Source organism: Magallana gigas, chromosome 7 (assembly GCF_963853765.1).
Source record: "Magallana gigas chromosome 7, xbMagGiga1.1, whole genome shotgun sequence".
NCBI lineage: Eukaryota > Metazoa > Mollusca > Bivalvia > Ostreida > Ostreidae > Magallana > Magallana gigas.
Genome location: NC_088859.1, coordinates 5,015,655 through 5,076,128, shown reverse-complemented (window position 1 = coordinate 5,076,128; position 60,474 = coordinate 5,015,655). Strand labels below are relative to the sequence as shown.

The 60,474-nt window shown below is 33.8% G+C and overlaps 3 protein-coding genes and 1 pseudogene across 4 annotated transcripts; all 4 read right to left on the bottom strand.

The window, feature by feature from the left end:
* Positions 1-1,669: 1,669 nt before the first annotated feature.
* LOC136269761 (protein O-linked-mannose beta-1,2-N-acetylglucosaminyltransferase 1-like) lies at positions 1,670-21,199 on the bottom strand (annotated as a pseudogene).
* Positions 12,355-15,697, bottom strand: LOC105322764 (uncharacterized). Its single transcript, XM_034458608.2, has 2 exons — positions 15,660-15,697; positions 12,355-15,515 (listed from the first exon to the last, which is right to left on the bottom strand). Exons 1-2 carry the CDS (start codon positions 15,680-15,682, stop codon positions 13,487-13,489), a joined length of 2,052 nt encoding a protein of 683 aa, XP_034314499.2. The 5' UTR covers positions 15,683-15,697; the 3' UTR covers positions 12,355-13,486.
* An 842-nt stretch (positions 21,200-22,041) lies between the features above and the next one.
* Positions 22,042-58,365, bottom strand: LOC105326145 (protein O-linked-mannose beta-1,2-N-acetylglucosaminyltransferase 1). 2 transcript variants are annotated; one of them, XM_066067530.1, is made up of 21 exons: positions 58,139-58,364; positions 57,177-57,230; positions 56,236-56,323; positions 54,963-55,075; positions 54,757-54,822; positions 54,270-54,383; positions 53,901-54,018; positions 53,176-53,274; positions 52,500-52,621; positions 46,781-46,851; positions 45,215-45,290; positions 44,976-45,101; positions 44,595-44,653; positions 44,349-44,421; positions 42,747-42,875; positions 42,305-42,495; positions 41,365-41,473; positions 40,513-40,584; positions 40,029-40,070; positions 39,831-39,898; positions 36,795-39,554 (listed from the first exon to the last, which is right to left on the bottom strand). In XM_066067530.1, the coding sequence occupies exons 2-21, from the start codon at positions 57,219-57,221 to the stop codon at positions 39,485-39,487; spliced, it is 1,851 nt and encodes a 616-aa protein (XP_065923602.1). In that variant the 5' UTR covers positions 57,222-57,230; positions 58,139-58,364; the 3' UTR covers positions 36,795-39,484. The 2 variants fall into 2 exon arrangements, 1 of the variants encoding a protein (XP_065923602.1); XR_010708051.1 differs by lacking the exons at positions 36,795-39,554; positions 39,831-39,898; positions 40,029-40,070; ... (1 more) ...; positions 41,365-41,473; positions 42,305-42,495 and adding exons at positions 22,042-24,403; positions 24,601-24,668; positions 24,799-24,840; positions 25,372-25,488; positions 26,320-26,507 and having other exon boundaries at positions 58,139-58,365.
* LOC105326143 (uncharacterized) lies at positions 31,688-34,245 on the bottom strand. The gene is made up of 2 exons (XM_011426006.4): positions 34,037-34,245; positions 31,688-33,894 (listed from the first exon to the last, which is right to left on the bottom strand). Exons 1-2 carry the CDS (start codon positions 34,057-34,059, stop codon positions 31,866-31,868), a joined length of 2,052 nt encoding a protein of 683 aa, XP_011424308.3. The 5' UTR covers positions 34,060-34,245; the 3' UTR covers positions 31,688-31,865.
* Positions 58,366-60,474: the final 2,109 nt, after the last annotated feature.

Sequence of the window (60,474 nt, the reverse complement as noted above, 5' to 3'; positions counted from 1 at the left end):
AGTGCCGATGCCGAGCATTGATGAGTATACTAAAATCAATCGACTAGAGCATTCATAAAATAATACAGTATAATTTTCCTTTTGAATGCCCAGATCTCTAACAAAAGAGGATAGTTAATTAAAATTCATGTTAAGCATTTTATTTAATTAACAAAATGAGAGAAACTTTAATTACCAGTACATCCTAACTTTAATTATCTATATATAACTTTCATTACATTTTTGAAATACTGTAAACAGGGTTATTTTTGCCCTTTTTTGCAAACTACTTCAATACAAATCAGTGCTAAATATACACTAAGTTGCAATAATTTTTCTTTTTTTGCATAGAAAATTGAAAAGTTGGCCCTTATTACTGGTCGAATGAAAATCCCCATGGTAACACTAACAAAGGTATTAAATAGTGAAAATTCTGTTAACAGAGAATATCACAGTGGACAACAATCACATTTCGAAACCTATATGTTTGTGCAATGTTAACTTGGTAAACTTAATAAAACATATATTTCAAACAAAAGTTTCAACAGTTTTGTTCCAATCCTATTTTTTTTGATTGTATGAAACAACAATTTACAACACAAAAAACATACCGTAATGAGAGTAAAATAGACTTAGTTCTGGAGAGATGTAAATATTGTAGAAGGACATGTGACCTTCATACAATGACCTTAGATTGACCCTAACAGACACAGATTATGTTGATGTGAAGGTCTGAAAACATATCACAAATGCTTAAAACAACATCAAGGAATGTTTAAATGTCTGTCAACAAATAAAAACCATCTGAAAAGAATATGGCATATCTTAAGATTGTTTAAATGTCCTTTGTTTTTTGGAATCTGGCATTTGATGTATAAATATACATTCATATACATTACAATAATCTCTCATTAGAAATCATTGATATGATGTTCATTGAACACAGAACGGTTTTTTGTTCATTCAGTACTAGAATAATGCAGTTTTAAGTAAACAATTTATGATAATGTAATGAATTTTTTTGAGTGTACCTGTATTACTAGAATATCAGCTGAAAGCTTAAAGGCCTGTTTTTCATCCCTAGATATCACCAATCAAACTTTGAGCAAGGTAAACATACCACACGATGAAAAGGCAGGTTACTGTAAATGCTAGGTTCATTAGGAGATGTTAAGATAACAAGTATCCCTACAGCTAGTAGGCGTTGAACATTGTCTCTAATCGGAACAGTATATATTTATGGTTGGTCATAAGGAAAAACATTGACATTAAAAATATCCATTGATTAGATGAAAAAAAAAACCAAACAGAATAAAGAGAAAACTTTGCACCATCAAACGCTGCGTGCTGCTTATAAATCTTTTACTTGGACCTTATTCATGGAAATAGTTTTTCATTGCAGTTGTACAGGAAAATGTACATTCAGTACAACTTTTGTCTTTTACATGTAAATCACCCAGGGATATAGGACAATCAGAAGGAGACTATTTCTGCTGCAGTACAGCTACGTTGTACATGTATCAAAAATAATAATAACATGTACTTATCAAAAACTCAAGAGTATTATTATAGATTCTTGACACGTGTGCAGTATATTCACATCTTAAAGCTAACAATACACATCAGTGTACTTAAAACAGACATTGGTTTATCATAATGATAAAGATGTTGTTAAATCCAACATGATGATAATATTGTCACACACCAGTTCCTTACAGGGTTCCCTCCTGTTACCCTGGTTATTGTAAATTGTGTCTAGATCCTGGTCCAAGAGGAGTCCAATTCCTAAGTTTACAAGTAGTCAGAGCCAGATCTACCGTGGGGATGTATTGCGGGCAGGGGACAACCCTTTACTGGGGTCAGGGGTCATCCCACTACTGGGCCTTGGCTTTCTTTGATGGTTCCTCCAGTACAAATGGCTTCACACTGTCTGGTTTATGCGAGCTGTGTAAATATAAACAAATGTATGTCAAAGACTAGATAAAAATTGATTGGCCTTTGCTTAATAATTGATGGAAAGAAAATATTTTCAGTTATTTAAGGAAACAGTGTAATAAATCTGAAGAGTTAGATAAAAAGACATGACTGAATAACAAGAACCATATTTAAACTGCTTAAAACCTTATAAATAAGATCAAGGGTGATGAGACAGAGAGAGAGAGAGAGAGAGAGAGAGAGAGAGAGAGAGAGAGAGAGAGAGAGAGAGAGAGAGAGAGAGAGAGAGAGAGAGAGAGAGAGAGAGAGAGAAGAGACTTACTGGTAGGGGGAGGCAGGTACCCCCACTAGTATTACAGGTGTTCCATTCAGGTAGAGTCTCCACATACTCTGAAATCAGCAAACACAAAACTTATATTCTCATTCTTATATGGATTGATTGTTGCTTCAAAAGTCATAAAAGTAATATATAATACAATGAATAACTTCATCTGCATCTACTTATTGTAAGAAGTCATACCTTGTGAAATCCTCGCACATCTAGATCCCACAAATGGTAACACTAAAACACAGAAACAGGAAATTCATGTAGTTTTAATGAGTGGTCACACAGGATAACACTGTTAGAGAAATCTTACGAAATTGTATCTATTGATCTCACATACATGTATGTACGTAACATAATAAAGTTATAGTACTCATTCTTTACTAAATCTACAATATTTTAAATCAATGCTTAAATTCAATTGAACAAATTTGTTAATTGCCAATTTTTGAATAATGGATACAATGATTAGGTCTTATAATTTGTTAATGATTTAAATTCACAGGCAAGTTTACCCTATAAATTCATGAATATCAGGCAACCATATAAAATAACAATTCCACAAATCTCTCTCTCTCTCTCTCTCTCTCTCTCTGTCTCTCTGTCTCTCTCTCTGTCTCTCTGTCTCTCTCTCTCTCTCTCTCTCTCTCTCTCTCTCTCTCTCTCTCTCTCACCTTGGCGAGTTGTTTCCAGGTGGTAAAATCTGGGGGATGTTGCATTTGTATGTACATGACATGTACAGCATCCTAGACAAAAAATAAATGTTTTAAAATGAGTAACAGTCTTTAAAAAACTAAAACAGAAGAACTGCCCACCATTACATTTATTTTGGTGGGATATAGAGGTTGTTGATGAGCATCACAGACTACTGTCTCTTTTATGACTGTTATCTAAGCATCACAGCCTCAGTGCCTGCTGATTTATACTATAAGTACTTTTGATTTTAGAAAGTAATTAATTCAGAATTAACATTCAACTATAAAAAGTCCTTTAAATGAACAATAGACAAAATACAACGTACTGCACTCGTACTCATGGACAGGAACTAGAGTAATGTATATGTTTACTTCATGTATATACCTTGTTGTTAGGGACAGGCCCGCTATCACACGGGTCCTTGCTGTGATCATGTACATGTACTATAGTTATATCTATAATGTACTAAATGTAATATGGTTATATATATAATGTACTAAATGTATTATAGTTATATATAATGTACTAAATGTACTATAGTTATATATAATGTACTAAATGTACTATAGTTATATATACAATGTACTAGAGTTATATATAATATACTATATGTACTGTAGTTATATATATAATGTACCATATATACCTTGTAGTCGGGGACCAGCCCGCTATCACACGGGTCCTTGCTGTGGTCCACTACTACCCCTGACTCTCATTTATCATCACTTCGTATTTGTCAGCTGTCATCCTGGAACATATTCAGATTACATTTTTATATTCAAATTTGCATCAAGATAATTATACAAATGAGTTATTCATGCATTTGTTCATCTGACATTTGTAATTACATATATATGTACATTAAAACACATATAAGTTTTTAGCTTTAAAAATGAAAATTTATGAATCTATAAAGACAGATGTAAATTTATGACCAAAAATAAAAACAAACACAGGTGACTTATATATAAAAACTTACAAAGGTATTGATTTTACTAAAGGAATACTGTAAATTCCTTATATTTACACGAGTACTTAATTCTGCGATCCTGCTGGTTTGTATCAAAATGCGAGAATATAAAATCGTGAACATGGAAGTGCTCTCCTTATTTCTTATAGTTTTCAACTCTCAGAAAATAATGGCGAGATTTATAAATCTGCGAAGCATGCTTCTCGCGATTTTACGTGGATAGGCCTATTATTTCCTCGCGTTTAATTTAGAATCTACAGTAAGGAATCATTTTTAGCTCACCTGAGCTGAAAGCTCAAGTAAGCTATTCTGATCACATTTTGTCCGTCGTCCGTCTGTCCGTCCGTCTGTCTGTCCGTCTGTCCGTCTGTAAACTTTTTACATTTTGAACTTCTTCTCTAAAACCGCTTATCCAATTTCAACCAAATTTGGCACAAAGCATCCTTATGATAGGGCGAATATAAATTGCAGAAATAAAAGTCCGACCTGTATTCAAAGCGGAGAAAACCTTGAAACTGTAGAAAAAGGGGGGTGCATTTCTCAAGAACTACCGAGTTAAATTCAACGTAGTTTAGCATAAATTATCCTTATGGGAAGGAAAATATAAATTGCAAAAATTAAGTGCTAATTCTGTTTCAAATCTGAGTTATTACGAAAATGATAATAAAGGAAAGACGTGTTTCAATCAGTTTAATAGCTTCGGGCTCGGCATACGGTAAAATGGGTAGGCAAGGCTTGGCCTGAGCAAAACAAAAGATTGGCAGGTATTAATCTGCCAATCTCATTAAAATTTCGGGATATTTGATGGACCAGTATATTTGTATTCGCTGTAAATATTGCTGCAAAATAATGCGTATTTGGAATTGACGATTGCCGATCTGCCCCGGCTTTTATTTTGCCACGGCCCGGGTTTGCATACCCATTTTACCAAGACTCGTAGTCCATACTTCTAAAACGAGGTTCTTTGTTTAAAGCAGCCATGACATTAAACGAAAAAGGGTCGACCTGACTATGATGAATTTGCTTGCTATGCAACCGTTCGCGTTTGAAGGGAAATTTTTGAAACATGCAAAATATATTGGTGCCGATTTTGTGAAGTAAATTAAGTCTGAATATTTCAATGCGTTGACAGTTTTCACACATGACGTTGATGTTCGCTTGTTCTGATTTTCGTTTCGTTTTCATTATTTATGCTTTGTAACCTGGGAACTATCGTCTGTATTTCGTGATTTTTACGTATCAAATCAAACAGAGACTTCGGTAAATCAAACAGTTAACTGTTTACCTGCGCAAATTAAGCAAAATCTGATGTAGGGGTACTGAAATACAATTCATTCTATCGGTAATTCGGCATTATCTTTTGCGTAATGGTAGATTAATGCAATAGGTTTTGTTGAGATGCTCGGCATTTTCTCGAGTTTATTCAGTTTAAATAGAGTTTGATATCGCTGACGGAAATATGTAGGTATATACATGTATATATATGATTCATTTCGAAAAAATAAATTGTGTTCTTTATTTGTTATACATGTAGTGCATGTTTCTTGTGTTTAATTGTTACCCTACAATTTCTATTTACTAACCATATTTGAGTGTTAAGCTTCGAATTATAAGCAAGATACAGAGATTTGCTCACAATTCTATGTTTGTATACAGATCTTAAAAGCTAAAGATTAAAAAAGTAAAAAATGTGTCAATATTTATTACGAAAATTTTCAAAGTCTGTTCTTCTAGAAACCAACTTATTGAATTGTAAACTTAACCTTTTTAGCTCACCTGAGGGTGGGGCCGCGAGGGGTACGGGATGTTTCGCACCTATACATGTTTCGCGCTGAGATGGTTCGCACCTATTCTGTTTCGCGCTGAGATGGTTCGCACCGCAATGTTTCACATCGAATACATTCTCAATAATAAATAATTTATGAAACATATACATGTAAATGTTAAGTTAATATTCCAAAATATTTATGAAATAAAAATTTAATGTTATCATTAGTAATGCAGTAATACCGGTAACTATTCGAAGACCATACTAATTATTCTCTGAAATAACACAATAATTAATTCATATAATTAATTGCACAAACAATTAAGTCATTAGGAGTTATCAATTACCAAAAGCTTAGACAACACCCTCTAAATTTGGCAATTAAATCTTTAATGACAATTTTTTAACATTCTCTGGTGAACAATACTAGAAAGCAACTATAAAAAAAATGTTACCGGTATAACTGCATACTAATCATAACATTAATCCGTTATTGAATTGAATCAATCTGTGCCACGTGCAGGCACATCAATAATGCTTTAATTGAAAAAATCGGAGAACACACCAAAAAAATCGTTTGCAAGTTGTTTTAAAAGATAATTTATGAATATCTTTTTTTACCACTATGTACAAGATGTACAATTAGTGTGTCTCTGAATATTTATCTCAGATTATTTCTTATATTAGGAGTAATGATTCTGTATATAGAACTATATGTGTGTTATTTTCGTGTGTATTTTTCAGTAATTTGTATGTCATTCTCCAATGACGAAATTATTATATTATAAATATATGGGAATGGAAATTACATATGTATCAAACATTACTTTTATTCAAAAGAAGTACAAAAATGGTAGTTGAATGGATGCAGAGGCGGCAATTTAAAGTTTAAAGCAGAAAAGTGATGTAATTAAATTATCCCCACCTTTATATCTGTAGTACATAATTACCTGCAATAACACCCCTAATTTTTCATAAAAAACAGGTAAATCTCAAGAGAAAGTCATGCTATAATTGTTATCACAACACAATTAATACCTCTTGTTCTGAACCTATATAATAACGCAATGGCTTCAAAGGCCTCATAAAAAACCCCACCGCGAAAACAGGACAAAAAAAACGTTATACTAGTGGCGCATATTATATTAAATGCAAACACCGTTTTAATGTTTTTTTTTAAACTTATTTCAATTCTTATATAGATTATAATTAACTTCAGAGCAATAATAAAACGAGAAAAATATCTTAATACAGTGAGATGTTTCGCTCCGAGGCAGGTGCAAAACATCGAGGTGCGAATCATCTCAGCGCGAAACAGAATAGGTGCGAACCATCCCGGATTCCACAATGGGGAGACGAAGTTTAACAAATGAATATATAGAGTAAATCTTTAAAAATCTTCTCAGAAACTAATCGGCCAGGAAAGCTGAAACTTGTGTGGAAGCATCCTCAGGTAGTGTAGATTCAAAGTTGTGAAAATCATGACCCCCGGGGGTAGGGTGGGGCCACAATGGGGGGTCGAAGTTTAACATATGAATATAAAAAGTAAATCTTTAAAAATCTTCTTCTCAGAAACTAATCGGCAAGGAAAGCTGAGACTTGTGTGGAAGCATCCTCAGGTAGTGTAGATTCAAAGTTGAGAAAATAATAACCCCTGGGGGTAGGTTTGGGCCACAATGGGGGGGGGGTCGAAGTTTAACATATGATTATATAGAGTAAATCTTTAAAAATCTTCATCTCAAAAACCAGCCAGGAAAACTGAAACTTGTGTGGAAGCATCCTCAGGTAGTGTAGATTCAAATTTGTGAAAAGCATGACCCCTGGGGGTAGGTTTGGGCCACAATGGGAGGTCGATGTTTTACATAGGAATAAACAGAGTAAATCTTTAAAAATCTTCTCAGAAACTAATCAGCCAGGAAAGCTGAAACTTGTGTGAAAGCATCCTCAGGTAGTGTAGATTCAAAGTTGTGAAAATAATGATCCCCAGGGGTTGGGTGGGGCCACAATGGGGGGGGGTCAAAGTTTAACAAAGGAATATATAGGGTAAATCTTTAAAAATCTTCTCAGAAACTAATCAGCCAGATGATTCTTTATAATTGTTAAGACTTTGGCCCCAGGACAATTCTTTGGCCTCACGAGAAGGTTCAAAGTTTGATGTACGTTTATATCCCATATATAAACTATTGTAAGGGATCTTTTTGAGAACTGCAATACCAAACATATGATATGACTATAAAATCATCCTGTTAGAAAAGGGACTAATGATTATAAACATAAGAATATCCAGGGGAAAATGAATCTATTTATACAGGATCTACATGTATTATTGTACATTGTCTAGATAGTTTAATTTTGTATTATGACTCCATTGAGCTGATTTTATCATACCTATTGTTCCTCAGGTGAGCGATGTGGCCCATGGGCCTCTTGTTTAAGTATTATGAGGTGATAATTATCACCTCATAATATTTAAAAAATGAGTCCTTATTACATGTACGTTTATTGGTATATAACTTTCAGCGATTGTATGATTAAATATTAAAGTATTGGCATATTTATGTGATTTTTATTTCTTTTAATCATAAAAACCCCGCTTGCGCCCCGACAATACGTCATTTGAATTTATTGGACTCTACAATATAAAATTGATTTGTAGTGTCATCAAAGACAAACACACTGAAAAATGTAAATATTAAGTCTTACATAAGAAAATTCTAATATATCAATTCATGGAGGAGTTTATAAATTACAAAGGAAGAAGTTCAGTTTTACCTGTCTAGGTCCTTCAGAGCGACGTTAGATTCGTTAACAATTGAGTGTTTTTTGAAATAGACTTCTTGGAAGTACGGATTCATGTTGAGTCCTTTAGATCCAAAGTGATAGGTGCGGGAGACGTCCGGAATGATACACTCCCGGTTCTTCCTGACCGTGGGGAGACGCATCCACATGTCCCAGTCCCACTGCTGTCAATCACAGAAACACACAGGTGTTAATTAAAGGTAAGTCATCAGGTGACTAATTACAAGGTAAAAGGAAGTAAAACTACATCAAGACTGACATCATATCATTGTGAAATATCAAACAGTATTTTAGTTTTAATAAAGGAAAATGAAACTAAGTAAAAATAAGTTTTTAGCATATTTTTGGTTGGGTAAGGGTTTAAACTTATGAAAGAAATTTGTCTGTTAAAAATCAGTTTTTCCTTACTTTGTCAGAAGAGGGCCACTGTTTCTCCAGTTCGTCCTTGAAGAGTTTCTTCTTCAGCAGCCAGCCCAGCCCCGGCATGGTCTCCACCCGGTACAGCTTACGTGGGTCCTTACACGAGTGGGAGTAACCCTAAAACAAGGAACCAGGCCAAATCTCAACAAACATTTGACCTTAAGCATGGAACCAGGCCAAATCTTAACAACAATTGACCTTAAGCAAGGAACCAGGCCAAATCTTAAAAAAAAAAAAATGACCTAAAACAAGGGACCAGGCCAAATCTTAACAAACATTTGACCTTAAGCAAGGAACCAGGCCAAATCTTCACAAAAAATTGACCTTAAGCAAGGAACCAGGCCATATCTTAACAAAAATTTGACCTTAAGCATACAACAATTTGACCTTCAGCCAAGGTTCGTGTCTTTAAAGAAGTGGAGTGGGATTGAAGCACAGAATGAGGCTAATACTTTTTTGAGTTGAAAAATGTTATGTTGACAGTCTTTACTTGAGTTGGACTCTCTTGTTAACCAAAACAAACAAGGTCAACATTACCAACAATGATGTGACCTTTATAAATATACATAATAGGGTAGTAATTTTTTATCAACACAATTCAATTTTTAATAAGAAATTGGATTCCAATAACAACCGTTAAATTACATGTATCATTTGATCCAGTTTTCTCACGTGGTTATTCCAAGCAAAGATACAGCTAGGACTGATGTTGGGATGTATTCGGTTTACTTACCTGCTCAACCACCATAAACTGATGTTGGAATGCATTCGGTTTACTAACTTGGTCATACAGCATAAACTGATGTTGGGATGTGTTCGGTTTTAGAACCATTATAACAGGAGCTTGGACTTTGGGTAGTTGTGTCAAACAGCAATGTGACGTATGCCTGTCTATTTCATTGTTGCCCACTCAGTGAAAGCTAATTGAAATCAACACGATTTGTCTGGCTTTTGAGCTAAGACTACCCAATCGGGGCATACTTCACTTGAATCCAGCGTCATATTTAACATGTTTTGACGCAAGAAATGATAGCTACGTCCTACGGAAAGTCCAAGGCCTTGTTAAAATGGTTCTACTTACCTGGTCATACAGCATAAACTGATGTTGGGATGTGTTCAGTTTATTTACCTGGTCATACAGAATAGACTGATGTTGGAATGTGTTAGGTTTTACTCACCTGGTCATACAGCATAGACTGATCTGGTCATACAGCATAAACTGATGTTGGAATGTGTTCGGTTTTATTTACCTGGTCGTTCCAAGCAGAGATACAGTACAAACTGCTGTCCTTCTCCATCAGGTGCAGGGTCTGACTGAAGTAACTGAAACAAGCAGAACACTAGTAGTTTTTGTAGGGATGAATTCCATTTGTAAATTTGATGACATTTACATGAGTATAGCATCAACATTTAAAGACAGAATTTTACTTTTCTTTGTTCCTCTGAAATAAATATAAATGGCTTTACAGTTCATAGCAGACATAATTGACCTACTTGAAAAAGTCTGGTGACACATCTAGATCTTCCACAATGACAATGGTATACAAAGCCTCCTGAGGAGAAAATTTGAAATTACATGATTTGCATTTAAACTAAACTTATTTTACACGATTGACAAACAAGTTAAATAATTTATATAACCATCTTCTGTTGACATGAATGTTGACACAAAGGAGTCAACAATTAGGGAAGAAGCTGGGGTATCCAAAGAGTACCTACGTATTGCGGCTGTGACCCCCAAACCATCTTACACACAATCACTGATGATCATATGATATCGTTTGACAAAATAGTTTTTCCTTGATACAAAAGTTTTATCTACAGTATAAATGTACATATTTCTAAAAACCATAGTAGAAAGTAGAGAATAGAAAGTCAAGGACTTACTGGGTGAAGGTCAAAGGTGGCAGTGAGGCTGGCCTTGTAGTGCTGGCTGACCCTGGCGTTTTTCTTCACCTGGGGGGTGTGCTGTATCCCCCTTAACCCGAGCAGTCTGGTCACCTCCAGGGGCTCCTGACACAGGAAAATTACACACACAATTATATTCCCATAAGCTTGTCAGTAAACATAGTGTTTGTGTGTTATGCAGTCCATTGTAACAACAACTGTTAGGGATGTACAGACCTGGAAGAATCCATTGATGAACACCGTGATCATGTCGGGTCGGACTCCTGACGTACCTAACAGCCTGACCAGCATCCTGGGGAAGTACAATAACAGCAGGGTATAACACAGCGAACAAATATGATATAAAAAGAATATAATATTAATGCTCATTATATCACATAATGATATGTGGACAGACATGACTAAAGAAGCATTAAATCCTGTGGAGGAGGTAAAGGTATCAGGGTTAGGAACACTCCCTTAAAGTACAAGTATACAAGGCACTAGGGTGAGACAGTTAAAGGTGGCTTAATTTTTGGACTTATAACTAACCTATAGAGATACTGTGGACTTATAACTCACCTATAGAGATACTGTGGACTTATTACTCATCTACTGAGATACTGTGGACTTTTAACTCATCTATAGAGATACTGTGGACTTATAACTCACCTATAGAGATACTGGGGACTTAATGTTACTCATGTGTAGAGATACTGTGGACTTATAACTCACCTTTAGAGATACATGTACTATGGACTTATAACTCAACTGTAGAGATACTGAGGACTTATTACTTATCTATAGAGATACTGAGGACTTACATCTTACCTGATGAGATACAGCATACAGGTGCTAGTTATCACATAAACTTGATAAACAGACAGACAGACAAAGTACTACATCATTTACAGTAACTCACCTATATAGGTACTGTGGGCGGTTGCTGGCTATCACAGTTATTGCCACATTCTTCAGATTGTCCACCTCTAACTGTTCTCAAATTATAAGATTTTAGAAAATTTAGAATGTTTGATGGCTTGATACTTTGATACACATTAAAAATACCTATCATAAAACAGATAAAATGTATCTTGGCCCACACCAATTCGTAATATAGTTCGATTCTGCAATTATTTCAAACACAATTTAATATATTACCAAAAAATGTATTCTTTGCATATATGGACATATTTTTGGATAAGTTTTTTCAACTTTTTATACCAAAACTCACTTAAGACCTGACAACACACAAGGTAGGAAATGACAGAAGCGCTGGCTTGAAAAAGTGGGTAACAGTGTGTATAGTTATTCTTTATGATGCTTGAATTGTGAAAAATGGGTGACTAATCTCAATCTGATTAAAATCAAATCCTCAATCTGCTCAAATGGTTACAAACAAAAATGGAGTCATATGATGAAGTGATGGCACATGTTCTCAAATTGCTCGGTATCAGAGAGATAGAGACAGAGCATAAGTTGATATTACACACCCTAAGGAAATCCTAAGATGGTATTAGCATAATTTCCATTACACATACCTGTGCAATATATATCATTTAAAAACACCTGTGGCCTACTCCAAAAATCTTAAACTTTTTCAGCATCTAAAACCTGAGGATCAGATTCAGCATCTATATATGCCTGATCATCATCAGTATCACAAGATGCATCATCTATTCAAACCAATAATAACTAAGATTTGTCTATTATAAAGCGCCAGCTCAAAAAACTTTTACCAGCTCCAAAAACCTTAACATCATCCATGTTTATATTTACATCCAGTGTCCCAAACATATGACTTAGATTTAGCATTCAAGCCTTTCAAGTGCATAAGTATTAAAATATGCACCATCAATGCAAGTTTGTTGAAGAAAGTAGAAGTAATAACTTAGATACAGAACCTGATCCAAAAACTTTAACCCGGTCTGGAAGCCCACATTGTCACCAGGGGTATAGCATAAGCTTCCCTCCACTTCATCTTGATGAACTAAAAAACAGTTTTCCTCGCAAAGTTTCCAGCACAATATTTTTACCTGCAGAAGTGCTAATTTAAACAATAAAATGCTTTTTTCTGATACATGCGGAATATGAAGGTGGCCACATTGCAGAAAAAATACATAACCCACATTACGAGTCATGTAAAATTTTTATGCAATGACCGCTATCTTCAAATATATATGTTTATATTTACAATTCTTTAAACAAATTTATAAATTTATTGTAAACAGTAAGTAAAATTAACGTAATTACTGTTGATGTACATCAGTACATTATCGAAAAGAAACAGCCATGCATATCAACTCCTACGGGAATTTGAGCCTGACATTGTCATGATTACTTGATATAGTCCGTGATTTTTCTTAAGTCGCTGTATGTTTCCATCAAACAATAAACAGGTGTGTAGACTTCAGCCCTTTCAGTTTCTACAGAACTATGAATTACAATAAGTTTCCGTAAGAAATAAAGGGAATCATACTCGGTGGATGAAAATATAAATTTTATATATATTTATATTCCTGACAAAAAACATACATGTATATAATGGCTTTAAAGCAGCCATATAAAGATATATAAAACAAATAAACAATGAATTATATATAAAATATTATATATTCATTGAACACTTAAATCTAAGGTATTGTGAACATATGATGACTGACTTGCATGTCTTAGTACAAAGTTTGTTTTGTTAATGGCTATAATTTCATAACTGGTATGGTGTTGACTGAATCATATCCTGAATTCTCCTCTGTGTAGCAGTTTGTATTTTGTTCCATGGATACTGTGTAAGTGACTGTTGGTATGAGTATAGAGCAGCCTGGAGGTTCCCTGTGATCTGTTGACAGATCCCCAGGATCTCCCAGGAGATGTCTCTGTATAGATCATGTACATACAGTCCCTGATCATGGTGGACTAGGACCTGTAGCTCATCGAGAGCTGCTTGTGATAATGTTGTATCAATGTGTCTGTAACACAAGAATTCCAGGAAGTGTAACACTACAAACACTGGGATATATAATGTAGGCTGTCTGTTCTGTAGAGCAGACTGTTGTTCTGGTATTAGTTCACTGATATAACAGATATTGTTGTAAAGTTTTATATCCCATGCTATAGCCTGTCTCATCTTTGTAGACCAGGACTGTCCTCCTACAGTCAAAGTATACCTCTCTCTGTCTACATGTCCATTATACATCAGATATGGCTGTGCTAACTTGACCTTTGTTATCTCTATCACAGATAAATCTTCCCTGTATCTGAGTGTCTTGTAATAATACAATGCAACGTACAACATATCAGAAACAAACCCAAACTTGGCTGCTAATTTCAGCATGCGACAGGACATTTTGTCTGCAATATACATCTTTTTGTTGACACTTATGTTAGTGTACATGTTGTGTAACATAACTGCAGTGTGCTGAAGGACAGAGGCTGTAAGTTTCTGTAACATGACAACTTGACGGTGTGTAAGGCGTGAATCTACCCACTGTTCTATTGTGTGTATGGCTTTTATATATTGGTGTTTACCTGATCCTACATTGGTAACAATACGAATTGTGTTGAGAAGTTCTATATCATAGTCAACTTCAGACATAATTAAACTCTCATCTGTACAAACAAAAGCTCTAGGATTGTACAGGACATCAATGATGTAGGACCTGATAGAGGAACTCTGTAACAGACAGGCCAGACCTTTCTTGTACAATTCATGTAACTGTAGGAACAATCTGTTTTGTGCTGAGCCATTGATCTTTGTCAGGAACAGGTTGTTTTGTGGAATGAAAAAGTTAGGACAGATCCCCTCATACACCCATTTAAGGAGGAGCTTAAAGCAGACCCAGAAACCGGCCAGGAGATTTTGTGGACACCAGTGAGGTAGTGTGTTTTGTTGAATTGCCCAGAAAATAGTTGTCTTCATGTGATAGGAACACAACAGTTCATTGGTTTCTTCTGATTGTTGATTTATAACTTCTTTAAGAAAAAGTTTTAACAATCCATACGTCAAAAACTGACTGTGGTTCATTGTTGATATACATTTATACTCTGCTCTTGAAAAAGAAATTCTCCATTCTTCATATTCATGGGGTCCAAATGGGTGTCCTATTGCTACAAAGTGGCATCCATTTCTGACAATGTCAGTGAGAACTTCAGGATCAGGCCATGCATGACATCTGTTTATCCATGAGGAGGCAGACAGAGGCCAAAAGTCACAAACAAAACAGAAGGCAGTGTCGTATTCTGCCCTTCCTCGTACACCACTACCACAGGGTCCATGCACAGTAGAATTAGCCATTACTACTGAACAAGTTAACTGTCTGTATATAGAACTAGATATATAGACTCTGTCATTCATTCTGACACTTGCTGATTGGACATCTCTGTATGTTGTTGGTGTCAGTAACTGAAGTAGAGTGAATCCTGGTGGACTCTCAGAACTGTCAGAGAGAATCAAGGTTGTATTGGCTGGGTTGTAATACTCAGACTGAAACATGTTTATGATCACTCGGTGGTTGTTTGGCCATAGCATAACATCAATATCTGATCCCTCCAGTCTGAACCCTTCTCTTGTGCTTCCACTCAACATCCCTAGGATCCCATCATACGGTGTCACTCGTCTCTCCATCATCTCCATTATGTCCTCTGCCTCCCTCCTTATAGCCACCTGTTGTGAGGTCCCAACTATCTCACACAGTCCCACAAACACCGACTCTGACATGTGCTGATTTCCCTCACATCTATTAGAATTAGATGTGTGTATTGTGTTGAACAAATGTCAATTTGTAAATCATATTTTCATACTTTCGGATAGAAAAGGTACCATTATAATGTAGTGCTTACATCTTAAATTGAAAAATGAAAGAATATTTGAATGAACTTACATTTCCACTGGGAAAGACTCCATTTTAAAAGGTGAACTCTACACCTGTGGAAATTTTATGCTATTTTTAGCTGCAGGAATTTTATTTTTTCATACTTTCATTTTGTTTTGCTGTGTGTTTTATTGTCTTTGATAAGTTTACATGTTTGATTGCTGGTTTTAAATTAATTTCTTTTGTTTGTCGAAAGAAGTTTGCTTAAGAGAGAGAGACAGAGAGAGAGACAGATAGATAAATGAAGAGAGCTTTAGCGCTACAGAAATTTAAAATTTTAAGAAATCCGTCTAGATATGTAAGCTAAAATCATATCAAATGCCAAGGTACATTAATGTGTTAAGTGATACCATATATAAAATTAATGAATCGTGAAATAAAAAATCTGTCCTGACAGAACAAGACCTACAGATAACAACAAATGCTGCTTCGATTGGTTGGATGGTTGTTTAGGAAGAAATTATAGGTATACAAGTGGATGTTATATATCATCCAATTTTAAAAGTCCATTTTGTTAAATGCTACATGCAGACTTAAACAATAAATGAGTCATTGAGTCATTTAAAGTCCGCCCAAGTTATTATTTCTGTTACATTACCCGATTTTTAACAAATATGCACATTGCTGTAAAAGAATCACTCAACGGGAATTGTATTCAGGATGATATGGTATATCGACCCAAATTTCCTCTGAAGATACAGTTCTGCAGCTAGTCAGAGAAATACAAATGAAATCGATGAAAGGGAAAAAATCAAGATTTCTTCACTGACACCTCATCTATCTTCAAAGAAATTCACATAGATGAAAACAAAAATCTCATGGGAATAATATTAGGAAATGTTGACAACCTTAATCATTTGAAATTAGTCAATAGGAACACTTTGTATAATTTTTTAACATTATCATCCACGCATCTTCATGTCACTTACCATGCAAAATTCCAGTAGAATTTTTATCTTTAGCTATGTATTATATTAATACACAATATTTTTTCTTGTAATAAATGTGGAAGTAAATGGAAATAAAATGTTGACAAAAACTGTCTGAACTGTAATATAGAAGAAGTTAAACATCTAATTTTTGATTGTTGTATATCTAACCCCATTTGGAAGAAAGTATCTGATATCTTAAACATAAATTTTACATGGAAAGTTATTGTTATTGGTTTTCAAGCATCTTGCAACAAAAATATTTTTATCTTTAATAATGTTGTATCTTTTGTAGCTTATAAAATATACAAATATAAAATGAAATGTAGAGTTTTGAACGACATTGTAACATATAACAGTTTATTATGCTTTTTGAAATGTGCACTGACACAGTTTTATATGACAGTTAAATCAGCAAAAAGCATTATGTTTAATTTTGATATTCTTAATAGATTGAATCAAAAATTGTAATTATATACCAAATTATGTTTGTCTAAGGGTGATCTGGCCTTTAGATTATTAAACTGGTAGGGGGAGTCTCTGGACACTTATACTGATTTCCCTACACATATCTACCAGAAAAATATATTACTGTTACATGTATTAGCTATATTTACGTACAAATCTAAATATTAGGATGTTTTCTTCTCCTTTTTTACATCACCAGAGACAGCTTATAGTTGAAAATTTACTTGTAAATGAATGCCATTATGTCTAAAATATTTTGAAACGGAAAAATATAACTCTAAAGGTGACCAGACCTTGAGATTATAAAACTGGTAGGGGGATGCTCTGGACACTTATACTATATTATTCCCCCCTATGCATCTAACAGAGAAATATACTGTTACATAAACCTGTTAAATACTTATGTACAACTCTAAATATATGTAATATATCTATATTTTTTTCCTGTAACATCCTGGTTATTTTTTTTTTCCTTCTACCTTTGCTGTATTAATGACATACTAAGCATGAAACATTTAATATGCAGAAATTTACTTGTAAATTAATATTTAAAAAAATTTCTCCTTTTTTTCGTGCTATACTGTAGAACAAAAAAATTCCAAAATGTATGTTACACTAAGCCTCTGTGCAGGCCCACTACCTTCTGTTTTGTTACATATATATAATTGAATAAATCTTTGGGAAAAAAAAAAGCTATGTATGAAATTTGATAAGCCCCATTTTAATAGAGAAACCAATGGATTTTTTCATAGCTAGTGAATTGAATGAACACTGCTTGAATTCTAAGGTATTTTTGAATTTGAAATAATTTATGAAAATGTGTTTTATAAATATCTTGGACCGAGTATAGTACTCTTATTCCAAGAAAATCAGATAAATTATTGAAAATTCACTATAAAGTTAACTAAAATAACTTTTTTTATGCAATTTTTTTTAAACTTCAAAACACATATCACGGTTTCTTGAAACACCAACATTTTATGTGATGGATAGATAAAGAATCGTTTTTGTAATATGATTTCACAAAAAAGAGGCCGATATCAGCATTCAATTATTTTGTATGAATTTTATTTTCTCTTTTTCAAAGACACAGGAGAATTGTTTTGTCAAAAATCCACGAGAATTCCATGATTTACAGATGATCAGAAGATATAGAGATTTTTTCTGATAGTGCTCAAGGAAGAGATTATTGTGTTCAGAGTTTTGGCTGCAAACATATCATTCTAAAGCTTTAAATTTGGTCTCAGTTAATATAGAATATAATTATCATTAAATGCATGCCAAATGTATAAAAAAAAAGTTATTTATCGACATATCAAATAAATTAATATATTGTTGTGTGAAAGACTCCTTCCCCAAACAATTGTATAAAAAAAATTCTTTGAGTGCAAAGACTTTATCAATTGCCATTGTTCAGCAAAAATAGGTTTATATGCCAAAATTTGCTAATTAAGAAAAATATGAACTAGAAGTAGTTTGTATATATCCTTTTTTGATATAAGAAATGATGTTTACCGATACATGATTATGTATTACTTACTGTTGCAAAAAATACATGTGGTACAAATTGAATACAATTTAAGTTTACTTTATGGCAAAGCCATGATTTGGTATTTAGTCATTATTTAATAATAGGAAAGTTTTCTTTACCCGGATGAGGATATCAACATACTGTAGTGGCTTCTTACGTCATTTAATGTAAAGCATGCGCTTGAAATCTTATCAATCATCAGTCTTAAAAAAGCTGTTTCTTCAAGACACTCACTGATTTTATAGGAACTTGGACACAATTTGAACTTTTAGTTTTCCCATTTTAATGTTTAGAATGGTCGATAAAGGTATCTTTAATCTTTTGTCAAAATTTGAAAGTCAAATGTTGAGTTATAAGCGAGATACAGAGTTTGATTTTCTCTGTTATGTAAACAAAACTCATGTTATTGTTTACATATTTGTTTTACTCATATAATTTTCAATCAAATGTTGCTTTCTTTTGTTGATAATATTAATTATGATCACATTAAATTAGTTCAACTTGTTTTGCCATGAGTCATTTTGTCAAAGAAATGGTATATCCTTACTTTTCATTATTTGTAAACAAATGTAGGACTCAAGCTTTGTTTACATAACAACAAATTCCTACCTCTTATAAGTTGAATATGATTATTCAAATTTTGGTCATCCATTCAAAATGAGCATGTAAAATATTTCACACAAAAAAAAATCGAAAATATTGATCTAAAATCGTGTCGAGGTCCCTTAAAAATGGACAAGATTTTTGGACTAGAATGGCTTCCAAAAAAGCCATCTACCGAAAGAACAAAACAGATTTTGTAAAAAATAAAAAAATCAATAGATTCTCAAAATAATTAAGTAGTTGTGAGACAGAGTTAAAAACAGGTAAACATTTAAGAAAAGCAGTAGAATTATTATAAATGCAAATTTCTAATGCTTGGTAAATATAATTATTATACAACTCAAACACAAGTGTAACCTGTATAAAGAATAAAAAGCAAACTAAGCATACATGAGAAATGTAGTTTAGTGAACTTTGTTTTATAAATCAAGACAAGTGCAATTTCCATGTATAAGCCTTCAATTGTACAGAGGTTGACCTTGTATGTTGGAGAGGATTTAAATAGGCATTGCCTGCTATCCCATCCGTTTATTTGATATATTGCATAATGAAATACTGTTTAAATAAAGAGGTTGTAAATATATCGCGAGATTCCCACTCTCATGCAATATGATACAAACACCCTTGTTGACAAATCTAGCTCTTCTTGGAACTTTTTTAGACTTTGGACTTTGATATGGGGTGACGGAAGTCGATACGCCCTTATGCGATTCTTTGAGCTATAATACTTTTTGAAATCTCACTTAATTCAAATATTAATTTAAATATTACTAATTTTAGCTCGCCTTATCATTTTCTACCTCATTTGTTTATATTGAAAATCTGAAAAATTACTTTACAAACTGGTGTGGCCTTGATATATTTTCCATAACTTTTCCATATTAATTTTTTTACCACCTGATGACTAGGTGAAATTTCCTACCTTAGGTGGATGGAATGTGAGTGGGGCGGGGTTGTCACAGTCACACACTCGGCCGTACCCCTCGACCTTATCACAGAACTCCTGTCGCTTGCTGTCAGTGGTAGACCAAGGACACTTAGAATCTATTTCATATAAATCATAAATCAAATGGTATACATTATATGTCAATACATGTATATATCATAGAAAACGCCAGTCCATTTAGTTTTTAAAATGTTAAGCTTTGATTGGTTGAAATGTCTACATTAATTTTTAATATCAGCAGATTCTGATGTTTAACTTAATGTGTGCCTTGCTTCAGGATTGATTAACCATATCTACTTCATAAGCATTCAATAATAATCCTAACGAAGTGATCATGGTTGGTGGAGCGTTACCACTGATGCTGCATAACATCATAACATTAAGAGGGCCAGATGGTCATGGCCATTTTTAGATTATTATAATCTCCAAATAAGAAGAGCTCTGTAAAAAAATATATCACATATTCAATTGAATCTAAAATACTTGGAATATTCCTATACTGTATGATAGTAAATAACCAAACAACTTATTTCTGAAAATTGAAGGTAGATCTGATGGTTAGTTTGTTGACCACCCATCCTTCTTAAAATAAAAAAAACATTCTGTTGTAAAGAGGTTTGTGATTGGTACTTACCTTGCAGGGGCACCAGTTTAAGGACCTCCTCCACCGTGATTCTCTCGCCTCAATCCCCCATCTTGTTGGCTTTACTGTGTCGCTCACTGACAACTTGACCTACAAACATCAAAACACACTATAAATGATGGTTAGTTTGTTGACCACCCAGCCTCATTAAAAAATCACTCTGTTGTAAAGAGGTTTGTGATTGGTTCTTAACTTGCAGGGGCACCAGTTTAAAGACCTCCTCCACCGAGATTCTCTCGCCTCAATTCACTGACAATTTGACCTACAAACATCAAAACACTATATAAAAATATTGTCAATCATTCTTTCACCATCAAATTAATATGCTACTTAAATGTTACCCTTCTTGAATTATAAACTTCTCTGGGCAGTATCAGCAGAACCAGTTTGTTTCAAACCAACATTAATGTGCGTATCATCCATTACCATTCTTATTTTTATTCAAATCCATTAACCACATCATTCAGTGGTATAAATTGAAGGTTTTTTAAAGGTAAAACCTCTGTTAACGATATACAACGGCTGTCCAGAAATTTTGTGGACAATAACCTTTTTCTCCTTTTAAAGAGGTCTGTTTCTCTGTTTTTGGTAGCCATTTTGGGTCACCTCTATTCTAGAAATTATGCATACTATATTGATTCTACTCATAAATTCAAATTTTATAATGACAATTAAGGTATCCAATGTACAATTGACCAAAAAATGATGCCTGGTAAGGAATATATTCTATGTACTAGATTGATAGGTAAGGGTATGTAGTTTCTAAAAATAGATTTTTTCCCCGCCAAATCCCTATGGGGAAGTAACTCTAGCGCTGCGAATCACGCACGGTAAAATACAACTTTTCTTTGACGAAAACATGTGTAATCATTTATAATATTTATCAAATGAAAATTGCCAACATATTTTAATAAAAATAAAGTTTTGAAATAAATTGATTATCTTTATTAATATCTTTTTTAGATCACCTGACTGTTGACTTAGCTCAAGACGGTGACGTCATGTACACATTTCCTGGTATTGCTGAAACACTCTTATCATAAACAACAAAATAAAACACCAATTCTTTTTATATCTATTTTATTAAAATAAACAAAAATTGAATTTACAAAATTATTGTAAATTCAGATCTATTTTATTATAAGACTAGAGTTGTTTCATTGAAAAAAATAAATGGTTTTTTTTATGAGAAAATAAATATTATACAGATAAAATTACATGAATGCACACAATGTACACCACATTTTGTTTGGCGTAGTTAGCTAAATTGTGATGCAAAATCAGTCTGGGCTATCCCAACTTTACTACAATTTTACCCCAGCCCCTACACACAAGCAGAATCTTTACATACATTACTTAGATCTCAGCACAGCCCAGATTAATCTGCCATAACCTAGCTGGTTTTTTTAAGAATACAAATATACCAAAATGCACCAAACTACAACGTCTAAAAACTGCACTAATTAAAACAAGTTAATCCACAGTGTGTAACAAAAGATGAGTCACTGCAGTTAAACTTCATAACATGGCAGATGATTAACCTCTGAACTTAACTTTCAAATGTAATAGACATGATCCACATAATATCAGGTTTTTAAGGGTCCGAAACAGGTAGAACATCAATAATTACAATATCAGTAGATGAAAAAACACAATATTGAGTCAGATTAAAATAAATTATCATCAGTGTTCATAGCATAGTTTCTGAAGTACACCATTTTTCTTTAGAGAAAAAACTGATCAAAAACATAAGTACATGTAAATCTTAACGTAAAAAAGCCAGACATATACAACAGTGAAAGTATATTTACTTATAAATCAACTTCGTTAAAAAAAAGTATAATAGCCATAAAAACAATTGCATAGAAATATTGAATCACAACCTGTTTCAATAGCAGTTCAGATGAAGCACAAACAAGCAGGTGTAAAAAACGTTAAAGCAGTGCGCATGCCGAGCATTGATAAGTATACTGAAATTGATATGCCCAGAAATGTAACAAAAGAGGATAGTGAATTAAAATTCATGTTAAGCATCTTATTTAATTAACAAAATTAGAGAAACTTTAATTATCAGCATTTTCTTTAATACCCTATACTTAACTCTCATTACCTTTTGGAAATACTGTAGACAGAGTTATTTTTGCCCTTTTTTGCAAACTACTTAATACTAATCAGTCCTAAAAATACACTAAGTTGCAATAATATTTTTTGGCATAAAAAATGAAACTCATATGTTTTTGCAATGTTAACTTGGTAAACTTAATAAAACATATCAATATTTCAACAAATATTTCAACAGTTTTGTTCAAATCTTATCTTTTTGATTGTATGGAACAACAGTTTATAACACAAGAAACATACTGAGAATACAATAGACATAGTTCTGAGATGAGAGATGCTAATGTTGTAAAAGGATAGGCGACCTTCACACATTGACCTTAGATTGACCCTAGCAGACAGATTTTGTTGATGTGAAAGTCGTCTACTAAAAACATATCACAAACGCTTAAAACAACATCAAGGAATGTTTAAATGTCCGTCAGCGAATATAAATCATCTGAAATATGGCATATCTTAAGATCGTTTAAATGTCCTTTCTTTGGAATTTGGCATTTGATATATTAATATACATTCATATACATTACAATAATCTCTCATAAGAAATCATTGAAATGATGTTCCTTGAACACAGAACGGTTTTTTGTTCATTCAATATAATGCAGTTTCATAAGTAAACTATTTATCACAATTTTGAGAGTACATGTATTACAAGAATATTAGCTGAAAGCTTAAAGGCCTTTTCTCATCACCAGATATCACCAATCAAACTTTGAGCAGGGTAAACATACCACACAATGAAAAAGCAGGTTACTGTAAATGCTAGGTTCGTTAGGAGATGTTAAGATAACAAGAATCGTACAGCTGGTAGGCGGTGAACATTGACTCTAATCGGAACAAGATATATTAATGGTTAGTCAATAGGAAAAACATTGACATGAAAAATATTCTTCATTGATTAGATGAAAAAAAAAACCAATCAGAAAACTTTGCACCATCAAACGCTGTGTGCAGCTTATAAATCTTTTACTTGGACCTTATTCATGGAATTAGTTTTTCATTGCAGTTGAACAGGAAAATATACATTCAGTACAACTTTTGTCTTTCACATGTAAATCACCCAGGGATATAGGACAATCAGAAGGAGAGTATTTCTGCTACGGTACAGCTACGTTGTACATGTATCAAATATAATAATAACATGTATTTATCAAAAACTCAAGAGTATTATTATAGATTCTTGACATGTGTGCAGTATATCCACATCTTAAAGCTAACAATACACACCAGTGTACTTAAAACAGACATTGGTTTATCATAACAATAAAGGTGTTGTTAAATCCAACATGATGATAATATTGCACACAACAGTTCCTTACAGGGTTACCTCCTGTTATCATGTTTATTGTAAATTGTGTAAGTTTACAAGAGGTCAGAGCCAGATCTACCCTGGGGATGTATTGCAGGCAGGGGACAGTCCTTTACTGGGGTCAGGGGTCATCCCACTACTGAGCCTTGGCTTTCTTTGATGGTTCCTCCAGTACAAATGGCTTCACACTGTCTGGTTTATGCGAGCTGTGTACATAAATAAACAAATGTATGTCAAAGCTAGATAAAATTGATTGGCCTTTGCTTAATAATTGATGGAAAGAAAAAATTTTCATTTATTTAAGGAAACAACGAAATAAATCTGCAGAGTTAGGTAGAGAGAGAGAGAGAGAGAGAGAGAGAGAGAGAGAGAGAGAGAGAGAGAGAGAGAGAGAGTGACTTACTGGTAGGGGGAGGCAGGTACCCCCACTTATATTACAGGTGTCTCATTCAGGTATAGTCTCCACATTCTCTGAAATCAGCAAACACAAAACTTAAATTCTCATTTTTATATGGGTTGATTGTTGCTCCAAAAGTCATAAAAGTAATATATAATACAATGAATAACTTCATCTGCATCTACTTATAGTAAGAAGTCATACCTTGTGAAATCCTCGCACATCTAGATCCCACAAGTGGTAGCACTTAAACACAGAAACAGGAAATTCATGTAGTTTTAATGAGTGATCACACAGGATAACACTGTTAGAGAAATCTTAACAATTTGTATTTATTGATCTTACATACATGTATGTACTATAACATAATAGTGTTACAGTTAGTGTTATAGTACATTATATGACTATCGTACATATAGTACATTATATATATAGAGGATATCTATATTGTGTGATTTTATATTTGCTTTATCCAACTCGTTGAAATGGTTATATTCGCTCGGCAAGCCTCGCGAATATATACACCATTTCAACTCGTTGGATAAAGCAAATATAAAATCACACAATATAGATATCCTCTATATATATAATGTACTATATGTACGATAGTCATATAATGTACTATATGTACTATAGTTATATATATAATGTACTATATGTACTAGAGTTATATATATAATGTACTATATGTACTAGAGTTATATATATAATGTACCATATGCACCTTGTATATATATATAATATACTATATGTACTATAGTTATATATATAATGTACCATATGTACTTATTGTCGGGGACCAGCCCGCTATCACACGGGTCTTTGCTGTGGTCCATTACTACCACTGACTTCAGGATCTCATTTATCATCACCTCGTACTTGTCAGCCGTCATCCTGGAAAATAGTCAGATTATATCTTTATATTCAAATTTTCAGCAAGATAATTATACAAATAAGTTATTTATGCATTTTTTCATCTGACATTTGTAATACATTAAAACACATATTTATGTTAACGAGTGTTTAGTTTTAAAAATGAAAATTTTTGAATTTATAAAGAAAGATGTAAATTTATGACCAAAAATAAAAACAAAGAGACACAGATGACTCATATATAAAAACTTACAAAGGTATTAATTTTACTAAAGGAATACTGTAAATTCCTTTTATTACACTCCAAGTACTTAATTCCGCAATCCTGCTGGTTCGTATCAAATTGCAAGAATATAAAATCGCGTACGTGGAAGTTTTCTCCTTATTTCTTACAGTTTTCAACTCTCAGAAAATAATGGTGAGATTTTTAAATCCACGAAGGATGCTTCTCACGATTTTACGCGGATAGGCATATTACTTCCTCGCGTTTAATTAGGAATCTACAGTAAGGAATCATACTTTAAGTATTAAGGGGAGATAATTATCACCTCATAATATTCAAAGAATGATTCCTTATTACATGTACTTATATTTATATAATTTTCAGCAATTGTATGATTAAATATTAGAGTATTGACATATTTATGTGATTTTCATTCATTTAATCATAAAAACCCCGCTTGCGCTCCAACAATACGTCATTTGAAGTTATTGGACTCTATAATACAAGATTGATTTGTAGTGTTATCAAAGACAAATACACTGAAAAATATAAATATTAAGTCTTACATAAGAAAATAATATATCAATTATATCAATTCATGGAAGAGCATATATTACAAAGAGAGATACCTGTCTAGGTCCTTCAGAGCGACGTTAGATTCATAAACAATGGAGTGTTTTTTGAAGTAGACTTCTTGGAAGTATGGATTCATGTTGAGTCCTTTAGATCCGAAGTGATAGGTGCGGGAGACGTCTGGAATGATACACTCCCGACTCCTGACCGTGGGGAGACGCATCCACATGTCCCAGACCCACTGCTGTCAATCACAGAAACACACAGGTGTTAATTAAAGGTAAGTCATCACATGACTAATTAAAAGGTAAAAGGAAGTAAAAGTAAAACTACGTCAAGACTGACATCATATCATTGTGAAATATCAAACAGTACCTTATATTTAATAAAGGAAAATGAAATTTAAGAAAAAATAAGTTTTAAGCATAGTTTTGATTAGGGTTAGAGCTTAAACTTTTGAAAGAAATTTGTCTGTTAAAAATCAGTTTGTCCTTTCTTTGTCAGAAGAAGGCCACTGTTTCTCCAGTTCGTCCTTGAAGAGTTTCTTCTTCAGCAGCCAGCCCAGCCCCGGCATGGTTTCCACCCGGTACAGCTTACGTGGGTCCTTACATGAGTGGGAGTAACCCTAAAACAAGGAACCAGGCCAAATCTTAACAAAAATTTGACCTTACGCAAGGAACCAGGCCAAATCTTAACAAAAATTTGACCTAACGCATACAAAAATTTGACCTTGAGCATATAAAAAGGCCAAGGTTCATGTCTTTAAAGAAGTAAAGTGGGGTTCCACTTAAGTAAAGACTGTCAACATAACATTTTTCAACTCAAAAAATCAGCCTCATTCTGTGCTTAAACCCCACTTTACTTCTTAAAGGACATGAACCTTGGCCTTTTTATATGCTCAAGGTCAAAGTTTTGCATGCTTAAGTGGAAATCTATTGTTAACCAAAAGAAATAAAGTCAACATTACCAACAATGATGTGACCTATATAAATATACATAATAGGGTAGTTTTTTTTTATTAAAACAATTAAATTTTTAATAAGAAAATTTGATTCTAATAACAACCGTGAAATTATCATTTCATCCAGTTTACTCAACTAGTCATTCCAAGCAAAGATACAGCATAAACTGATGTTGGGATGTGTTCAGTTTACTTACCTGGTTATACAGCAAAAACTGATGTTGGGATGCGCTCAGTTTATTTACCTGCTCAACCACCATAAACTGATGTTGAAATGTGTTCGGTTTTACTTACCTGGTCGTTCCAAGCAGAGATACAGTACAAACTGCTGTCCTTCTCCATCAGGTGCAGGGTCTGACTGAAGTAACTGAAACAAGCAGAACACTAATAATTTATGGAGGGATTAATTCCATTTGTACATATTTGATGACATTTACATGAGTATTGCATCAACATTTAAAGACAGAATATTACTTTCTTTTGTTCCTCTGAAATAAATATAACTGGCTTTACAGATCAAAGCAGACATAGTTGACCTACTTGAAAAAGTTTGGTGACACATCTAGATCTTCCTCAATGACAATGGTATACAAAGCCTCCTGGAGAGAAATTTGAAATTACATGTATTTGCATTTAAACTTAACTTATTTTTGCAACATTGATAAACAAGTTAAACAGTTTATATAACTATTTTTTGTTGCCATGAATGTTGACACAAAGGAGTCAACGATAAGGGGGGAAGCTGGGGTATCCAAAGAGTACATACGTACTGCAGCTGTGACCCCTAAACCATTTTACACACATTCTCTGATGATCATATGGGATTGTTTGACAAATAAGTTTTTTCTTGAAACAGAAGTTTTATCTACACCATAAATGTACATATTTAAAAAACATGGTAGAAATTAGAGAATAGAAAGTCAAGGGTGAAGGTCAAAGGTGGCAGTGAGGCTGGCCTTGTAGTGCTGGCTGACCCTGGCATTCTTCTTCCCCTGCGGGGTGTGCTCTATCCCCCTCAATCCTAGCAGTCTGGTCACCTCCAGAGGCTCCTGACACAGGAAAATTACACACACAATTTAATTACCACAAGCTTGTCAGTAAACATAGTGTTTACTCTGTGTGTTATGCAGCCATTGTAACAACGATTTTTAGGGATGTACAGACCTAGACGAATCCGTCGATGAACACCGTGATCATGTCGGCTCGGACTCCAGACGTACCTAACAGTCTGACCAGCATCCTGGGAAGGTAAAATAACGGCAGGGTATCACACAGCAAACAAATATGATATAAAAAGAATATAATATCAATGCTCATTATATCACTTCAATGGTCATTGAAAAGAAACATAATGATAGGTGGACAGCCATGACTACAGAAGCAGATCCTGTGGAGTAGGTAAAGGTATCAGGATAAGGAACACTCCCTTAAAGTACAAGTATACAAGGCACTATGGGTAGTCAGTTAAAGGTGGTTTAAATTTTGGACTTATTAACTAACCTATAAAGATATTGGGGACTTAATGATATTCACGTGTAAAGATACTATGGACTTTCAACTCACATGTAGAGATACTGTACGTAGGACTTATTACTCATCTATAAAGATACATGTACTATGGACTTCTACTCACCTGTACAGATTCTTGGACTTATTACTCACCTATAGAGATACTATGGACTTATAACTCACCTGTAGAGATACTATGGACTTCTACTCACCTGTACAGATTCTGGGACTTATTACTCATCCATAGAGATACTGTGACAAAAGTTTTACTCATCCATAGAGATATTGTGGACTTATAACTCACCTATAGAGATACTATAGACTTTTAAATCACCTGTAGAAATACTGTATGTGGACTTATAACTCATCTAAAGAGATACTGGGGACTTAAAATATATCTTACCTATTGATATAGTGCAAACAGTTTCTCTTTATCACATAAAACTGACAGAAGGACAGACAGATGGACAGACAGACAAACAGACAGACAAAGTACTACATCACTTACAGTAACTCACCTATAGAGGTACTGTGGACGGTTGCTGGCTATCACAGTTATTGCCACATTCTTCAGATTGTCCACCTTTAACTGTTCTGTAATTAATAGATTTGAGAAAATTCAGAATGTTTGCAGGCTGGACAAAGTGATTTACGGCAAAATCACTGCGTACTTTGTAGGATAACGTGTGTTTTATCAAATGACTACCAATTGAAAATAAGTTTGCATAAATTCATATTATTTTAAAGTTGTTTTCAAAAGATACAGAGATTTTTATTTTGCATGAAATGGATTTACGGAGCACCATTTCATATTTCAACGACGTCACGTGACGTCAAACTACTGAAAGGCATTTTAAACTGGTCACTCTTTTTTCAAGGTGAACACTTTTACGCGGCTATGTTAAGGCTACCCAATTAATTTCACAGCTATATGTAGAAAGTCACTTGTCTGTACTTCATAATATATGACGTAATAATTAACTTTGACGTCACAATCTGCATTCCTTTCGATCGTTCTTAGGGAATGTATCGTAACATAATAAGTGATATTTATTGTGCACAATAAAACCGCTTCATTCCTTTACATAGACACTGTTGTAAATACTAGTGATACTGAATTCAATATCACCCATATGAAGTATAAAAAAATCAACAGTTTTAAAGCTTCGTAATAGGTAAATAACTATTCATAAACTAATGGTTTTGAGAATCCCCCTGCTACGTGTAATCTAATGAATGGTGATATGTATATGCATATAAAAAACGGCTTGGCGCAAGTGAAAGATAAAAACAATCTTAGTATATTTTACGTGAAATCGGGAGAGAAAATAAGTACCAATGTGAATCTGGCTGGGGGAAACCTACCAATTGACTCGATTTTGTGTAAATCGAGCTTAAAATGTAAAAATGTGCCTAATTTCGATGGCGGTGCGAAATGATTTGACAATATTTCAAATAAACAAAATAATTATATGAACCTCCAGCAAGAACTGCAAAAAAACATTACTTATTGAAGGATTTTTTATAAAAATATTTTTGATTTAATGTCATTATTCACTTGCGCCGATGCGATCTTTATAGATTATTTACCGTGATAGAATACACCCGTCACGTGCTTAAGAAAAATATATTACGTCACAAAATTTCATCAAATATAGTGTTGGATGTCACTGTTAATTTATGTAATAAAAGTTTAACGAAACTCGCTAGGTTAAAGTATTTTTCGATAATTAAAATAGTATTGTTTTTCATCATATATTTAGCTTCGGACAGCCTTAACATAGCCGCGTAGTTCGTACACTTTTCCTGCCATTAACCCATTTATAAAACGCATGTAATATTGTTCGTTGGATTCTGCGATTTATTTCAAACAAAATTTAATATTACCAAAAAATGTATTCTTTGTATACATGGAAATATTTATCTATAAGATTTTTTATACCAAAACTCACTTAAGACCTGACATTTTTTTTTACACACAAGGTAGAAAATGACAGAAGCTCTGGCTTAACAAAGTGTGTAACAGTGTGTATAGTTATTCTTTATAATGCCTGAATTGTGAAAAATGGGTGACCAGCATCAATCTGATTAAAATCACATCCTCAATCTGCTCCTTGTTTTTCTATTGTCACATGAGGATCTGAAGAAATACTGCTTGAGGTTCCCTCCTGGTGAACTTTGATTTAAGAATATTCATGAGTTATCTTAGCAAATCAGAGCAAGTGAAAGAAACAGTAATTTCGGTTACAAACAAAAGTGGAGTCATAGGATGAAGTGCTGGCACATGTTCTCGAATTGCTAGGTATCAAAGAGATAGAGACAGAGCATAAGTTGATATTACACACATTTTAAACCTGTGGAGTTTATCAGTATCACTAGATGCATCATTATTCAAAGGGCGTCAGCTCCAAAAACTTTTTTAAAAAACCTTAACCTCATCCAGCATCTGAAACTATAATTTTACCTGCAGACATGCTAATTTAAACAATAAAATGCTTTCTTTTGTGATTCATGCGGGATATGAAGGTGACAACATTGCAGAAAAAATACATAATCCACATTATGGGTTATGTAATTTTTTTATGCAATGATTGCTATCTTCATATATATTTATCTTTATATTTACATTTTCTTTCAACAAATTTATAAATTAATTGTAAAAGGTAAGTAAAATTAACTTAATCACTGTTAATGAACATCAGTACATAAGCTTAAAGAAACAGCCAAATCATCTCCTACAGGAATTTGAGTCTGACATCATCATGATTATTTCATACAGTCTGTGATTTTTCTTAGGTCGCTGTATGTTTCCATCAATCAATAAACAGGTGTGTAGACTTCAGCCCTGTCAGTTTCTACAGAACTATGAATTACAGTAAGTTTCCGTAAGAAAAAGAGGGAATCATTCTCGGTGGATGAAAATATAAATTTTATATATATTCATATTCCTGACAAAATAACATACATGTATATAATGGCTTTAAAGCAAGGATATAAAGATAAATAAAAGAAATAAACATTTAATTATATATAAAATATGTATTCATTGATCGCTTAAGTTATTGTGAATATAGGATGAATGACTTGGAATGTCTTAGTACAAAGTTTATTTTGTTAATGGCTATAATTTCATTACTGGTATGGTGTTAACTGAATCATATCCTGAATTTTTCTATGTGTAGCACCTTGTATGCTGTTCCATGGATATTGTGCGAGTGACTGTTGGTAAGAGTATAGAGCAGCCTGGAGGTTCCCTGTCATCTGTTGACAGATCCCCAGGATCTCCCAGGAGATGTCTAAGTCTAGACCATGTACATACCGTCCCCGATCATGGTGGACTAGGACTTGTAGATCATCTAAAGCTGCTTGTGATAACGTTGTATCAATGTGTCTGTAACACAAGAACTCTAGGAAGTGTAACATTACAAACACTGGGATATCTAATACGGGCACTCTGTTCTGTAGAGCTGAATCTTGTTCTGGTATTAGTTCACTGATATAGCAGATTTGATTGTCAAGCTCTATATCATCTACCACAGCCTGTCTCATTTTTATAGACCAGGACTGTCCCCCTACAGCCTCAGTATACCTCTCCCTGTCTACATGTCTCCTATACATCAGACATGGCTGTGCTAACTTGACCTTTGTCATCTCTATAACAGATAAAGCTTCCCTGTATCCGAGTGTCTTGTAATAATACATGGCAATGTACAACATGTCAGAAACACACCCAAACTTGGCTGCTAATTTCAGCATGTGACAGGACATTTTGTCTGCAATATACATCTGTTTGTTGACACCTGTATTAGTGCACATGTTGTGTAACATAACAGCAGTGTTCTGAAGGACAGAGGTTGTAAATCTCTGTAACATGACAACTTGACAGTGTGTAAGGCGTGAATCTACCCACTGTTCAATCAAGTGTATGGTTTTTATATACTGGTGTTTATCTGGTACTATATCAGTAACAGTATTCATTGTGCTGAAAAGTTCTACATCAAAATCAAGTTCAGACATAATAAAACTTTCATCTGTACAAATAAAAGCTCTAGGATTGTACAGGACATCAATGATGTTGGACCTGATAGAGGAACTCTGTAACAGACAGGCCAGACCTTTCTTGTACAATTCATGTAACTGTAAGAACAGTCTGTATTGTGCTGAGCCATTGATCTTTGTCAGAAACAGGTTGTTTTGTGGGATGAAAAAGTTGGGACAGATTCCCTCATACACCCATTTAAGGAGGAGTTTAAAGCAGACCCAGAAACCGGCTAGGAAATTTTGTGGACACCAGTGAGGTAGTGTGTTTTGTTGAATTACCCAGAAAATTGTTGTCTTCATGTGATAGGAACACAGCAGTTCATTGGTTTCTTCTGATTGTTGATTTATAACTTCTTTTAGGAACAGCTTTAACAATCCATAAGTCAAAAACTGACTGTGGTTCGTTGCTGATACACATTTATACTCTGCTCGTGAAAAAGAAATTCTCCATTCTTCATATTCATGGGGTCCAAATGGGTGTCCTATTGCTACAAAGTGGCACCCATTTCTGACAATGTCATTGACAACTTCAGGATCAGGCCATGAGTGACATCTCTTTATCCATGAGGAGGCAGACGGAGGCCAAACGTCACAAACAAAACAGTGAGCAGTGTCATATTCTACTCTCCCTGCTATATTACCACTACCACAGGGGCCATGTACACTAGAATTAGGCATTATTGCTGAACAAGTTAACTGTCTGTATATAGAACTAGATATATAGACTCTGTCATTCATTCTGACACACGCCGATTGGACATCTCTGTTTGTTGTTGGTGTCAGTAACTGAAGTAGAGTTAATCCAGGTGGACTCTCAGAACTGTCAGAGAGAATCAAAGTTGTATTGGTTGAGTTGTAATACTCAGACTGAGACATGTCCATGATCACTCGGTGGTTGTTTGGCCAGTACATAGAGTCCAGATCTGATCCCTTCAGTCTGAACCCTTCTCTGTCACTTCCACTCACCATCTCAATAGTCCCATCATAAGTAATCAATCGTCTCTTCATCATATCTTTGATGTCCGCTGTCTCCCTCCTGAGGGCCACCTGTTGTGAGGTCCCCAGAACCTCACACAGTCCCACAAACACTGACTCTGACAGGTGCTGGAGTCCCTCATATCTGTTAGAATTAGATTTGTGTATTGTTTTTAACAATTGTCAATTTGTAATTAATGTTGTTCATACCTTCAGATAGAAAATGTACCAATAATGTAGTATTTACATTTTAAAATGAAAATATAAGAATATTTGAATGAACTTACATTTCAACTGGGAAAGACTCCATTTTAAAGGTGAACTCTACACCTGTGGAAATTTTATGCTATTTTTAGCTGCAGGAATTTTATTTGATTGTACTTTCATTTTGTTTTGCTGTGTGTTTTATTGTCTTTGATAAGTCTACATGTTTTATTGCTGGTTTCAAAGTGATACCGTATATAAGATCAATGAATAGTGAAATAAAAAACCTGGCCTGACAGAACAAGACCTACAGATATCACTGATAACAGCAAATGATTGGTTGGATGGTTGTACCAGGAAGAAATTAGGAACACAGGTGGATGTTATTTATCATCCAATTTTAAATGTCCAATTTTTATAATGCTTTCTGTACAGTTTACATGTAGTCTTAAACAAAAAATGAGTCATTGATCGAGTCATTTAAAGTCAGTCCCAAGTTAATATTTCTGTCACTTTTCCCGATTTTTAACAAATATGCACATTACTGTCAAAGAATAGCTCAACGGGAATTAAATTCAGGATGATGGTCTATCAACCCAAATTTCCTATGAAGATACAATTCTACAGCTATAGTCAGAGAAATACAAATGAAATTGGTGAAAGGGAAAAAATCAAGATTTCTTCATTGACACCTATCTATTTTCAAAGAAATTCACATGAACAACAACAAAAATCTCATGGGAATAATATTGACAACTTAATCATTTGGAAGTCAATAGGAACACCTTGCATAATGTTTTTAACATTTTTGTCCATGTATCTTCATGTCACATGCTATGTTAAATCCCAGTAGAATTTTTATCTTTAGCTATGCATGATATTTGACAAGCCCCATTTCAATAGAGAAACCAATGGATTTTTTCATAGTGAATCGAATGAACACTGATTGAATTCTAAGGAATTTTTGAATTTGAAATAATTTATGAAAATGTGTTACATAAATATCTTGGACCGAGCATAGTACGGTACGTACTCTTATTCCAAGAAAAACTAACTATAAAGTTAACTAAAATATTTTTTTTATATGCAAGTTTGGTTTTTTTAACTTCAAAACACATATCACGGTTTCTTGAAACACCAACATTTTATGTGATGGATAGTTAAAGAATCTTTTTTTTAATATGATTACACAAAAAAGAGTCCGATATCAGCATTCAATTATTTTTAATGAATTTTATTTTCTTTTTTCAGAGAAACAGGAACTATTGTTTTGGCTGCAAACGTATGATTCTGGAGCTTAATATATTTGGTCTCAGTTGATGTAGAATATAATCATCATTAAATGCATGCCAACTGTATTAAAAAGGGTTCTTTATAGATGTATCAAATAAATAAATATATTGTTGCGTCAAAGACTCCTTCCTTAAGCAACTGTATAAAAAAATTCTTGATTTTGTATTCAGTCATAACTTGATAATAGAAACGTTTTCTTTTCCCTGATGAGGATATCAACATACCGTAGTGGCTTCTTATATCATTTAATATAAAGCATGTGCTGTATAAAGCGTGTGAAATATTATCAATCATCAGTCTTAAAAAAGATGTTTCTTCAAGTCACTCACTGATTTTAAAATGGACAAGAATTTTGGACCACAATGGCTTCTAAAAAAGCTATCTACAAAAAGAAAAAAACAGATGTTGAAAAAAAAATAGATTTTCAAATTAACGAAGTATGTCTGAGACAGAGTTAAAAACTGGTAAACATCTAAGAAAACCAGTAGAATTATAATTACATGCATATATGCAAATTTCTAATGCTTGGTAAATATACTTACATCTGTATTATACAACTCAAACACAAGTGTAACCTGCATAAAAACTCAATAAAAAGCAAACTAAGCATACGTGATAAGTGTAGCTTAATGAACTTTGATAAATAAATCAAGACAAACGCAATTGCCATGTATAAGCCTTCAATGGTACAGGGGTTGACCTTGTAGGTAGGAGAGGATTTAAAAATGCAATGCCTGCTATACCATCCATTATTTTTTATATATTGCATAATAAAATATTGTTTAAATAAAGAAGTTGTAAATATAATATGAGATTCAAACCAACATTAATGTACGTATCATATATTACCTTTCTATTCAAATTCATTAACTGCACATCATACAGTGGTATAAATTGAAGGTTTTTTAAAACCTCTGTTAACGATATACAACGGCTGTCCAGAAAGTTTGTGGACAATAACATTGTTCTCCTTTAAAAAAAGGTTTGTTCCTCTGTTTTGGGGTAGCCATTTTGGGTCACCTCTATTCTAGAAATTATGCATAATATATTGATTTTACTCATAAATTCAAATTTTATTATGCCAATTTAGGTATCCAATGTACAATTGACCAAAAAATGATGCCTGGTAAGGTATATATTCTATGTACTAGATTGATAGGTAAGAGTTAGTAGTTTCTAAAAATAATTTTTCCCCCGCCAAATCAATATGGGTAGGTAACTCTAGCGCTGCAAATCACGCACGGTAAAATACTATTTTTCTTTGACGAAAACATGTGTAATCATTAATAATATTTATCAAATGAAAATTGCCAACATATTTTAATAAAAATAAAGTTTTAAAATAAATTGATTACCTTTAGTAATATCTTTTTTAGCTCACCTGAGGTTGACTGAGCTCAAAACGGTGACGTCATGTACACATTTCCTGGTATTGCTGAGACACTCTTATCATAAACAACAAAATAAAACACTAATTGTTTTAATATCTATTTTATTAAAATAACCAGAAATTGAATTTACTAAATTAGTGTAAATTCAGATCTATTTTATTATAAGACTAGAGTTGTTTCATTGAAAAAAAATAAATGGTTTTTTGTATGAGAAAATAAATATTATACAGATAAAATTACATGCATGCACACAATGTACACCACATTTTGTTTGGCGTAGTTAGCAATCATATCAGAAATAGCTGAATTTTGATGCAAGATCAGTCTGGGCAATCCTAAATTTACTTCAATTTTACCCCAGCCCCTACACACAAGCAGAATCTTTACATTCATTACTTAGATCTCAGCACAGCTCAGACTAATCTGCCATAACCTAGCTGTTTTTTAAGAGTATAAATAAACCAAATGGCACCAAACTACAACATCTAAAAACTGCACTAATTAACACAAATCAATCCACAGTGAGTAACAAAGGTTGAGTCACTGCAGTTAAACTTCAAAACATGGCGGATGAATAACCTTTTAACGTAACTTTCAAATGTAATAGACATGATCCACTTAATATCAGGTTTGTAAGGGTCAAAACAGGTAGAACATCAATAATTACAATATCAGTAGATGAAAAAACACAATATTGAGTCAGACTAAAAGAAATTATTATCAGTGTTCATAGCATAGTTTCTGAAGCACACCAGTTTTCTTTAGAGAAAAAGTGATCAAAAATATAAGTACATGTAAATCTTAAAGTAAAAAAAGCCAAAGACATATACAACAGTGAAAGTATATTTACTTGTATATCAACTTCATTGAAAAAAATAATAGCCATAAAAAAAACATTTGCATAGAAATATTGAATCACAACCTGTTTCAATAGCAGTTCAAATGAAGCACAAACAAGAAGGTGTAAAATACGTAAAAGCATGCGCATGCCAAGCATTGACGAGTGTACCAAACTTAATCGACTAGAGCATTCATCAAAAATACAGTATAATTTTCCTTTTGAATGCCCAGAACTCTAACAAAAGAGGATAGTTAATTAAAATTCATGTAAGCATTTTATTTAATTTACAAAATTAGAGAAACTTTAATTACCAGTACGTCCTTCTTTAATCATCTATATTTAACTTTCATTACCTTTTTGAAATACTGTAAACAGGGTTATTTTTGCCCTTTTTTGCAAACTACTTCAATACAAATCAGTCCTAAATATACACTAAGTTGCAATAATTTTTCTTTTTTTGCATAGCAAATTGAAAAGTTGGCCCTTATTACTGGTCGAATGAAAATCGCCATGGTAACACTAACTAAGGTATTAAATAGTGAAAATTCTGTTAACAGAGAATATCACAGTGGACAACTATCACATTTCAAAACCTATATGTTTGTGCAATGTTAACTTGGTAAACTTAATAAAACATATATTTTGAACAAAAGTTTCAACATCTTTGTTCCAATCCTATTTTTTTGATTGTATGAAACAACAATTTACAACACAAAAAACATACCGTAATGAGATTAAAATAGACTTAGTTCTGGAGAGATGTAAATATTGTAGAAGGACATGTGACCTTCATACAATGACCTTAGATTGACCCTAACAGACACAGATTATGTTGATGTGAAAGTCTGAAAACATATCACAAATGCTTAAAACAACATCAAGGAATGTTTAAATGTCTGTCAACAAAAAAAAAAATCATCTGAAAAGAATATGGCATATCTTAAGATTGTTTAAATGTCCTTTGTTTTTTGGAATTTGGCATTTGATATATAAAAATACATTCATATACATTACAAAAATCTCTCATAAGAAATCATTGATATGATGTTCCTTGAACACAGAACGGTTTTTTTTGTTCATTCAGTACTAGAATAATGCAGTTTTAAAAAAACAATTTATAATAATGTAATGAATTTTTTTTTGAGTGTACATGTATTACTAGAATTTCAGCTGAAAGCCTAAAGGCCTGTTTTTCATCACTAGATATCACTAATCAAGCTTTGAGCAGGGTAAACATACCTCACAATGAAAAAGCAGGTTACTGTAAATGCTAGGTTAGTTAGGAGATGTTAAGATTACAAGTATCCCTACAGCTGGTAGGCGGTGAACACTGCCTCTAATCGGAACAAGATATATTTATGGTTGGTCATTAGGAAAAACATTGGCATTAAAAATATTCTTCATTGATTAGATGAATAAGAAAAACAAACAGAATAAAGAGAAAACTTTGCACCATCAAACGCTGTGTGCTGCTTATAAATCTTTTACTTGGACCTTATTCATGGAATTAGTTTTTCATTGCAGCTGTACAGGAAAATATACATTCAGTACAACTTTTGTCTTTTACATGTAAATCACCCAGGGATAAAGGAAAATCAGAAGGAGACTATTTCTCCTACGGTACAGCTACGTTGTACATGTATCAAAAATAATAATAACATGTACTTATCAAAAACTCAAGAGTATTATTATAGATTCTTGACATATGTGCAGTATATCTACATCTTAAAGCTAACAATACACACCAGTGTACTTAAAACAGACATTGGTTTATCATAACAATAAAGATGTTGTTAAATCCAACATGATGATAATATTGCACACAACAGTTCCTTACAGGGTTCCCTCCTGTTACCCTGGTTATTGTAAATTGTGTCTAGATCCTGGTCCAAGAGGAGGAAAAGTCGAGTCAAATTCCTAAGTTTACAAGTGGTCAGATCCAGATCTACCCTGGGGATGCATTGCGGGCAGGGGACAGCCCTTTACTGGGGTCAGGGGTCATCCCACTACTGTGCCTTGGCTTTCTTTGATGGTTCCTCCAGTACAAATGGCTTCACACTGTCTGGTTTATGCGAGCTGTGTAAATAAATAAACAAATGTATGTCAAAGACTAGATAAAAATTGATTGGCCTTTGCTTAATAATTGATGGAAAGAAAATATTTTCAGTTATTTAAGGAAACAACGAAATAAATCTGCAGAGTTAGATAAAAAGACATGATTGAATAACAAGAACCATATTTAAACTGCTTAAAACCTCATAAACAAGATCAAGGGTAATGAGAGAGAGAGAGAGAGAGAGAGAGAGAGAGAGAGAGAGAGAGAGAGAGAGAGAGAGAGAGAGAGAGACTTACTGGTAGGGGGAGGCAGGTACCCCCACTAGTATTACAGGTGTTCCATTCAGGTAGAGTCTCCACATACTCTGAAATCAGCAAACACAAAACTTATATTCTCATTCTTATATGGATTGATTGATGCTTCAAAAGTCATAAAAGTAATATATAATACAATAAATAACTTCATCTGCATCTACTTATAGTAAGAAGTCATACCTTGTGAAATCCTCGCACATCTAGATCCCACAAATGGTAGCACTAAAACATAGAAACCGGAAATTCATGTAGTTTAAATGAGTGATCAAACAGAATAACACTGTTAAAGAAATCTTAACAATTTGTACTTATTGATCTTACATACATGTATGTATGTAACATAATAATGTTATAGTACTCATTCTTTATTCAATCTACCGGTATATCTAAATCTTAATATTTTGAATTAATGCTTAAAAATAAATTGAACAAATTTGTGGATTTCCATTTTTTTAATAATGGATACAATGATCAGGTTTTATAATTTGCTAATGATTAAAATTCACAGGCAGGTGTCCCTATAAATTCATGAATATCGGGCAACCATGTATAATAAAAATTCCACAAATCTCTCTCTCTCTCTCTCTCTGTCTCTCTCCCCTCTCTCTCTCCTCTCTCTCTCTCTCTCTCTCTCTCTCTCTCTCTCTCTCTCTCTCTCTCTCACCTTGGCGAGCTGTTTCCAGGTGGTAAAATCTGTGGGATGTGGCATTTGTATGTACATGACATGTACAGCATCCTAGACAAAATATAAATATGTTTTAAAACGAGTAATAGTCTTTAGAAAACTAAAACAGAAGAACTGTCCACCGGCATTTATTTTGGTGGGATATAGAGGTTATTGATGAGCATCACAGACTGACTGTCTCTTTTATGACTGTTATCTAAGCATCACAGCCTCAGTGCCTGCTGATTTATACTATAAGGACTTTTAATTATAGAAAGTAAATAGTTCAGAATTAACATTCAACTATAAAAAGTCCTTAAAATAGTCAATATACAAAATACAACGTACTGCACTCATGGACAGGTTCTAGAGTAATGTATATGTTTACTTCATGTATATACCTTGTTGTCAGGGACAGGCCCTCTATCACACGGATCCTGGCTGTGATCATGTATATGTACCATAGTTATATATATAATGTACTGTATGTACTATAGTTATATATATAATGTACTATATGTACAATAGTTATATATATAAATGTACTATATGTACTAGAGTTATATATATATTGTGCTATATGTACTAGAGTTATATATATAATGTGCTTTATGTACCTTGTTGTCGGGGACCAGCCCGCTATCACACGGGTCCTTGCTGTGATCATGTATATGTACTATAGTTATATATATAATGTACTATAGTTATATATATAACGTACTATATGTACCTTGTTGTCGGGGACCAGCCCGCTATCACACGGGTCCTTGCTGTGATCATGTATATGTACTATAGTTATATATATAATATACTATATGTACTGTATATATATATATAATGTACCATATGTACCTTGTTGTCGGGGACCAGCCCGCTATCACACGGGTCCTTGCTGTGGTCCACTACTACCCCTGACTTCAGGATCTCATTTATCATCACCTCGTATTTGTCAGCTGTCATCCTGGAAAATATTCAGATTACAATTTTATATTCAAATTTGCATCAAGATAATTATACAAATCAGTTATTTATGCATTTGTTCATCTGACATTTGTAATACGGAATATAACATATACATGTACATTAAAACACATATAAGTTTTTAGTTTAAAAAATTAAAATTTATGGGTGTAAATTTATGACCAAAAATAAAAACAAACACAGGTGACTAATATATAAAAACTTACAAATTATTGATTTTACTAAAGGAATACTGTAAATTCCTTATTATACGCGAGTACTTAATTCTGCGATCCTGCTGGTTTGTATCAAAATGCGAGAATATAAAATTGTGAACGTGGAAGTTTTCTCCTTATTTCTTATAGTTTTCAACTCTAAGAAAATAATGGCGAGATTTTTAAATCTGCAAAGGATGCTTCTCGCGATTTTACGTGGATAGGCCTATTATTTTCTTGCGTTTAATTTAGAATCTACAGTAAGAAATTCTTTAAGTATTATGAGGAGATAATTATCACCTCATAATATTCAAAGAATGATTCCTTATTACATGTACTTATATTGGTATATAATTTTCAGCAAATGTATGATTAAATATTAGAGTATTGGCATATTTATGCGATTTGTTTCATTTCCTATAATCATAAGAGCCCTACTTGCGCCCCGATTATACGTCATTTGAATTTATTGGACTGTAACAATACAAAATTGATTTGTATTGTCATCAAAGACAAACACACTGAAAAATGTAAATATTAAATCTTACATAAGAAAATTCAAATATATCAATTCATGGAGGAGTTTATAAATTACAAAGGAAGAAGTTCAGTTTCACCTGTCTAGGTCCTTCAGAGCGACGTTAGATTCGTTAACAATGGAGTGTTTTTTAAAGTAGACTTCTTGGAAGTACGGATTCATGTTGAGTCCTTTAGATCCGAAGTGATAAGTGCGGGAGACGTCCGGAATGATACACTCCCGGTTCTTTCTGACCGTGGGGAGACGCATCCACATGTCCCAGTCCCACTGCTGTCAATCACAGAAACACACAGGTGTTAATTAAAGGTAAGTCATTAGGTGACTAATTACAAGGTAAAAGGAAGTTAAAGTAAACTACGTCAAGACTGACATCATATCATTGTGAAATATCAAACAGTATTTTAGGTTTAATAAAGGAAAATGAAATTTAAGTAAAAATAAGTTTTTAGCATAGTTTTGATTAGGATTACGGCTTAAACTTATGAAAGAAATTTGTCTGTTAAAAATCAGTTTGTCCTTACTTTGTCAGAAGAAGGCCACTGTTTCTCCAGTTCGTCCTTGAAGAGTTTCTTCTTCAGCAGCCAGCCCAGCCCCGGCATGGTCTCCACCCGGTACAGCTTACGTGGGTCCTTACACGAGTGGGAGTAACCCTAAAACAAGGAACCAGGCCAAATCTTAACAAAAATCTGACCTTAAGCAGGGAACCAGGCCAAATCTTAACAAACATTTGACCTTAAGCATACAAAAATTTGACCTTGAGCATATAAAAAGGTTCATGTCTTTAAAGAAGTAAATTGGGGTTTAAGCACAAAATGAGGCTGATACTTTTTTAAGTTGAAAAATGTTATGTTGACAGGCTTTACTTAAGTGGGAATCTCTTGTAAACCAAAACAAATAAGCTAGGTCAACATTTCCAACAATGATGCGACCTTTATAAATATACATAATAGGGTAGTTATTTTTTATCAACTATTAACAATTTAATTTTTAATAAGAAAATTTGATTCTAATAACAACCGTGAAATTATCATTTCATCCAGTTTACTCAACTGGTCATTCCAAGCAAAGATACAGCGTAGACTGATGTTGGGATGTGTTCAGTTTACTTACCTGGACATACAGCATAGACTGATGTTGGAATGTGTTCAGTTTACTTACCTGGTCATACAGCATAGACTGATATTGTGATGTGTTCAGTTTACTTACTTGGACATACAGCATAAACTGATGTTGGGATGTGTTCAGTTTACTTACCTGGACATACAGCATAGACTGATGTTGGGATGTGTTCAGTTTACTTACCTGGACATACAGCATAGACTGATGTTGGGATGTGTTCAGTTTATTTACCTAATCATACAGCATAGACTGATGTTGGGATGTGTTCAGTTTACTTACCTGGACATACAGCATAGACTGATGTTGGGATGTGTTCAGTTTACTTACCTGGACATACAGCATAGACTGATGTTGGAATGTGTTCAGTTTACTTACCTGGACATACAGCATAGACTGATGTTGGGATGTGTTCAGTTTACTTACCTGGACATACAGCATAGACTGATGTTGGGATGTGTTCAGTTTACTTACCTGGACATACAGCATAGACTGATGTTGGGATGTGTTCGGTTTACTCACCTGGTCATACACCATAAACTGATGTTGGAATGTGTTCAGTTTACTTACCTGGACATACAGCATAGACTGATGTTGGGATGTGTTCGGTTTTACTCACCTGGTCATACAGCATAGACTGATGTTGGAATGTGTTCGGTTTACTTACCTGGTCATACAGCATAGACTGATGTTGGAATATGTTCAGTTTACTTACCTGGTCATACAGCATAGACTGATGTTGGGATGTGTTCGGTTTTACTCACCTGGTCATACAGCATAGACTGATGTTGGGATGTGTTCAGTTTACTTACCTGCACATACAGCATAGACTGATGTTGGGATGTGTTTGGTGTTACTCACCTGGTCATACACCATAAACTGATGTTGGAATGTGTTCAGTTTACTTACCTGGTCATACAGTATAGACTGATGTTGGGATGTGTTCGGTTTTACTCATCTGGTCATACAGCATAAACTGATGTTGGGATGTGTTTGGTCTTACTTACCTGGTCGTTCCAAGCAGAGATACAGTACACACTGCTGTCCTTCTCCATCAGGTGCAGGGTCTGACTGAAGTAACTGAAACAAGCAGAACACTAGTTGTTTATGGAGAGATGAATTCCATTTGTACATATTTGATGACATTTACATTAATATAGCATCAATATTTAAAGACAGAATTTTACTTTTCTTTGTTCCTCTGAAATAAATATAACTGGCTTTGCAGTTCATAGCAGACATAATTGACCTACTTGAAAAAGTCTGGTGACACATCTAGATCTTCCTCAATGACAATGGTATACGAAGCCTCCTGGGGAGAAAATTTGAAATTACATGTATTTGCATTTAAACTAAACTTATTTTTACAACATTGATAAACAAGTTAAACAATTTATATAACTATCTTTTGTTGGCATGAATGTTAACACAAAGGAGTCAATGATAAGAGAGGAAGCTGGGGTATACAAAGAGTACCTACGTATTGCAGCTGTGACCCCCACACCATTTTACACACTGATGATCATATGATATTGTTTGACAAAATAGTTTTTCCTCGATACAAAAGTTGTATCTACCGTAAAAATGTTCATATTTCTAAAAACCATGGTAGAGAAAGTAAGTCAAGGACTTACTGGGTGAAGGTCAAAGGTGGCAGTGAGGCTGGCCTTGTAGTGCTGGCTGACCCTGGCGTTCTTCTTCCCCTGGGGGGTGTGCTGTATCCCCCTCAATCCGAGCAGTCTGGTCACCTCCAGGGGCTCCTGACACAGGAAAATTACACACACAATTATATTCCCATAAGCTTGTCAGTAAACATAGTGTTAACTGTGTGTGTTATGCAGTCTATTGTAACAACATGAGGGGATGTACAGACCTGGAAGAATCCATCGATGAACACCGTGATCATGTCGGCTCGTACTCCTGACGTACCTAACAGCCTGACCAGCATCCTGGGGAGGTACAATAACAGCAGGGTATCACACAGCGAACAAATATGATATATAGAGGATATCTATATTGTGTGATTTTATATTTGCTTTATCCAACGAGTTGAAATGGTGTATATATTCGCGAGGCTTGCCGAGCGAATATAACCATTTCAACGAGTTGGATAAAGCAAATATAAAATCACACAATTATAGATGTTCTATTTATCTCATACAATTTGATTTATATTATGAAGCTTTTGAGACAGTCCCTTATGTGACCCGAATTGGTTTTTTTTTGTCAAAGATTAAAACGATGATACAACGTTGTGTTATGCGGCTATTTTGACCTTGCGCAATACAATTTAGTACGTCATTCCTGAGATAAATCTAACTGTTTTAATGTAAAGTTTCGCTGAAATAAACCTTAAAATAATTTTTTAGCTCTAAATAATTTTTCTTAGAGCTTATTCACTTGATTAAATGGAAATTCCGATTAGAAGACTTGAATAATCAAGTTTGTTTACATAAACAAAGTTGCGAATGCTCGTTAGTTTGAATTGACTCGAACGAGGAACAATTGTTGATGTTTAATAAAACAAACACTAGGCTAGCCATATGATTCGAAATTGAAAATAGTGAATAAGGATGCTTACTTGTGGTGGAATAAAAGTCTTATGAAACATTATTTCGGTAAGTTATTGTATATAAACGCAACCAGAGCGCTCTGTTTTCATCGCGTCGTCAGGATGTACTACTTGATAGTTAACGTTTGCAGTTTTATTAACTTCACAAAGCAAATTGAAAGTTGGAAGTGGGCTAAACTTATCAAAAATCTTGACAAACAAGAAAAAAGGGTCTTGTGGTTACAGTTATGAATAACTTTGCAAAAAAAGGTGTGTGTGGGGGGCACAATAGCCCCCCGGTTCCGACGTCTGTGCTACGCAGTTATGTGTTTTCCTTCATATTTGTAATCTTAATCTTTGACAAAATCAATTTTATATTAATTTTTGTAGTAGATATAGTTATGTTGAAAGTACTAGCAAATCTTCGAAAATAGGTCACTGAAGTGTTGAAGCGAGGGGTTGTGTCAAAAATAGTTCGGACCGGAAGTATTTGATATAGCATCACCCGTGTGATATAGCAAAAGTTTATCACACGGGTAATATACATAATTTTTGGTCTTATAACTAACCTATAGAGATACTGTGGGCTTATAACTCACCTATACTATAGAGATACTGTGGACTTATTACTCATCTACTGAGATACTGGGGACCTAATGTTACTCATGTGTAGAGATACTGTGGACTTAAAAATCACCTTTAGAGATGCATGTACTATGGACTTATAACTCAACTGTAAAGATACTGAGGACTTATTACTTATCTATAGAAATACTGGGGACTTACATCTTACCTGTTGAGATACAGCATACAGATGCTAGTTATCACATAAACTTGACAGACAGACAGACAGACAGACAAAGTACTACATCATTTACAGTAACTCACCTATATAGGTACTGTGGACGGTTGCTGGCTATCACAGTTATTGCCACATTCTTCAGATTGTCCACCTCTAACTGTTCTCAAATTATAAGATTTTAGAAAATTTAAAATGTTTGATGGCTTGATACTTTGATACACATTAAAAATACTTATCATAAAACAGATAAAATGTATCTTGGCCCACACCAATTAGTAATATAGTTCAATTCTGCAATTATTTCAAACACAATTTAATATATTACCAAAAAATGTATTCTTTGCATATATGGAAATATTTATGGATAAGTTTTTTCAACTTTTTATACCAAAACTCACCTAAGACCTGACAACACACAAGGTAGGAAATGACAGAAGCGCCGGCTTGAAAAGTGGGTAACAGTGTGTAAAGTTATTCTTTATGATGCCTGAATTGTGAAAAATGGGTGACTAATCTCAATCTGATTAAAATCACATCCTCAATCTGCTCAAACGGTTACAAACAAAAATGGAGTCATATGATGAAGTGATGGCACATGTTCTCAAATTGCTCGGTATCAGAGAGATAGAGACAGAGCATAAGTTCATATTACACACCCTAAGGAAATCCAAAGATTGTATTAGCACAATTTCCATTACACATACCTGTGTAATATAGCATTTAAAAACACCTGTGGCCTACTCCAAAAATCATAAACTTTTTCAGCATCTAAAACCTATGGATCAGATTCAGCATCTATGCCTGATCATCATCAGTATCACAAGATGCATCATCTATTCAAACCAATAATAACTAAGATTTGTCTATCATAAAGCGCCAGCTCCAAAAACTTTTACCACCTCATCCAGTGTCCCAAACCTATGACTTAGATTTAGCATTCAAGCCTTTCAAGCGCATAAGTATTAAAAGATGCACCATCAATGCAAGTTTGGTGAAGAAAGGAGAAGTAATAACTTAGATACAGAACCTGATCCAAAAACTTTAACCAGGTCTGGAAGCCCACATTGTCACCAGGGGTATAGCATAAGCTTCCCTCCACTTCATCTTGATGAACTAAAAACAGTTTTCCTCGCAAAGTTTCCAGCACAATATTTTTACCTGCAGAAGTGCTAATTTAAACAATAAAATGTTTTTTTTTCTGATTCATGCGGAATATGAAGGTGGCCACATTGCAGAAAAAATACATAACCCACATTACGAGTCATGTAAATTTTTTATGCAATGATCGCTATCTTCATATATATATGTTTATATTTACATTTTCTTTCAACAAATTTATAAATTTATTGTAAACAGTAAGTAAAATTAACTTAATTACTGTTAATGTACATCGGTACCATACATTAGCTTAAAGAAACAGCCAAATCATCCCTTACAGGAATTTGAGTCTGACATCATCAGGATTATTTCATACAGTCCGTGATTTGTCTTAAGAGATCACTGTATGTTTCCATCAATCAATAAACAGGTGTGTAGACTTCAGCCTTGTCAGTTTCTACAGAGCTATGAATTACAATAAGTTTCCGTAAGAAATAGAGGGAATCATACTCGGTGGATGAAAATATAAATTTTATATATATAATATATTCATATTCCTGACAAAGAACATACATGTATATAATGGCTTTAAAGCAACAATATAAAGATAGATAAAACAAATAAACATTGAATTATATATAAAATAATATATTTTCATTGAACACTTAAATCTAAGGTATTGTGAATATAGGATGACTGACTTGGAATGTCTTAGTACAAAGTTTGTTTTGTTAATGGCTATAATTTCATAACTGGTGTGGTGTTGACTGAATCATATCCTGTATTCTCCTCTGTGTAGCACCTTGTATGTTGTTCCATGGATACTGCGTGAGTGACCGTTGGTATGAGTATAAAGCAGCCTGGAGGTTCCCTGTGATCTGTTGACAGATCCCCAGGATCTCCCAAGAGATGTCTCTGTAACGAACAGGTACATACATTCCCTGATCATGGTGGACTAGGACCTGTAGCTCATCTAGAGCTGCTTGTGATAATATTGTATCAATGTGTCTGTAACACAAGAACTCTAGGAAGTGTAATATTACAAACACTGGGATATATAATGTAGGTTCTGTATTCTGTAGAGCAGACTGTTGTTCTGGTATTAGTTCACTGATATAACAGATTGTGTTGTGAAGTAGGATATCCTTTGCTATAGCCTGTCTCATCTTTGTAGACCAGGACTGTCCCCCTACAGCCTCAGTATACCTCTCTCTGTCTACATGTCTCCAATACAGCAGATATGGCTGTGCTAACTTGAACTTTGTAATCTCTATAATAGATAAAGCTTCCCTGTATCTGAGTGTCTTGTTATAATACATGGCAATGTACAACATGTCAGAGACACACCCAAACTTGGCTGCTAATTTCAGCATTTGACAGGATATTTTGTCTGCAATATACATCTGTTTGTTGACACCTGTATTAGTGCACATGTTGTGTAACATAACTGCAGTGTGCTGAAGGACAGAGGCTGTAAGTCTCTGTAACATGAAAACTTGACAGTGTGTAAGGCGTGAATCTACCCAATGTTCTATTGTGTGTATGCCTTTTATATAAAGGTGTTTACCTGATCCTACATAAGTAGAAGTACGCATTGTGTTGAAAAGTTCTATATCATAGTCAACTTCAGACATAAATAAACTCTCATCTGTACAAACAAAAGCTCTAGGGTTGTACAGGACATCAATGATGTAGGACCTGATAGAAGAACTCTGTAACAGACAGGCCAGACCTTTCTTGTACAATTCATGTAACTGTAGGAACAATCTGTTTTGTGCTGAGCTGTGGACCTTTGTCAGAAACAGGTTGTTTTGTGGGATGAAAAAGTTAGGACAGATCCCCTCATACACCCATTGAAGGAGGAGTTTAAAGCAAACCCAGAGACCAGCCAAGAGATTTTGTGGACACCAATGAGGTAGTGTGTTTTGTTGAATTGCCCAGAAAACTGTTGTCTTCATATGATAGGAACACAGCAGTTCATTGGTTTCTTCTGATTGTTGATTTATAACTTCTTTTAAGAACAGCTTTAACAATCCATATGTCAAAAACTGACAGTGGTTCATTGCTGACACACATTTATACTCTGCTCGTGAAAAAGAAAATCTCCATTCTTCCTTTTCATGGGGTCCAAATGGGTGTCCTATTGCTACAAAGTGGCATCCATTTCTGACAATGTCATTGACAACTTCAGAATCAGGCCATGCATGGCATCTGTCTTTCCATGAGGAGGCAGATGGAGGCCAAAAGTCACAAACAAAACAGTGAGCAGTGTCATATTCTCTCCCTGCTATATAACCACTACCACAGGGTCCATGTACAGTAGAATTAGGATATGCTTTTGAACAAGTTAACTCTCTGTATATATAACTAGATATATAGACTCTGTCATTCATTCTGACACAAGCTGATTGGACTTCTCTGTATCTTGATGTTGTCAGTAACTGAAGTAGAGTGAATCCTGGTGGACTCTCAGAACTGTCAGAGAGAATCAAGGTTGTATTGGCTGTGTTGTAATACTCAGACTGAGACATGTCCATGATCACTCGGTGGTTGTTTGGCCAGTACATTACGTCCAAATCTGATCCCTCCAGTCTGAATCCTTCCCTCATACTTCCACTCATCATCTCAATGACTCCATCATAAGTATAAAATCGTCTCTTCATCATATCTATGATGTCCTGTGTCTCCCTCCTGAGGGCCACCTGTTGTGAGGTCCCCAGTATCTCACACAGTCCCACAAACACTGACTCTGACAGGTGCTGGAGTCCCTCATATCTGTTAGCATTAGATGTGTGTATTGTTTTGAGCAATTATCAATTTGTAAATCATATTTTTCATACCTTCAGATAGAAAATGTTCCAATAATGTAGTGCTTACATTTTATATGAAAATTATAAGAATATTTGCGTGAACTTACATTTCAACTTGGAAAGACTCCATTTTAAAGGTGAACTCTACACCTGTGGAAATTTTATGCTATTTTTAGCTGCAGGAATTTTATTTTATTGTACTTTCACTTTGTTTCAGCTGTGTGTTTTATTGTCTTTCATAAGTTTACATATTTGATTGCTGGTTTTAAATTAATTTCTAATTAAGAAGTTTGCTTAAAAGAGAGAGACAGAGATGAATGAATAGGGAGCTACAGATATTTAAAATTAAGAAATCCGTTTAGAATGTGTATTAAATGCCAAGGTACCTAAATGTGTTTACTGTCAAAGTGATACCATATATAAAATCAATGAATAGTGATATAAAAAATCTGGCCTGACAGAACAAGACCTACAGATATCACTGATAACAACCAATGATTGGTTGGATGGTTGTAGGAAGAAATTAGGTATACAAGTGGATGTTATATATCATCCAATTTTAAATGACATGGTCCATTTTTTTCTTAATGCTACATGCAGATTTAAACAAATCAAAGTACTGAAGTACTGAAAGCTGGGCTCTTTTGGTGTGTCTTTAAGCATATTAGTGTAGTAAAAACTGAAAATCTCTCTCTCTCTCTCTCTCTCTCTCTCTCTCTCTCTCTCTCTCTCTCTCTCTCTCTCTCTCATGCTTTTAATGTCGACAAAGCGTCAGAGAGTGACCAAATTTTGTAAGCGGCTATAAACAAAAATATGTCTGTCTAGTAAAAAAAAGTTCAACAGTTGCTGCCTTGAATTTTGAAACAAGCGTTATATATTCAATCCCCATTTCTTCAACGCGCAGCAAAGTAGTTCATAACAATTCATGCGCATTATATGTGTCCAAAATGCATAGTCTTGTTTTTTAAAGCACATTAATAATAAGAAAACTAAAAAATATAGACAATTCTCTCGAATTAAAAAAAAAAACAAAAACAAAATGCCAGCACTTTTGACAAAGCGTGGCTCTTTGTGTAACTATTTGGTATAGCGGAAGCTTTTACTTTGACGCTGTTTGGTTTTTTTGTTTACTTTTGAAGTTGTGCTATTTATAGTAACATTGGCAATTTGCCTGCCTAGAGCCAGGACTCTGCTTATAGCAGAGCCCGGCTAAAAACAGGTAGACATCTAAGAAAAGCAGTAGAATTATTATACCGGTATATGCAAATTCCTAATACATGTACTTAGTAAATATACTTATTATACAACTCAAACACAAGTGTATCCTGCATAAAAACTCAATAAAAAGCAAACTAAGCATACGTGATAAGTGTAGCTCAATGAACTTTGTTTATGAATCAAGACAAACGCAATTTCCATGTATAAGCCTTCAATGGTACAGAGGTTGACCTTGTAGGTCGGAGTGGATTTAAATAGACAATGCCTGCTACCCCATCTATATATTTGATATATTGCATAATGAAATACTGTTTATATAAAGAGGTTGTAAATATAATGCGAGATTCCCACTCTCATGCAATATGATACAAACGCCCCAGTTGACAAATCTAGCTCTTCTTGGAACTTTTCTATAACTTTGGACTTTGATATGGGGTGATAGAAGTCGATACACCCTTATGCAATTCTTTGAGCTTTAATACTTTTTGAAATCACACTTAATTCAAATATTTATTTAAATATTACTAGTTTTAGCTCACCTTATTATTTTCTTCCCAAATTATTTATATTGAAAATCTGAAGAATTATTTTACAAATTGGTGTGGCCTTGATATATTTTCCTAAACTTTTCCATATTAATCTTTTTTTAACTGCTGATGACTAATGTGATATTTCCTACCTTAGGTGGATTGAATGTGAGCGGGGCGGGGCTGTCACAGTCACACACTCGGCTGTACCCCTCGACCTTATCACAGAACTCCTGTCGCTTACTGTCACTGGTAGACCAAGGACACTTAGAATCTGTATCATATAAAACGTAAATCAAATGGTATCCATTATATGTCGATATATATCATAGAAAACACCAGTCCATTTAGTTTTTAAAATGTTAAGCTCTGATTGGTTGAAATGTTTACATTTATTTTTAATATCAACAGGTTGTACCTTATATCTTGGAATGCTTCAGTAACCAAAACAGTTATATTATTTTAACTTAGTGTGTGCCTTGCTACAGGATTGATTAACCAAATACACTTAATAAGCATTCAATAACAATCCTAACTGAGTGACCATGGCTGGTGGAGCGTTACCACTGATGCTGCATAACACCTTAACATTAAGATGGCTGGATGGTCGTGGCCATTTTCAAACTAATATAATCTCCTAATAAGAAGAGCTCTGTATAAAAATATATCACATATTCAAGTTTTCAAACCTAAAATATTTGGAATATTTCTATACTATATAATAGTTAATAACCAAACAACTCATTTCTGAAAATTGAAGGAAAATTTGATGGTTAATTTGTTGACCATCCAGCCTCCTACAAATAAAAAAAATCATTCTGTCCTTACCTTGCAGGGGCACCGGTTTAAGGACCTCCTCCACCGTGATTCTCTTGCCCCAATTCCCCATCTTGTTGGCTTTACTGTGTCGCTCACTGACAACTTGACCTACAAACATCAAAACACACCATATAGAAATTGTCAATCATTCTTTCTACATCAAATCAATATCTAACAAATGTTCTGCCTTTCTTGAATTTGAACATCTCTAAGCAGTACAGTGAAATCATTTCTATTCATAGGGGTCAATGTTCATGGCTAACTGAATTTTTCTGGTTCAAAGGGATGTAATTTAGTTGGTGGCAATTCCGAATAATTTTAATAATTATCAAACAAATGCTTTTATATATCATTATGTTTTTTGCGATGTAAATTCATGGGAAAGAGTTAACCATGAAAGCCACAAACATTGGTCCCCTACGAACAATGATGATTCCACAGTATCAGCAGAAGCAATTTGCTCCAATTTGTTTCAAACCAACATTGATATGCATATCATGCAATACATATACTTGCTAATTCATCAACTCCACGTCTTACAGTGGTATAAGTTGCATTTTATAACTAAAAAAATTTCTCAACATTTCTTAGACCACAAAAAATTCTGAACATTCAAATTGCTTCACGTCTTCATCCTTGAAGCAAAAGAATGCATTTAAAATATTTTGAATGAATAAATATCCTAATCCATTCTGTTTCTTCGAAGGTCACCTCTGAGAGACTATGCTCCTTACCCCCTTTGTAACAGATAAATATCCACATGTCTCGGAATGCCAGTTTCTCCCCCGTCACACTCCCCATACCCCTCAGAGCTGACCGGGCCTCAGGCTTCAGCTGAAAGGAACCCTCATCCTGGGGAGAAAAAACACAGATTAGTTGGTTAAAAGTGAAAACAATGATCAATTAAAGAAAAGTCAAAACACAGATCAATTAAAGAAAAGATTACTACAATTTTTTATTTTGTAGTTTGAGACTTTCCCTAAGACCAGTTAAATCTTATTATGTATTGAGACTTTCCCCAGTGGTATATTTTTTGTTTGTTTGAGACTTTTCCTTGAACCTACGGTATCTTATTGAGACTTTTCCCATTAAAGTGATCTTACTTTGATCGTGAAGACAAGAATGCGGTTTTTGGAGATTCTGTCAATGAAGTCCAGCATGGCTTGGTCTTCCCCAGAGCTGTAAGTGTCAAACACCTGCTTGGCCATCACCTTGCCCTGTAGCCATGGCAACATATAATTTAAAATCAATGATTTCCTTATTTCTAAAAGACATAATATGGCAACATAAAGAGATGTTTTCCTAATGGACATCAAGTGTACTTGTACTTGTTACAGAGAGAACATTGTTTATATAATCAAGTATCTTAGGCATACCATTAGCAATTATTGTGATGTCAATGACAGTCGCACTATGTGGGTGAAAAAGAAAACATTTCATACCGCCATTGTATATGTTCTCTAATCAATTTTTCAAATTTCTCAAGATATATGTAATCATGTTATTTGTTTCATAAAATTCCTGATTTTAATGAAAGAAAGATTTTTCTCTTAAACAACTGCTTCCTTTATTAGATGTATAAGAACTTACAGTAGCCTGGTTCAGGACAAGTAAATGGATTCCCCTGTTGACATCAAAATCATCATCTTGATAAACCTGAAGATAACAAAAAGGCAGACTTTTATCTTTGTTCGATCTTTATCAAGAAAGAGTACACAACATAAACTAAATACTAGAGTATTCTTCTTTTTGAATTGTACAATGAATGTAAAAAGAATCAGATGATCTGTGCCCACCGTTTGTCCGTTGACGGTGACGTAGACCAGGGACTTGCTAGAGGTGACCCCCAGGGATAGCTGTGTGGGAGGCCCGTCCCCCTCAGGTACCGAGTCCTCCCTTGTTTTACTCTCTAAACAGGAAATAAAGAATGTGTGATATATAAGTACACAGAGGAACACATTCAAAACTATTCACTTCATTACAATATACTGTAAAACGACATGAAGATATAATTGAGTAATACTTGGAAGGGTGCTTTCACTGCAGTGGTCAATTGTTAAACAATAAGTGTCAAAATATTCGATGTCAATCATCGTCACATTAAAGGTGCGATATCGTAATCTAAAAATGTATCTAATAAATTAACCTGTTGAACATGCTTAAGGTCAAGATCTAGTAAAAGAAAAGTGCCTACTGGTTTATGAAATTCAAGATATAAATTCTGTCAATGATGCTTCATAACAAAATCTTTGTTTCATAGGGTGTACGGGGCTTAAATTTTTGATAAACACAGTGAAAATCCATGTTTTAAACTGTCATTTTTAATGAAATATGAAGGAATTGAGGAACAAATTTATTGGAGTTTTGTCCATTTTTGACTAATTAAATATATTTAGAATGCCTACAGTCTCTCAAAAAACGGCATTAAACAAGCCTTTGACATCCTCTTTTAAATGATGTCAAATTGAATATAGGAACCGGGATTACTTTTCCCATGATTAAATATATAAATGTCAAAATATTGTTTTATTTTCTACATAATTCCTTTAAAGTTGTAAAATACAGGAAAAGATTCATCAAATCAATTATGACGTCATAATGGTTCTAGCACCAAAAAGACAGTTTTGAATCATTTACTAGGGGTGCTTTCCATTAACGTTGCCTCGCCGGCGACGTTATTGGGAAACGGTGACGTTAATGGAATGGTTGACAACGTCACAATGATCCAACGATGACGATTGCAGCTTAAAACTGATACTTATCTTAAAATTTGATCCAGAAATTTTGGCTATTTGTAGTTTTAATGTATTTCAATGTAGTAGGACAACTTTTAGTTTTGGAAATGCTGATTTTGTAGAATATGATAACCTCAATGCCATATTGTTTCCTAGTTGGCAATGGTATATAGCGTTGCCAAAATCGCTCGCCGGCGACGCGCGTTCCAGCAATCAGCGACGAAGGCAACACCATCAAATCCGGCGATGCCGGTTAAATGGAAAGCACCCTAGATCTTGACCTTAACTACACACACTTCCTGTGTCATCAGTAAGTTGACTGTAATGGACTCACCTCTGTAACCATCTTTCCTCTCATGCCTGTTCATTATGAATGAAATATTTATAATAGCAGTCACCACCAAGATTAACAGCACACCACTCTGTATGGACAAAAAACAAAAGTCACCACCAATATCAACAAGAGGTGGCCACATGCTTCACCCCTGAAACAATGCCTAGCTGTGACCTACATGCTGGATTATATAATACTGTATAATCACAACAAAATGCATATAGATTCATAAGCTTGAAAATGGCACTTTTAAGATAAACTTTGTATGATTCTTTGTTATATTTTGGACTTCCCAAGACCAATGGATGATGGTAAAATTTACCTGTAGTTTAAAACTTTTCTCTACTAACTTGCATCCAAATTTATTTTACAAAATGTTGCCTCCTTGTTCTTCATTAAGAGATTCTTATATGCTTTTTTCCCACTTCAGATTGTCTTAAACCTACACCAGCCAATCATTTAATGACAAGAAGCATTCGGAGATACGAGTACATGTATGAGACAAACAAATCCAGTGGTCAATAATGCAATACTAGGTTAAGCATTTGAAAGTATGTGTTTATGGGTGTGAGGCTACAATATGTTTTTAGGTACACATACCAATAACCTGAGTTTAAATTGTATATAAATACAATTTGCACATGTACATTAAAAAAATTGTTTAACCATTTTCAGCTTACTGTCACTGTTAATAAACTAATTTCTTGACTTTGATGAATCCAGATGCACAGTGAATCTTTCTGCAGAAATTATGATGAACCAGTAATTCACATAAAATTGGGGGACCCCTGCTGTTACAAACGCACATTCAAATGCTTGGCCTCTCAAAAAATTGCATTTTGCAAAAAAAGTATATATTAAGTACATGAAATAAGAATTTCTTTACACATATATGTTATTTAATTTAAAGCCTGTTCACGCAATACAGTGCTTGCAATTACCTGTAAAAGTCTTGTGAGCCATTTCTTCCTCCTGAGCATTTTCATTATCTGTGTCTGGAAATAGACACAGGAAAATAATAAATGTTCTTCATTATAGTATCCTTGGTGTAAGTATTTACTATAGCACTGAATGATTTATTTTTGACGTCGTGTCCAGGTGAACAGACAAATTGAATAACAAGCTTTCGCGGGTTTCCGTTATGATAATTCGTCTGCTCAACTGACAGCAGTTATTGACACGACGATGTCAACAATAAATCATTTAATGTTTATATTTACATTCCCTTACAGATGAAATCAATTATTTACATAAATAAATCAATAAAAATTGCAGATCACGGAGGGAATAAATTAGTAATAGCAAGAACAGCTTTAAAAACTGGTTTAAACTGGTTAATATCACATAAACTGTTGAGTTGAGATCGATGAGCATGAAAATATAATCCATGAAAAACAACTCTTGAATTTTGCTTTTGACAACATGTATGAAATATATTTTTAACTGATAACATAGAAATCAATGTTCGGGAAATACTAACTTATGTAAATTACATATAAATTCATACACAGTGATATGTTGTTGCATTTATAGGCATTCGAAGATCACAGAATTTAATTGAAAAACAAAGTAGAAAATAAATATAACTTAATTAAGAGAAGTTTATTGAAATGTAACATTTGGAACAAGTCAACTTGGCAGCTGGTAAACTCAGTACCCATAAAAAAATTAACTTGGTCCTTGGTAAACTTGGCACCTGAATTTGGGTGCCTCCATATAAAAACGCAATAAATGATGCATTTTAAATGTTTCTCTCTCTCTCTCTCTCTCTCTCTCTTAATATATGCAAAATTTTCGAAAACGATAACACAAAGTCACGTAAATATATCACACGTCCTTTAAGCCAAGCATTACACTTTTAATGTCACCATCTTTACACTTACACACCACGTACTGTACTTACTGAGCTACGGTAAGAATGGTGGGCGGGGCTTCGATTTCTCTGGGACGTTGAGCAAAAGGATTTTTGTTAACTATCCAAGGCCAACAAAATCTTATTTTTCACCGCTTTCAGTACCTTTCTTCATGGTGATTAAACCTCAACACACCAATAAATACAATTTAGCATTTACACATTTATAACAACACTTGCAAACAAAACAGGATCAATAAAGCGAAAGGTAATATGAAAAAGTGTATGGTCAGTTTTCATTTTTCCGAACGGGGCAATTTGGACCACAATGATTTGGTATTTGTATTGTATATGAATAAATAAGTTAAAACGTGTGTCACAACCTAAAAATTAAAAAGAGACACAAAGTAGCACATGAATGATACTTTTTATATGGATATGTTCCCATTTAATCGTGAAATACAGTTGAAAAAAAGATTTAAAAAAAAATAGTAGTAATTAAGGCGAAAGGGGCGGAATTTCTTTATCTTTCATGAAACCTCATCCCTCAGTTGACTAAGTATTGTCGAATTTCATAATGAAACTTCTGTATCAAAAACAAAACTTGTAAATTTGTGAGATTTTTTGTCAATAGACTGGTTAGTCACACAGAAAAATGGAATTTGAAAAAATGAATTATTCATTGTAAAAATTTTAGTCAGTCTATATTAGAATAATTTGCAAGCTGATATGAAATCACATGTAAAATTGAATTAATTCATATATCCAATGATTCAAATGATAAAAAATTTCAATCATATTACATTACAATGTAAATATATATAGCTACCTGTTGTAAACTAATTCAAAATAGTGATATGTTGTATTGTTATACTTTCATGTTAAATACTGAAATCTGATTGGTTAAGACGCAGTTAATAATATTTACTATTACCCTCAGCGTTAGCAACGCACTTGGCAACGGGTAACATTAAAAAATATTACATGCGCGAAAATTATGCGCGTACGGTTCGCTGTAGAATTCACGTTATTCCTATATAAAAGCAGTAAAATTTTCTTTAAAATTTTAAAAAAGACATTCAGTATAACAAAATAAATAGTGCCTGTTTGGGAGGATAACAGTTGAAATTGACACCCCTCGAAAACCATTGTCAACCTCCGCTTCGCGTCGGTTGACAATGGTTTTCTCGGGGTGTCAATTTCAACTGTTACCCTCCCAAACAGGCACTATTTATATACTATAAGACAGTACATAACTTTACCAAATGCATATTATCAATGTTATCATATGTATCGTACTCAGGATTCGTTTATATCACTGTTTATGGTATTGTTAACACAGTGCCTGTATTTTGTACAAATTTTATACATGTATATTGTAAAAACTAAACTAAATAATAAAAGTAACGTTGGAAACAAGCTTTTGAACTTTCATAGGTTATCCTGGTGTCATATTTATGTTTTTCAAACACCTTGTTTATGAAATTATAACCATTTAATATTGAAACATAGAATGTACACTATATGTATGTTTATATGTATGGTAAAATAATACCAAAGAAATCTTTCTATCTATAATTCACATGTAAAATTGAATTAATCTATGAATACATGTACAGCAATTTAAATGATTCAAACTAAATCTTTTAATCCTTGTAATAAATGCATGTCTAATCTACGCTTATTTTCTCGCCATCTTCCTCTGAGTCCTAGCTGCAAAAATTTTAATACTCTGTCATGTTGTAATTTTTGTATTTACTGCCACCCGGTAAATTTAAAATTAATTTACAACATGACAACTCCACCGAAAAAAAACGGCAGGGTTATCTTTGCGGGTTCAAATTTTAATTAATTCGTTTTTAGTTTTTAGGGGGGGAGGGCTTATGCATGCCTAGTGTCATGACCTAGACACGATTTGAGATCAAAACTTTATTACTATATTTTATGTTTAAAATGCATTACTTGTGCATTTTAAATGATTGACCAAAAATGTAATGTTAGAAATCATGTTGCAAGCGAGATACAGAGGAAAGAAAACATTATTATGTAAACAAAGCTCGAGTCTTATGTTTGTTTACAAATAATATAAAGTAAAGGAACTATCATTTCTTTGACTAAATGACTCTTTGCAAACAAGATAAACCGATGCTATGTGTTCATGAACAATATTATCAGCAAAAAATTAAACAACATTCAATTGAAACTCATACTAATAAAACACTAGCGTAAACAATAACAAGACTCAAGCTCTGTTTACATTTGACTTTCAAATTTTGATGAAGCATGGTTAATATACCAATATTATCCATGCTAGATATCTAAACATGGTAAAATCAGTTCCATTCTATTCTATTTCAGTTTACTAAACTAAAATAGAATTTTAAAAT

What these genes read in the sequence shown, in the direction of transcription:
- LOC105322764 (XM_034458608.2), bottom strand. Translation starts at nt 15,682, where the DNA reads ATGGAGTCTTTCCCAGTGGAAAT. An exon ending in GAGTCTTTCCCAGTGGAAAT is followed by an intron (nt 15,516 to 15,659) that starts GTAAGTTCATTC and finishes TAATTCTAATAG; the next exon opens with ATGTGAGGGAAATCAGCACA.
- LOC105326143 (XM_011426006.4), bottom strand. Translation starts at nt 34,059, where the DNA reads ATGGAGTCTTTCCCAGTTGAAAT. An exon ending in GAGTCTTTCCCAGTTGAAAT is followed by an intron (nt 33,895 to 34,036) that starts GTAAGTTCATTC and finishes TAATTCTAACAG; the next exon opens with ATATGAGGGACTCCAGCACC.
- LOC105326145 (XM_066067530.1), bottom strand. Translation starts at nt 57,221, where the DNA reads ATGAAAATGCTCAGGAGGAAGAAATGGCTCACAAGACTTTTACAG. An exon ending in CGTCCACAGTACCTATATAG is followed by an intron (nt 45,291 to 46,780) that starts GTGAGTTACTGT and finishes GTACCTCCCCAG; the next exon opens with GATGCTGGTCAGGCTGTTAG. An exon ending in GTGTCACCAGACTTTTTCAA is followed by an intron (nt 44,422 to 44,594) that starts GTAGGTCAATTA and finishes TGCTTGTTTCAG; the next exon opens with TTACTTCAGTCAGACCCTGC.